The sequence below is a fragment of the Rattus norvegicus genome, chromosome 15, assembly GCF_021556685.1.
Source record: "Rattus norvegicus strain SHRSP/BbbUtx chromosome 15, alternate assembly SHRSP_T2T, whole genome shotgun sequence".
NCBI lineage: Eukaryota > Metazoa > Chordata > Mammalia > Rodentia > Muridae > Rattus > Rattus norvegicus.
Window position 1 is genome coordinate 95,828,329 of NC_141548.1, and position 72,089 is coordinate 95,900,417.

A 72,089-nucleotide genomic window follows, 5' to 3' on the forward strand; every position below is an offset into this window, starting at 1 on the left:
ATTCACAATTTAATGGGTAAGTGTTATGCAAAGCATCAACAAAGGTGATGAGGCAGATACCATGAAAAAGAAATCCTTTCCTCTTGCTAGTGAAATGTGTACACTCATATAAGAAACAGTAGGCAGGTTCTTCAAAAGATAAATCAGAATGGCTGTACATTTAAATAATTTTTACATTGTAAAAGAGTTTTATTTTATACCATAAATACAAAGGAAGGGAAGGCGGTAGGTTGAAGTAATGTCTGTACATATTATTTATTGAAAACTATATGTCTATAATATCAAATCTACCAATGTGTATCAAAATATGAGTAGATTAAGATAATACCTATAATACATATGTAATAGTGCACACATAATATATTACAAATGCATATTCACTTGTACACATATATCCCAATATTACTTCAACCATGATTAAAATCTTTGTACTTTTTCACAACATGGAGGATCCGGCAATGCACACCGTTAGTGGAATGATATTTATAAAGAGAAAAATGATCTCATATGTTCAACTTACAGAGTGTTCACATAGAATTATAAAGAATAATTATCATTAGGGTCTTCAGGTTCGAAAGGTGTTAGGAAAAGTTTTGAACAACTATACAAAATAACACACATTTATAGTATTATGTTCAAAAGTTTAGCTGAACAATAGTTTGGATATAACAATATATCATATTCTTTAAAACCATCTAGATATATTTTGTGTGTACTCACCATGAAAATAAAATGGTAAGTAGAGGTAAAATATACATAGTTCATTTCACTATGCATGTAACTTTTAAAGTATCATTATGTACAAAATAAGAATGTATTTTTTCTATTAGATCATTAAAGTTATGAGTTCCCTTGTCACAAGTGAAAGGTTATGTTTCACTTTGGAGGGTAGAATTCTCCAAGCAGAAACATTCATTAAACATTTTTGTCAGATGGAAACTAATCACACATAAATATGGGATGAGATGTTACATAATTATTATTGACTATTTAATGAAATCACTGAAGCTCATGGTCTGTACTATGTATCTCTATTAACCAAATTAATTGTACAAGAGTTCAAAAAATACCTTGAAAATATGTAAATAGAAACATTACACATTTCTTCAAATTTGTACAAGTTTTGGAGAAATATTTAATAAATCTTAAAGCTATTTTACATATGTTAATTTTAAGATAATTTTGAGAGTTAATCTTCTTTGTTCTAATTTTATTCACTGCTTTTTTAGTAAATATGCATAGGTTGCAGTTGGTATTTGGCTGAGGTAAAAAAGATTGCTGAATACATAGAACTTTGACTAAGCAGGTCTATGTGTGCCAGATATTGATCTAGCAATACCCTGGCTCAACTCCATTTTAATTTGCTTTTCCATTTTTATCATCCTATGGGGGGCTACATTTCTGCCTGGTATGCTAGAAAATAAGCTCATTGCTAATTACAGTGCCTGTATTTCTTCATGTAATGAGCAAGGTAGCAGTGACATTGAATTTCATTATATAAAATAGTGAATGTAGAAAATTAATACATTTTCACTTTTTTACATTTGAGCCACATACTTGCCATTTTCTCATCTCAGAAGTGAGAAGAAAATCTATATTCTACATTTAATAACAGAGCAATCCGAGACATGATCTGTAGGTGCTTTACATAGTATGTCCAACAGCACATTCTGATTTTGAGTTTGTGAAAAAAATTTGAAATAAACGCATAGAAATCATTTCCAGTTAAATTGAAGTAAACAATCATGCTAGGAGTAAAGTTTAAAAATTTTTTAAAAAATGGAAAGCCCACAATTATAGTTTCAAATAAACTATAATATTATATTCATCGTTGTCTTAATATTTACATAATAATTTACACAATATATGGGAGCTTGTCATGTCATTTTAATAAACAAATTGTATTTTTGATTCTCCTGTCTTTTTTTTTCTGTCTCTCAACAGCCTTTTGGTGAATTACCCTACTGGCATGAAGCCAAGTATTAGAGAAAGAATAAGGATCACAAAATACTTTAAATCCTTAGGTTCTGACCAGTTAGAAGGAAGAAGGGAAATAAGATGGGGAAGGAGAAGGAGGAAGAGGTGGAGGAAGGCTTTGTTTTTGTGCTTTCTTCCATTTCCTCTGGCTCCTAAATTCTTTCGTCTTGGTTCCCTGAGCTCTGAGGGAAGAAATTGATGGAGACATCCCATTTAGGGCTGAGTATCCAGAGGTTGTCATTCTATTTATAATGTCTGGCTGTGGGTCTCTCTGCCTCTGTGGCCATCTGCTATAGTAGAGAGCTTTCCTTATGGTGGCTGAACAAGGCACTGGCCGATGAGCATAGCAGTACATGTCTCGGAGTCATTTGTTTGTTATCTACCTTTAGCAGAAGGGTCATATTTGGATTTTGCCCAAGTGCATGGCTTATTTAGTCTCAGGTTATTGACAACCTGAGCCGTATCAAGGATGTATTTCATCTCATGGAGTGAGTCTATAAATCAAATCACATACTGGTTTGTGACACTAATGAGCATTGTATGATCGTTGCTTTAGCATACGTTGCAGGTAGGACACTCGTGTGGATTGGAGGGTCTAAGGCTGAGTTGGTATTTACGTTTCTTATTTGATAGTTAGCAGAGAGGGCTTTTCTGTACCGAGCATACTAGCACGTAGTCATGTCTTTGTAGGCTCCACCTTGACTTTACACGTTCAATGAGTTGTACAAATGCTGTCATGAGCAATGAAATCTTGCTGTCAGTTTATGGAGAATAATTGTAGTCTAAGAACACAGCCTGGCTTGTTTGGGATTTCCTTTTGAACCATTTGGCCAACAACTCAATTAGGTATTACTGAATCCCAGTAAACAATGCTTCATTTTATGAAAAGACAGGGCCAACTGAGTATCTGTCTCACCAATTATTTGGCAATTTCATTTATATTACCGTCATAAAAGTATATATTTTAGGAAGTTTCCACTATATTACTTTTCCATACTGGTCCTAATGATCTTTAATTTAATTTTCTTTCCACTTACTCCTTCTTTGGTCATTCTCTCCCTTCATGCTCACCATTTGATGTTCGATTCTAGCTTCCCTCATCTATCCATTACTACTAACACTTAGGGGAGGCGACAGTGGCATGTCTCAACCCAAAGGCAGATTCCACTTCCTTTGTTTAGCTAGGCAATAACAACATTTTCAAAAGTAGGCTTTTAATACTGTTAAAATGTCATCTAACTTTAAATAAAATTGTGACTTCTGATATTTTAAGAAAATCTGGTATGTATAACTGAAAAATCAGATAATTTAACTCAGATTAAGAGAGACATATGACAGAAAATCACTGAAATTTGTTTTATCAATGTGTTCAACCACGTAGTTCTTTATAGCCCTTTCTATTTTAACATTTTTATTATTACAAATGAAAATAAAATATTTAGCCATGCACTAGTCCCACCCATCACTGTTGGATCTACTCAACAATGTCATATATTCAAGGAAATCTCTAAGGTTTGCAGTTGCTGACATTTTCACCAAGCCTTCCGCCAATTTTCTACTTATTCTGGCAACCAGGAAATAGCCTATTCCCTTCAGCATTTCTTGACAATTGCACAGAGTTTGAAAATAATAGAATGAGGATAAATTCATGTCTTTGTTTTTATGGTTTCTCCCTCTTTTTTTAAATTAAATAACTTTAGTTCCAAATTTGGTCACATGATACAAGATAAGTTCAAATTAACTCATCTAATTGTTCAGTAACTACCTAGCTATTTATACCCATGGATTAGTGTTTGTGTTTTGCAAATTTTTAATCATAAAACAGTATCTGTATGTTACTAGCTATGAAATCTACTTTCACTAGAAATCAGCAGTGTCTTAAACGTCAGCATTTTATCTGTCAGGTAAAAGTATTTGAGAAACTTTAAATTGGAAATAACCCCTCTAGTAGATTTTAGGAAAACCTAAAATTTATTGTATATGGTAGTCTTGCAATACTTATTTATATAAGGAAATCAACTATAATGAATTTGTGTTAGACAACAAATAAGAACAGATATAAAAATTTGTGACTTAACCTGAGTGGACTATACTGATCCTCTTTATGGGCCTTAAAAGTAACACAGACCTATCTGCCTTTGACAGAAAGATAAGTGCATCGTGTCAAATGACCTCTCTTTACAGAGGTATTCATCTGTAAACTGAAGTTGGGTTGCAAAACATACCTTTAAAATAATGTCATAGTGGTAGGTATTTTTGGTTTGTTTGTTCTTTTGTTTTTCTTTGATTATAATGAGTAATTCAAGATTTATGGCATGGCCTGCAGGATGTTGAAGCGCAAAATTGTGGACTGGGCAGAACGATCAATGGCTCAGCATGAGGTGGTGATAAGGAGAAAACATATTTACTTTTCAGAATCTGGCAAGAAGCGTTCACCCTTAACTTCCTGATGCTGTTTACACAAATGATGAGTGCTCTGCCCACGGAACCCTGTTCCCCAGGAGATGGAGATCCTCACATTTGCTGTGCTCCTTACCAGGCTCCTGCTGAGAGCACCAGTCCTTTACTCAGAGCTGCCCCACAGAGAACTTCTCTAGCTGATTTCAGATATTATTTCTTTAACAGTAAGAATGCAAGGTGGGGAGAATGTAAAGGAATAAAATTCTGATATTTTCTCTACCCTCTAGGTATTTTCCAGCTGTGGCAAGTTTTGTCATGCTTGCTGATAAAAATGAAATCCATTCCTTCCTGTACTAAGCCAGTAAGGAGTCAAAGCATTAAATTGAGACAACGGTTATGTTCACATCAATTATACCAATGACACCTTACCCAATGCTTCTACTTCTACTTCTATTGCCTTTAGGCAAATAGAAATTAAAACCTTTTATAGAACTATATGTTCATATTTCTATTATCTCTTTTCCTTTGGGAAAATTCCTCTTGTTTTTACTACATGTTTAATTAAGTGTATATGTTTCTGTCGACCTCTTTTCTAAATCAGTACCTCATAAAGGGAAAAGTTACATTGTTTATTTTTTTTCTTTCACGAAGGTCTTCCCAACACCTTGAACTGTACCTAGGACCTGGCAGTCCTTCATAAATAGCTGGCACATTAAAGAGTCAATGCTATAAACAGAACTTCCTCTTGTCTGAAAAAAGCTTGCTTCTCATTTATTTATCTGAAGATAAAGTGTAAGTAAAATATTCTTGTGTTATTTATCGAAAGAGAAGGGATCAGGTGAGAGACAGAGAAAGGACTTGGAAGTGCCATTTTAGATCCACTCACTCTGCAAATGTTCTTGGGAGAGTGGTTTGATATCTCTGTGTCTTATTTCTCAATAGTCTATGTCAAGATGCAGTGTGGGAATCTACTTCAATAAACATCTCTCAGGTTCTATGTACTATGATAAATACTTGGTTATTTTTCTCCATAGGAACCAAAAAATAAGTAGTAACTATAATAAAGATTAGATATCCTGAAGTTATCCTTAAATAATTCTCAGGATAATTATATTTTGATTTTGGGCACAATCATGTGGCAGCAAAATTAATCTTGTAGTTAACAGCATTTTAAAAAATGGCCTCACTGTTACTAAACTCTAAAAGGCGGTGTGAATTTAAATCATGAGTCAGTGATCTATAACAAGATATTTTATCTACTTCTTTTTTCCTTCGAATGTTTCTATCCCCAGAGAATATTAAAACTGTTAGAAGCTGAAGTATTGAGTTTTCAGCTCACTCTGTTTTTGAATTCCCAATTAAGTTTGGGAATACTAATGTAAGAGGCATTTATAATTAGCTCAAAAATGGCAGAAACTGTTATATTTAGTTCTGATTTTATGCAAGCTTTATATACTTCCTGAATGTAATTTAATCTTTAATTTGCTATGTCATATGAAACAAGATACTTGAGAACTGGGCTTGAAGTTCATAGAGTGAAAGATTCTGGGTGGTTGATAAAATATCTTTTTTTTCTGCACTATATAATGTAAGAAAATTAACCCTCAATGCATGGCACACAAATTCACATTAGTCTGGAATGTGTAAGACATACTAAAATGGAGATAATAACAGTATTAGAAAATTATATATATAATATATATATGAGAATTCAATTTATTGCCATTTATTTTTAAAGAAATTGATTATTCAGATAAAGAGTTTGAATATATTTCAATTTTAGAGTTATCATTCATTAAATTGATGACCAATGGAAATACTACTATTACTTAGAGCATAGGGTAGCAGACTCAGGGTTGTAGAATAGAATTTTATTTCTAAATAGGTGAGACTAGGTCATCCCTGAATTCTGTGTCTGAAAGAATGATTCTGCAGTAAGGTGTAATCATGGCTCTTGAAGAGGACCCAGCCCAACAATCACAGGGTGGCTCAAAAACATGGAAAACACTTGCACACCTTAAGTAAACAAGTTTTTTTAAAAAAATTAATTCTATTAAACCCCCAAATTTATCATCAGTAATTTCTTGGTTCAGAAAATACGAATTTCAGGGCCATCCAAAGATGGATGATAATGTAAGAGTACCGACTGCTCTTGAGGGGGACCTGCATTCCGTAATCAGGGAGTTCACAGCCATCGGTAATCCAAACTGTCTCTTCAGGCCCTTCTCGTCATATGCACATTGTACAGATCTGCACAGAGATGTTTGTACATAATTAAAAATACCTCCCCCAATGGACAAGGAATCAACTTGGGGTGGTGGTGTTCTTATATCAGTCAGGGTCAGAGCAGACGGCAGTCCGTTGTTTATTCTAGCTTGATGCCTTGCTTGGTGGCCACAGCTGTGCCATACCTAAGATTTGAAACAAAACAAAACAAAAAAAAAAAAAACTAAAAAAAAAAAAAAAACCTAATCCAGCCAAAACAGCATGGGAAGAGGAAAACAGATGGAGATTTGCAGAGCATCATGCTGCCCACCGACCTGCTCTCTAGTTTGTAGCACAGGCAAGCCACAGACAACTGCTTGTTGCAGGGGCCTACCAGCCACATGGACAGCCTGCAGCTGGAGCCATCACAGTGTGCGAGTCTGTGGTGGTCAGATGGGAGAGAAGAAGTGGAACAGCTTGAGCATTATGAGGAGAGATGGAACTAGAGACTCAAAGGTGGTCAAGGTAAGGTCCCAGCCTGAGCCATGTCTAACTCTGTGGCTAAGCAGTGGCAGGGCTTGGTATCAATGTCTGTGGTTCATATTACCACTAGAAAACATGGGTATTTTCCTGGTAATGGGTGTCACCACTATCTATGTAGATGTCTATAATCGTGTATAACTGGCCCTGGACCTCACTGAATATTCACTCTGAAGAGCTGGCCCCATCTGTTATCAGAGGTAGAACCTGGGAAACTGGACCAACACCCTGCCCTGGGGTGTGGGAGAGCAGGTCCCTAAGATGTAAATGTGAGAAAGCCAACATTCCTTTGATATGAGGTGGCAGGGGGGCAGGCAGAGGTGATGCCTGTCCCCACCTCCAGTAAGGTACGTATGTAATTATGGCAGAAAAGGCATTACAGCAACAAGAAGAAATACTGGGATGAAGTGTGCGAGGACTTTGCATCTCAGAGCTCACCCTTCACATCCGAGCCCACGAGAATGGTGGGCTATCTCCACAAAGCTCATTTGCTCACTGATGTCTTTCCTAGATGTCTTCTGAAAAATGGTGACAGAGCTCCTAGGGCATGAGGACAGAAGATCTGTTCCAGACCTCACAAGACCTCACGGAGCACCTTGACTGGGCAGCGGAGAGGAGCTGGCTGTGGAGGTGTGGGTGCAGTCCCTAAGAGCATAAAAACAGGAGAGCTGCCACTGCCTCCTGGTGATGGCAGGTTTGGGTGGTCTAGCCAGAGTGCTGGAGAGCACCAACGGTGGTGGCGTAGACAAAAAGAAAGCCCTTCTGTTTACCAGCTCAGTTACCACCCAGTACCAGACCCAGGGCTTTGAGTCGGCACACCCCGAAGTCTATATCATCTGTGAACAGTTGAATGTGTGAAAGGGCCAATCCTGCTGTTCGAAAGCTGCAGGAGCTCCGTGACACAGGGCAACAACAGAATAACTGGGAGGAGTCCTGGCTACGATCCAATGATTTCACAAAGGTCTCAAACTAGACCAAAGACTCATTGCAATAAATATGTGCAAGTGAAGATGTATGGGAAGACGGATGTTCTGTGGGACTCACTGTGACATAATATAGTTTCCACGGTGAGTTTTCAGTACTCTGGATTTTTTTTTTGTTGTTGTTGTTTATTCTGGGTGGGTGCAAGGGTAAAGAGTGGGTATGAGGGTATGGGGAGATGGAAAAGTCTAGGGTACAGGATGTAAAACTCACAAAAATAAATAAATTTAAAAAATAGTTTTGCGAAATAGGAAAGAATATGATATATATATATATATTGAAATATATATTTCAAATAACATCTATATACATATGGTCCATCCAGTAGAACATTCACAACCTAGAAGTGGTCACACTTCTGGTGAAAACTGTCCATCCATCCTATTATAGTCAACAATGCCTAGAGGCCTCGGTCAAGGTTGGATTTCATGATCCCTTTTCTCCTCTGTTCTTGAATGTTGACTGACTTGATCTTGTATATAACCCATTTTAGCAGCTGCAGCCCCTGTGGGCTCATAAGTACAAGAGCTCTGTCGTCTTATGGTTTCCTTTGCAGTGGAAAAACTCCATGCCCAAGAAGCAAGTTGGGGAGAAAAGAGTTTATAAAGCTTCTATTTCCACATTTCTCTTCATCAGCAAAGGTAGTCAGGACAGGCACTCACACAGAGCAAGAGCTGATGCAGAGGTTGGAGAGTGGTGGTAATGCTTACCCACTTGCTTCACATGGCTTGCTCAGGCTGCTTTCTTATAGAACCCAGGACCACCATCCCATGACTTGGCCATCCCACTTTAATCACTAATTAAGAAAATGTCTTACAGCTGGACCTCATAGAGGCATTTCTTCAACTAACGTTCCTTCTTTTCTAATGACTCAGGCTTGTGTTAAGTTGACACACAAAACCAGCCAGTATGTCTGCCATGTCCAAAACGTAATATTTCTCAGCACTCTTTGCTGAATTTTGACTCTTACAATCTTTCCAGCCATCTTTCAGGATCCCCTGACCTTCACTGGGAAGGTCGATAACAAGGTCTCATTGCTGGCACAACACTCCATAGTCACTTGTTTCCTGCCTTTTGACTAGTCGCAAGTCTGTGACAATAGCTGTCAAGTGCAATAAGAAGGTTCTTATATGAGAAGTAAGAGTTGAGCAACCTGTGAATATAAATATGAGGAATCTATTTAACGATGTCCCACACCTCATACTTTCAGTGTCCTCTCCTTTCCTAGCAGCACACCTCCAGCTTTCCCCTTAATGTTGAGTTTACTCACCTCACAGTACTGTGTCTTGGTTCTCTACCTCTTGGAAGTCTTCTGCTCCTTTGTTACGTTGCTCCGTCTTGAACTTCACTACTTCAGAGTTTTCCTCAGTGATGCAGTGATAGTTTTGTCTATGTGGGGTATGTATTTTCTTAGCTTGACTAGTAACCTTTACATATTTGACTATAATGTCTGAATGTGCAAGGTACTTGTGCATCTTTTACGAGAACTCATTCACAAACCTTTCTCCTTCCATACACTGTGTTTGTTAAAGCCATTTCCCTTGCAAGTGCTCTCATGGTTCACTTCTGCACAAAGACTGTTTTGCTAAAATACTGATTCATTCTAAGACCAGGTCTTCAGTCATAAGAAACCCATTTTGCTCTTCCTTAAGTGTTTATTTTAATGCTACTGTTTAATTGATATGTATCCTCAAACATTTCGCAGTTTTTTTTTCCTATCCTCTCATGACATTGCAATGCTCTGGAATACACTGACACGTGGTTTTAGTCCCTGTCTGAAAAAGATAAAGAGATGGGTTATTCCTGAGGGGTTGACCATGGCAGGAATATGATGATTCTGGTTGTACCAAATACCATGTTACCTTATATTAGTTCCCTGAACTTCTTATATTTGCAAAACAAAATAAACTCATAAACCAAAACACCTTTAAAAATATATTTATGTAAATATCAGATATTTAGGTTACAAAAATTGAGGAAATCCCTGATATAGCTCTCAGATGCTAGCTGATACCATGTTTACATTTGGAGTTGATGGAAACTAGTGATCTGCCAACACAATATGAAAAATGACCTCATAGTCATAGGAATATTAGGTCAGACAGTGATTGATAGATATTAAAGAGACTAGAGTTTTCCCAAGATAATTTGTCTCTAGATCTGCAAAATTCTAATTATTCACACTGACAAATATCTAGCCAGTCTGTCAACCTGGGTGTATATTTATACTTTAATTCACAGAAGGATTAACTGTATTTGAGAGACAACTTTTAAACTTTAAAGATGTTTGAGAATTGTACTATGCAAATTGTTGTGAAATTTTGCTTGAAAATTTCTTGTCATAATAATTTCAAAAATTGGCATGAACTGAAGAAAATGCCTAGGGACAGCAGAAAACTTTACCTGCCCTAACAGTGAGGAAGCTGCTTGTCTTGGGTCCCTTGTTAATAGAAGATGTAGAGGGGTCTGTTTTGCTAGGAAATGTAAGAATTTTGTAGATTACCAGAGCATGCCAAAGCATGTCATCTCACAGAAGTGTTATTTTCACTAATACACTATAGTATATTGTCAGTGGAATACTTTATGATTCTGAAGACTGAAGCAGCTTTGCTATGGCTACTTAAGTTTTTTAAGTGTCTTTACTTGTATCTTAGTAGCATTTTAGTTGTTCTGATAGACACTATGAAAGAGGCAACGTCTAAATAAATAAATTATTGGGGACTACAGCTTCAAAGGCTGAATCTATGACCATTACTTCTGGGAGCACAGCATCAGGCAAATTGACATGGTGTTAGGGCAGTAGTTGAGAGCTTGCGTCTTGAGACACAACTAATAACCAAATAGATACATGATGACAGATAGATAGATTACAGATAGATAGATACATAGATACATAGATACATAGTTAGATAGATGAATACATACATACATACATACATACATACATACTTACATACATATGTAACCTCAAAGCCAGTAACACATCTTCCAAAAAGGATATGTGACATACCTCCCAAATTTTCCCTAACAATTCCAACAACTGGGTACAAAGTACTCATAAATGAGTCCACGGGGACATTTCTCATTCAAACCACAACACCTGACGGTTTCACACTTCACCATTCTCCCAACAATACAAGGAACGTTATCAGTAAATGATGTCATTCCAGCTGAATAGTAAAGTTTGGGAACTGTTTCAGTTTAGTTGTAGCTTAAAGTTGTCAAAAGATTTTAAAATGCTTTTATTTTTTTTTGCACAATTTAACATTTGTGTGTTTAAACATAGATTAATGATTGATGTTCTTTCTTTGCTCTTTATTTTATATGTCTATAGACATGCTTATATTTTCATGTTTGTTGACATAAAGGTGTGTGGGGAACTTAAGTTCATATGTTTGTGGAAAGCCAAGGCTGATTGATGTTCACAAGTCTTCATTCTTCTCTACTTTATTCCCTGAGGCAATACCACACAAATGAACATGAAGATTGTTGTTTTACCTAATGGAGTTAACCACATTAGTCTGGGGATTTCCTGTTCCTGATTTCTGAAGGCTAATTTCATGCAAGCAACCATGCATGTGTAGTATTTATGTGACTTCCAGGGATAGCAACTCCAGTCCTCATGCTTGCTGTAGTGAGTACTTAACAGGCTGATAACTGCACAACAATGAGATTCAATATTCTTATTAGAATTATTATATCAATATATCACTTATTTTGCAAACTTGATGAGAATACTTACTTTTCAATGCTCAATTCAATATTTTATGATTTGAACTAGTATAGAGTTAGTGGATATTAAAAGGCTAATAAAATTAATAAAATATTCCATATTATTTTGACTATTTAACACTGCTTCAGATATGATATCAAATTTCAACACTAAGAGCTATTATACAGATAGTATTAATGAGAAATGATACAAGAAAAATTATTTTGTTCACTGCCCCTAAATTTTTAAAATTTCCCATACCTGGAAAATGCTGACATTTATTTATATGCAGTAGAAACCTTGAATGTAATAGAAATTATAAATCCTTGAACAATAAGAATATTGCTGGTATGAAATCAGTGAAAGATCTACATACCTATGGAGTAAGGGTCACAGATATGAAATACAACTATTTTTGAGATGAGAATGAGGTCACAATCTGAGAATAGAGATGCATTTAATGAGATTCCATAGAGTGACTTGGCTCTGACAACACTTGGTACTTAGCCCAGAAAGACTGACACTGGATTTTGACCTATAACATAGCTACCCATAGATTTATGTTGTTTTAAGTACAGGCAATTTTGTTAATTTGTAATGGCAACAGTATAACTTTGATTAAGAAATGCTGACTCTATTCCTACAGGTAAAATAATAATTGTCAGCCATTAGGAGGAGCAAATTAAGATTTTTTTCTAATTTCAATTGTGCAGCTCTATTTCACCTCATCCTGCCCACATACTTCTCCTTCACTGAAGGCCTAAAGGAACAGTGCCGTCTACCATCTAAAGTGGCTCTGAAAACATAAACTAAAATATTCCCTTTTACACTAATATTTTTCTCATTTGAAAATGTGAAATGGAAGCCAAATAACATGTATTTTTTTATGTTTGTAACTTATGTCACCCTAAATATAATTATATGCAGCTCTATCTACAGAATTTATTCCAGCACTTTCACTTACAAGTAGTACTCACAGAACTCCAAACTGCATTTACATTTTACCTTTCAGAAGGTCAGAATGTTCAGGATAAGACATTTATGCCAATTAAATGCAACAATGCATGTATAATTATTTACTTATACATGCATGTATATGTATGTGGATGTGTATATACGGGCAGAATAAGGATCCATCTTCATAATATTTTCTACTCTGTTAATCATTAAATGTTTCTATGTAAGTGCTACTTCAGAGTATTTACTGACGTGCTTTAAGTCAATTAAGGTTTTAACTGTGCTTACATTAAATCGTGAAAGTTGTATAGAAGGCAGGAAGACTCAAGTCAACCTTTACATCTTCAGTCCTATTTTGTCTACCAAGTCAGCATAGTGAAGAGTGCTTATTTTATTCTCATTTCTCTTTTGATCTTTGTGCTCTACTGTCCACAAAATACTACCTGATAAACAAAATGACTGACAAAAATGACCTCAGTAGGTTTTATAGGAAGCATCTATCTATCTATCTATCTATCTATCTATCTATCTATCTATCATAGACATATAGATATAAATAGACAAAGATAGAGAAAGTGGATATAGAAATATACATCGCACATACAACACACACAGACACACACACAGACACATATGTATCATATATATATATATATTAATTTAGGTATGAGGTTGCTATAATGTGATTTATACAGCATGTTCAATATCCTGTGCACATTGGTATCTGTATTTCTTTGATTGTGTGTGAGTTTGTGTGTGTGTGTGTGTGTGTGTACAACTGTATGTGCATTCCTTAATAATATGTTATCTCCAAATATCCTTTTATATCACAGTCTTCTTCACCCAAACATTGACACTTCTTCTAAGTAGCTTGTAATATACAAACAGTTTAAAAATCTTCATTGAGCCAGGGGTTTTTCTCAGTAGTCACTTATCCAGATTCTAGGATCTTATGTATTGCTTACCCCTATATTAAACCATGCTACTACACACCTAAGGCCACCAATCACACCCTGACTTTCCTTTTTGGATCCAAGTCCAAGATGGCCACCTTCATAGAGCAGCTGATTTTGAATCTTCTTAATGAAGAACACATTGTCCCAGAACTAGAGTATGGTTGTTGGGCTTGGGGTTGTTGTCATTGCTTGTGTTATCAGTGTTCTAATGAAGGACTTGGGAGATGAGCTTCCATTATTGACGTCATGGAAGACAAAATGAAGGAAGAGATGATGGATCCCCAGAATGTCAACCATTTCATTAGAACCTTACAGTATATGTTAAAATATTTTATAATTGTAATATTATAATATTACATTATTATAATATTATTACTTACAAAGTAAAATATTCACATTTAGATAAAGTAAAATATTACACATCCTACTTCATAGAAATCAAATATAAGGGGTAACTCATAAGACCTTTATGTAAATAACATGCTTGGAAAAATGGGAGAAAAGCACTTTTCGTCATTTATTTTTCTGCACTTCTAAATGTAAAAATAGTATAGGCCTAAATGATAGAACTTCAGAATACAAAGCCAAGCAAGATTTACAAATGTATTCAAAGTGATGACAGTTTAACACTTTAGAAATATTAAACAATATTATAGTTGAGATCCATGAATAAAGGTGAGTAATGGAGTCTGAAAGGTGCATGAAACATCACTGTAAAATCTATTCGAATTATACACACCATTCTATTGGAATATTTTCAGATATGTTGTCTAACTGCTATTTGTTAAATAGGTATTTTTTTCCAAAAGCCCTATTATCTTTCTGCTTGAAAACTAAAGAAGCATTCTGTACAGGAAACTCACGCAGTAGAAAGGACACACTGCCCTGTTATCATATCTTTTTACATTAGATGAAGACTGGTAAAGAAAATCTTGTGTGAACTGTGAACAAAATTATATTTGTGGGATGAGCTGTATTGAACTCTGCGTTAGGGCCCTGGAGATAACGCTACTAAAATTAACAGGAATACTTGAGACCGTAGGCCTATTTCCCTCAGAGTTTCTATATATTTATAACCAGATTTCTAGGAAACAGTGAAGCACTGTTAGTAGGGTTTTATATGACAAGCAAGTGGACTTAGCAAAACTCAACATATCTTGTTCTGGTGACATCATCATATTTATGCAATGTCAGTAACAGCTGGCCCATCCAGCAAGAGGTTTGAGAAGTGAAACTCTGTCTTGTAGGATATGTGCAGGCGAATATAAAGCAAGGCACACACATTCCTATAAGTCCCGTGAGTACTTACTGTAGTGTTAGGGATTCTCAGAGATTGCATGTTTCACTTCAAGTTGAAATTATAAATATGTTACCTGGATTAATATGTGAAATATAAATGATTAAAGATATAGACACATAAAATATCTTCAATTGTAAATGGTAACTGATTGTCAATTCTGGACATTTTCTTGATTTGTAACATTTATTCCCTTTAACATTCTTTGAAATTTTCATAGATATTGACAATATATCTTTATCATACACCCACTTACTCTTTGGCCCTTTGGCCCTCTATCTGTTTTGCCTCTTATTCCTCAAGTTACACACACACACACACACACACACACACACACACGCACACACACACACACACACACAGAGAGAGAGAGAGAGAGAGAGAGAGAGAGAGAGAGAGAGAGAGAAACAGACAAACACACACAGAGAGACACACAGACACACAAACACACACATACATTGATTCCTGGTATTGCTGTCCATACCTTTATGACTATGAGGCTATTCACTGTTTATTTGAGAACCTGTCATTGCTTACCCGTATACCTTAGCATTAAAATGTTTAACTGGGATTAAGGATTTGTGTGTCTTTTTTAGGTAATCAAAATTTCTGTTAGTCCATGTGTGTAACAGTTGTCTTGTCAGGGTACAACATTTCAAAGCCATCTCTCACTGTCTGTCTCTCACATTCCTTACAGCAATAATTTTTGAGCATCAAGGTCGGGGACATAAATATCCTACCTATGTAGACTACATCATGTGAAATAGGGGGATTTTTACTGGATAAATAGTAACTTAGATTAAGCATTTCTTGGAAATCTCATGGGAGAGGTTTCTGTTTTTTCAGGAAGGCTAGTACCACCCCTGAAGAGAGTTCTTTTCTCCAACTACCTTGGGCACAGGACAGCTAATTCACGAATAAGCTAAATAGTCTGCAGAAGTTCAAAGTTCCTACACTAAGTCCCCAGCTCTTCCTGCAAGTACTCTATGTCCTGATGCTACCTGCTACAATCTAGCAGACAAGGATTCCCTTGTCATGAATAGTTATTATATGTAGTACTTGAACAGTTATACATCTCTACATTAATGATTATTCACTATTACAAGAGGCTTCTGAGACCAAAGTTGAGAAAAAAGATCACAAGTCTATGGATACAAATCTAAATATGTATAAGGCAGTTTAAAGATATTACTATTTAACCAAATAAATCTGAGCAAGATTCAGTGGAACCACTGAACTAGATCACCCTAGGCAAAAAGAACTGTGTTGGTGGAACAACTGCTGGGCTGACCTAAAGAGTAGAAGACAGCTACTTTGAGAGGAAATTCTTGTGGGCTTGAATAGAGCAGATGGCACCAGGCTGTAATGTCCTTGCAAGAAGAGCCTGGGACTTAGTGTAGGGACTTTGAACTTATGCAGACTATTTCGTTTATTCTTGAATTAGATGTCCTATGCCCAAGGTAGATGGAGAAAAGAACCCTCCTCTAGGGTCATAGTAGCTTTCCTGATAAACAGAAACCTCTCCCATGAGATTTCCGAGAATTGCTGAATCTAGCTTACTGTTTACCTGGTAAAAATCCCTCTACTCCCATTGGAGGAGTTAGAGAATGGATTAAAGGAGATGAAGGGGCTTACAACACCATAAGAACAATACCAACCAAACAGAGCTCTCAGGGACTAAACCACTACCCAAAGACTACACATGGACATGCCCATGGCTCCAGCTGTATATGTACCAGAGGATGGCCTTGTTGTGCACCAATGGGAGGAGAAGCCCCTGGTCCTGCAGAGTCTGCACCACCAAGTGTAGGAGAATGTCAGGGCGGGGAGGCGGGAAGGAGTGAGTGAGGGCAGGGAACACTCTTATAGAAGAAGGGGGATGGGATGGGATAGGGAGTTTGGAGACAGGAAACTGGGAAAGACGATAACATTTGAAGATATCCAATTTAAAAAATATAATCTGGGCTGCCGCAGCAGAGAGCCCTTGGGCAGCACCCCGCGAGCAAACTTGAGCCTCGGGACCACAGGTAAGACCAACTTGTCTGCTGCAAGAGAGCTGCCTGGTGAGATCGGGACACACAGAGGCAGAGTTCATCTAGGACCAGGCGCGTCCTGTGTTTGCCTGAGGTCCCACGCCCGCGGATCCCGGGCCCGCAGCAGCTCTCTGCTCCCAGACCCTGTGGGAAAGACACCTCACCGCGTGATCAGGTGGGCACTCCTGAGGCTGCAGAGCGGAAGAGACCACCAACACTGCCCACCCCTGCCCACATCCCTGGCCCAAGAGGAAACTGTATAAGGCCTCTGGGCTCCCGTGGGGGAGGGCCCAGGAGCGTCAGGACACCTGCCTGAGACACCTCCAGAACCTGAGGGAAACAGACCGGATAAACAGTTCTCTGCACCCAAATCCCGTGGGAGGGAGAGCTGAACCTTCAGAGAGGCAGACAAGCCTGGGAAACCAGAAGAGACTGCTCTCTGTACATACATCTCGGACGCCAGAGGAAAACACCAAAGGCCATCTGGAACCCTGGTGCACTGAAGCTCCCAGAAGGGGCGGCACAGGTCTTCCTGGTTGCTGCTGCTGCAGAGAGCCCTTGGGCAGCACCCAGCGAGCAAACTTGAGCCTCAGGACCACAGGTAAGACCAACTTGTCTGCTGCAAGAAAGCTGCCTGGTGAACTCAAGACACAGGCCCACAGGAACAGCTGAAAACCTGTAGAGAGGAAAAACTACACGCCCGAAAGCAGAACACTCTGTCCCCATAACTGACTGAAAGAGAGGAAAACAGGTCTACAGCACTCCTGACACACAGGCTTATAGGACAGTCTAGCCACTGTCAGAAATAGCAGAACAAAGTAACACTAGAGATAATCTGATGGCGAGAGGCAAGCGCAGGAACCCATGCAACAGAAACCAAGACTACATGCCATCATCGGAGCCCAATTCTCCCACCAAAACAAACATGGAATATCCAAACACACCAGAAAAGCAAGATCTAGTTTCAAAATCATATCTGATCATGATGCTGGAGGACTTCAAGAAAGACATGAACACACTTAGGGAAACACAGGAAAACATTAATGAACAAGTAGAAGCCTACAGAGAGGAATCGCAAAAATCCCTGAAAGAATTCCAGGAAAACACAATCAAACAGTTGAAGGAATTAAAAATGGAAATATAAGCAATCAAGGAAGAACACATGGAAACAACCCTGGATATAGAAAACAAAAAGAAGAGACAAGGAGCTGTAGATACAAGCCTCACCAACAGAATTCAAGAGATGGAAGAGAGAATCTCAGGAGCAGAAGATTCCATAGAAATCATTGACTCAACTGTCAAAGATAATGTAAAGCGGAAAAAGCTACTGGTCCAAAACATACAGGAAATCCAGGACTCAATGAGAAGATCAAACCTAAGGATAATAGGTATAGAAGAGAGTGAAGACTCCCAGCTCAAAGGACCAGTAAATATCTTCAACAAAATCATAGAAGAAAACTTCCCTAACCTAAAAAAAGAGATACCCATAGGCATACAAGATGCCTACAGAACTCCAAATAGATTGGACCAGAAAAGAAACACCTCCCGTCACATAATAGTCAAAACACCAAATGCACAAAATAAAGAAAGAATATTAAAAGCAGCAAGGGAAAAAGGTCAAGTAACATATAAAGGCAGACCTATCAGAATCACACCAGACTTCTCGCCAGAAAATATGAAGGCCAGAAGATCCTGGACTGATGTCATACAGACCCTAAGAGAACACAAATGCCAGCCCAGGTTACTGTATCCTGCAAAACTCTCAATTAACATAGATGGAGAAACCAAGATATTCCATGACAAAACCAAATTTACACAATATCTTTCTACAAATCCAGCACTACAAAGGATAATAAATGGTAAAGCCCAACATAAGGAAGCAAGCTATACCCTAGAAGAAGCAAGAAACTAATCGTCTTGGCAACAAAACAAAGAGAATGAAAGCACACAAACATAACCTCACATCCAAATATGAATATAACGGGAAGCAATAACCACTATTCCTTAATATCTCTCAACATCAATGGCCTCAACTCCCCAATAAAAAGACATAGATTAACAAACTGGATACGCAACGAGGACCCTGCATTCTGCTGCCTACAGGAAACACACCTCAGAGACAAAGACAGACACTACCTCAGAGTGAAAGGCTGGAAAACAAATTTCCAAGCAAATGGTCAGAAGAAGCAAGCTAGAGTAGCCATTCTAATATCAAATAAAATCAATTTTCAACTAAAAGTCATCAAAAAAGATAAGGAAGGACACTACATATTCATCAAAGGAAAAATCCACCAAGATGAACTCTCAATCCTAAATATCTATGCCCCAAATACAAGGGCACCTACATATGTAAAAGAAACCTTACTAAAGCTCAAAACACACATTGCACCCCACACAATAATAGTGGGAGATTTCAACACCCCACTCTCATCAATGGACAGATCATGGAAACAGAAATTAAACAGAGATATAGACAGACTAAGAGAAGTCATGAGCCAAATGACCTAACGGATATTTATAGAACATTCTATCCTAAAGCAAAAGGATATACCTTCTTCTCAGCTTCTCATGGTACTTTCTCCAAAATTGACCATATAATTGGTCAAAAAACGGGCCTCAACAGGTACAGAAAGATAGAAATAATCCCATGCGTGCTATCGGACCACCACGGCCTAAAACTGGTCTTCAATAAAAATCAAGGAAGAATGCCCACATATACTTGGAAATTGAACAATGCTCTACTCAATGATAACCTGGTCAAGGAAGAAATAAAGAAAGAAATTAAAAACTTTTTAGAATTTAATGAAAATGAAGATACAACATACCCAAACTTATGGGACACAAAGAAAGCTGTGCTAAGAGGAAAACTCATAGCGCTGAGTGCCTGCAGAAAGAAACAGGAAAGAGCATATGTCAGCAGCTTGACAGCACACCTAAAAGCTCTAGAACAAAAAGAAGCAAATACACCCAGGAGGAGTAGAAGGCAGGAAATAATCAAACTCAGAGCTGAAATCAACCAAGTAGAAACAAAAAGGACCATAGAAAGAATCAACAGAACCAAAAGTTGGTTCTTTGAGAAAATCAACAAGATAGATAAACCCTTAGCCAGACTAACGAGAGGACACAGAGAGTGCGTCCAAATTAACAAAATCAGAAATGAAAAGGGAGACATAACAACAGATTCAGAGGAAATTAAAAAAATCATCAGATCTTACTACAAAAACCTATATTCAACAAAACTTGAAAATCTTCAGGAAATGGACAATTTCCTAGACAGATACCAGGTACCAAAGTTAAATCAGGAACAGATAAACCAGTTAAACAACCCCATGACTCCTAACGAAATAGAAGCAGTCATTAAAGGTCTCCCAACCAAAAAGAGCCCAGGTCCAGACGGGTTTAGTGCAGAATTCTATCAAACCTTCATAGAAGACCTCATACCAATATTATCCAAACTATTCCACAAAATTGAAATAGATGGATCACTACCGAATACCTTCTACAAAAACACAATTACTCTTATACCTAAACCACACAAAGACACAACAAAGAAAGAGAACTTCAGACCAATTTCCCTTATGAATATCGACGCAAAAATACTCAACAAAATTCTGGCAAACAGAATCCAAGAGCACATCAAAACAATCATCCACCATGATCAAGTAGGCTTCATCCCAGGCATGCAGGGATGGTTTAATATACGGAAAACCATCAACGTGATCCATTATATAAACAAACTGAAAGATCAGAACCACATGATCATTTCATTAGATGCTGAGAAAGCATTTGACAAAATTCAACACCCCTTCATGATAAAAGTCCTGGAAAGAATAGGAATTCAAGGCCCATACCTGAACATGGTAAAAGCCATATACAGCAAACCAGTTGCTAACATTAAACTAAATGGAGAGAAACTTGAAGCAATCCCACTAAAATCAGGGACTAGACAAGGCTGCCCACTCTCTCCCTACTTATTCTATATAGTTCTTGAAGTTCTAGCCAGAGCAATCAGACAACAAAAGGATGTCAAGGGGATACAGATCGGAAAAGAAGAAGTCAAAATATCACTATTTGCAGCTGATATGATAGTATATTTAAGTGATCCCAAAAGTTCCACCAGAGAACTACTAAAGCTGATAAACAACTTCAGCAAAGTGGCTGGGTATAAAATTAACTCAAATAAATCAGTTGCCCACCTCTATACAAAAGAGAAACAAGCTGAGAAAGAAATTAGGGAAACGACACCCTTCATAATAGACCCAAATAATATAAAGTACCTCGGAGTGACTTTAACAAAGCAAGTAAAAGATCTGTACAATGAGAACTTCAAGACACTGAAGAAGGAAATTGAAGAAGACCTCAGAGGATGGAAAGATATCCCATGCTCATGGATTGGCAGGATTAATATAGTAAAAATGGCCATTTTACCAAAAACAATCTACAGATTCAATGCAATCCCCATCAAAATACCAATCCAATTCTTCAAAGAGTTAGACAGAACAATTTGCAAATTCATCTGGAATAACAAAAAATTCAGGATAGCTAAAGCTATCCTCAACAATGAAAGGACTTCAGGGGGAATCACTATCCCTGAACTCAAGCAGTATTACATAGCAATAGTCATAAAAACTGCATGGTATTGGTACAGAGACAGACAGATAGACCAATGGAATAGAATTGAAGACTCAGAAATGAACCCACACACATATGGTCACTTGATTTTTGACAAAGGAGCCAAAACCATCCAATGGAAAAAAGATAGCATTTTCAGCAAATGGTGCTGGTTCAACTGGAGGTCAACATGTAGAAGAATGCAGATCGATCCATGCTTATCACCCTGAACAAAGCTTAAGTCCAAGTGGATCAAGGACCTCAACATCAAAGCAGACACACTCAAACTAATAGAAGAAAAATTAGGGAAGCATCTGGAACACATGGGCACTGGAAAAAATTTCCTGAACAAAACACCAATGGCTTACGCTCTAATATCAAGAATTGACAAATGGAATCTCATAAAACTGCAAAGCTTCTGTAAGGCAAAGGACACTGTGGTTAGGACAAAACGGCAACCAACAGATTGGGAAAAGATCTTTACCAATCCTACAACAGATAGAGGCCTTATATCCAAAATATACAAAGAACTCAAGAAGTTAGATCACAGGGAAACAAATAACCCTATTAAAAAATGGGGCTCAGAGCTAAACAAAGAATTCACAGCTGAGGAATGCCGAATGGCTGAGAAACACCTAAAGAAATGTTCAACATCTTTAGTCATAAGGGAAATGCAAATCAAAACAACCCTGAGATTTCACCTCACACCAATGAGAATGGCTAAGATCAAAAACTCAGGGGACAACAGATGCTGGCGAGGATGTGGAGAAAGAGGAACACTCCTCCATTGTTGGTGGGATTGCAGACTGGTAAAACCATTCTGGAAATCAGTCTGGAGGATCCTCAGAAAATTGGACATTGAACTGCCTGAGGATCCAGCTATATCTCTCTTGGGCATATACCCAAAAGATGCCCCAACATATAAAAAAGACACGTGCCAGAAGCTGGAAAGAACCCAGATGCCCTTCAACAGAGGAATGGATACAGAAAATGTGGTACATCTACACAATGGAATATTACTCAGCTATCAAAAACAACGACTTTATGAAATTCGTAGGCAAATGGCTGGAACTGGAAAATATCATCCTGATTGAGCTAACCCAATCACAGAAAGACATACATGGTATGCACTCACTGATAAGTGGCTATTAGCCCAAATGCTTGAATTACCCTAAATGCCTAGAACAAATGAAACTCAAGACAGATGATCAAAATGTGAATGGTTCACTCCTTCTTTAAAAGGGGAACAAGAATACCCTTGGCAGGGAAGAGAGAGGCAAAGATTAAAACAGAGACTGAAGGAACACCCATTCAGAGTCTGCCCCACATGTGGCCCATGCATATACAGCCATCCAATTAGACAAGATGGATGAAGCAAAGAAGTGCAGACCGACAGGAGCTGGATATAGATCGCTCCTGAGAGACACAGCCAGAATACAGCAAATACAGAGGCGAATACCAGCAGCAAACCACTGAACTGAGAATAGGACCCCCGTTGAAGGAATCAGAGAAAGAACTGGAAGAGCTTGAAGGGGCTCGAGACCCCATATGTACAACAATGCCAAGCAACCAGAGCTTCCAGGGACTAAGCCACTACCTAAAGACTATACATGGACTGACCCTGGACTCTGACCTCATAGGTAGCAATGAATATCCTAGTAAGAGCACCAGTGGAAGGGAAAGCCCTGGGTCCTGCTAAGACTGAACCCCCAGTGAACTAGACTGGTGGGGGGAGGGGGACAATGGGGGGAGGGTGGGGAGGGGAACACTGATAAGAAAGGGGAGGGGGGAGGGGGATGTTTGCCCGGAAACTGGGAAAGGGAATAACACTCGAAATGTATATAAGAAATACTCAAGTTAATAATAAAAAAAAAGATTAAAAAATACATATATATAATCTGTACTGGGCTATGTTTGGGTCACCATCTCAGGACAATATCATCTGCATTGGCATTTTGGGGTTCTGTTCTGTGCCATAACAAAAATGTCATCTAAGGTTTCCACCACTAGACCTATGATTTCCCTAGCTATGGGGTTTAACTGTATTTACCACACGAGGCAGGAATTCCTTCGTGGATCAGGTCTCAAATCCAATCAAGATAAGTTGGTTACTGCCACCTTGTGTCCCCTTACTCCCCAGGATGCTGGACTGGATAGAGGAATGCTTATCTGGGGAGTGTGAGTGTAGGGCAAGACTTTGGTCTGTTAGTGTTGCTGGCAATGAACACATCCAGAATAGCTTTTGAGAACTGGTTCATTTATTGGGAGGAAGAAATGGGTATTTATGACCTAGCAGAGGTGACCAGGCTCTCTGTGGCAATCTTTCTGTGGCTGTATACCATTGTCCAGGACAGATGTGTTGGAATATTCTTCATCTAAGTAATGAGGGGGCTGTAGGGTGTATGGGGAGAAATCTTACAATGTCAAACATGAAGTGAGGCCTGATAACTGCAAGGGTAATTAATTCATACTAGGGTTGATGGTCGGGAAGCCAGCTTGATGTGGCTCCAGGTTGGAAGACAGAAGGTAGCCAACTGTATCTCCTCATATTTGAGGTATTGAACATTCCTCCTTAACTATGGGCCACTTATGGTTACAGGTGACAACCACAAACCATTTTGTCAGTATTGTATCAGTTGGTCACATGCGACCTGTGCAGTGGGCATCGTATCATGAAAAGTCCAGAATTGGGCAAAATTATATTTTTTCCTAACTTAGATATGTCGATTAATTCTAGATCCTTCACTCAAGATTGAAATGTTGCTCATTTTTTATGACAGAATTTCAAGTAAGTAAATTACATGTTCATATAAGTTTCTCACTTTAACATGTATCTTATAGTCATTGTTAGTAAGTATTGAAATGATAGCATGAGACAAATTAATGAAAATGTTCTAATATTATTGAAAGCCAATATTGGTTAGCTATTGTTCTGGCTTTTGTGTTTGTCGAACACTTTTTAAGAAAATATTGTCAACGACTGTTTCACAAGACAGTAATGGCATGAACTTAAGACTGTGTTCTTTGCTGCTTCTCTGTAAGCTAATACTTGTTAAAAATAAATGTACCACAAACTAACGCAGGAAACCTCAATCTAATCAGCATCCAATTAGGCTACAGCAAGACTAGGATTCAGACCTTTACAAAGCTGATGCTCTTTGTAATTTTTTTCTAGAAGGTTGTTGAATCATTGTCATTTTTAAGGGTACTTTCTTAAACCTAACAATAGCATGAATACAATACCTTTACTGAGATGAGTTTGCACAGCGATGGAAATCTGTTCCTTCCATTGTACTATTGCATGTATTCTTTTTAACCTGTCAAGATGATTGGTGTGTTAATGAGAAAATATGCTACAACTTTTACAAGAATAAAAAGTTCATGCTTCTGAAGTTCACTGGATTTTTCTCTGATCAAAATGAAGTTTCAGTTGGAATGTATATATGAATCCATAATCATAATTAGGACTCTTTAAAATATATTATTATATTAGTTAACTGTATAGTAGGTTGGCTTGACATACTGTTCAGCTATATACAAGCATCCAACCTCGTCTTAGAGTATAAAAGGAATTTTTTTACAAAAGTTTCACACAATCAGGTCTTCATTTTTTCATAGTAGTTTCTAGTCTGAACATGCTGAACATTACCCTTCCTTATTGGAATTCTAGGAACATTTATTAACCATAGTCTACTGTATCCAAACCATGATGAATAGTTCAAAGCAATTCTCTTGACTGTGAAACAGTAAATTTATCCATGTAATGAATGAATTTTGTTTTGTGCTAAAACATTGTTTATATAAAGTACTGCTGGACTGCAAGTTCCTTTGCTGGTCTTGGTTAATATATTATTCTCTAAGTAGCCAATTTATATAAATATATTGACACAGGATTCTCCTACTTTATTTATCAATGCTTCTAATATCTTTAGTTTACTTGGATATATATTTCTGAGACGTCCATATGCTACTGCCCAAAGGAAGTTACTATATTTTGGGGAGTTCACCCACATATCCCTGTTTCTTATGAATTACAATTGTATCACCAAATCCCTGTATATATTCCAAGCTTTGAGAGTTATGATCCACAGCAGCACAGATGTTTTGCTAATATAATGATATACCGGTGTATTATTATTCCCCTGCAAGAGTTTCCACTTAATCAGCTATAATAAAAGTTGTGGGGACTTTGGAACTAAAAGAAGGTTTTATATTACAGCTTAAGTTGTATGATCAGCTACCTTAGGGAAACCATAGCGGCAAACTTAGAAGTCAATACTCCCAAGTTTTGTTCCAATATCATGAATTAACTCTTGCTTAGGAAACTAAATATAAATGGATAGTTTCACCTATACAGTAATGAGATATACCATATGTGTGTGTGTGCGTGTGTGTGTGCGTGTGTATACATATATATATACAAACATATACATCCATAGCATGTATGCATCCATAAATTACTAAATGCCACCATGTTACCTTTCAATGGTACTTTCTACATGTCCAGATTTTAATCATTAAACTTTATGCATGAAATAACACATTTAATACTGAGTGACTCACTTGAGTCATTATTAGCACAGATTCTGGCACCATTTATAGGAAACATCAATTGGAACTTATGCTTTTATTACAATATTGATGTAAGACATTAATGTCTCCCAGTCTAATTGGAGTGCTAATTACTTTACCCATAAAGTACTGAAAAGTTAACTTGTTGGGTTTTATGGAATTTACGGTTGCTGATCTTAATACAGGGCATCACAAAGCCAAGAACACTGCTAAAATGTTGCTAAGAATACGTATTCTACAATAGCTACAGCCATGGGACAAACATCTCCAATGCCTGCCCACTGGTTCCTACTTCTTGAACAACAAATGCTTTTGATGTGATTACTTAGGTCTTATTCCATGAGATTGATTGAGATTTAATTTATATTTTATAAAACTAATGAAATTTTACTTTTTAACAATAAATATCATGTTAAAACTGAAAGATGCCTGGCATCACACCATTTTGTAAACCACTGTTCCTCAGGTAGGGTCAGAGATGGAGCACTGGATAGGAGATTCACCCTTGTCTTGTCTAGTTCACATTTTGAAGTTCAACAGAGTTTGCTTAAAATAGAGCTCTCTTATATTTGTTCTTTGTTTTCTTCCTATATTTCCTTCACTGCTTGTGTATTAAAAAGCTATACATGTTCTTGAACTTTATTAGAAATGGTGTAATCCAATTGGGAGCAAATCATCCTTCAAATGTCATACGTTGTTTGAAATTTCTTTACACATAACCTTTGGTTTGTTTTAACTGTTTTTGAAAATGAACGTGTTCTACACAATGCTGATGAATTAGGGTGCATATACGATTTTTATTCAGGCAAAAATGTTCTTTTCGTTGAGTTGCTTTCCACCTCAAATCTACTTGTATTGGTTTTCAAAATATTTTATTTTCTGAATCGCTGTTTTAAAATAAACATTTTTCTTTAATTCTGTCAAGCTTGTAGCTGTTCTTTGACATCATTTTCTCTCTCTCTCTTACTTTTGATCATACATATTTCTTTTTTTTATTTTTTTTATTAACTTGAGTATTTCTTATATACATTTCGAGTGTTATTCCCTTTCCCGGTTTCCGGGCAAACATCCCCCTCCCCCCTCCACTTCCTTATCGGTGTTCCCCTCCCAACCCTCCCCCCATTGCCGCCCTCCCCACAACAGTCTAGTTCACTGGGGGTTCAGTCTTAGCAGGACCCAGGGCTTCCCCTTCCACTGGTGCTCTTACTAGGATATTCATTGCTACCTATGAGGTCAGAGTCCAGGGTCAGTCCATGTATAGTCCTTAGGTAGGGGCTTAGTCCCTGGAGGCTGATCATACATATTTCTAATATTACCAAAAACATTTTATTTTTTTGCTGCCATGTTTTATGAGTCAGTCCTACTACTAAACATCACAGTAAGAAAAAATCATTAGTGTTCAGTTGCATTTTCACAATTGGTTGCACATTCAAGAAATGGGTTTATCCATTTTATTTCTAGTAATTATATGATAAAATAGGAATTTGTTAATAAATTTCTAATTTTCTTTTTTACAGGCAATAGTGTGTCTGGGTTGTTGCCAATCCTATACAGCCATATCTCCAAAGGCATGAGATGCTAATGTGATTTAATTTAATATTGAAGTGAAAATTTTAATAATATTGAGAAACAGTCAACAGCTTTGCCTGCCATTTCATGGTAGGAACTTTTGCTAAGCCCCAGATAAGAAGTAACTTTGGTTCCATCCATGTCACTTTCCAGTAGAATTTTTTTGTAAGAGACCTTCTTCCTTTTTTCTCCTGGCAATAACAAGATACTTTTATCATGAAATCAAGTTTTAAGGGTGGTTATTTCTATCAGAACCACCATTGTACTAGCAGCCAATCACATTCATCCAAAATCCTTAAGGCACTTGTGATCAAACCACATAGGTAAACGCTAATGAAAATAATGATGCCCAGTCCCCTTGTACCTAGGGGTACATTGTGTCCATGAGACTGACATATATACATGCATACACTCTGTGCACTAACCACTTCTCTGCCAGCTTATGTTGTGGATGTTATATCAATGTTCCATAGGACTTTAAGACCTTATACATGACTAAATATATATAGTGAATTCCACTGGCATTTACTTTTCATGAAAGTACTGACCAGAACCTTGATTACGGTGAATAGTCATAGAGGGACTCACCCTTAGATTGGGCACCCCCTTAGCCTTGTGTCACTGTCACAGCAGTGCAGAAGATTTCCGTTAAATCTCTCATGCTCCATAGTATCAGTTGGTCCCAATTTTATCAGCAATTGTTAAAAAACTGACCAAGGGAAAACAACGCAGTAAGTGACAGTTTTAGTTGGATGTTGATAAAGGAAGATAGCTGAGTTGATCACTGTGCTAGAGGCTGACCTTCAAGTCAAGGGATACAACTCTTTCTTTAGAGAAAAACAAGATGTGCCTCAATATTCGTTACCCAGTTAACTCATGGAAAGATCAGATCATAGTTTCACTTGATTGCTCTAAAGAAAATCTGTTCATATAACTAGTTCCCACTCTTAAAACAAATCCCCACTTGTTTTCCTACCACTTGCAACATTACCAACGTCACAATTTTTTCTAACGATTGAAATTTTCACATTTACATAAATATTATTATTAAGAGAAAGTGTAAGGTAAAAATCAAAAGGTAACTATCCCATTTTGTTATGATGTGACCAATGCATAATTAATTTATTGAATAAGAAATAAAATTCTGTGCTTCAGCAAAGAGCTATTTGAATATGTTCACTCACCCTTAATGAGAGTAACCTTGTAACATTGCCTTTTCTCTGGGGACTGATATATTCAAATTATTCATTTTCCCACCCCTCTTGAGAGCTGAAGTTTAGGTATAATTTAATCTGAATCAAAGTTTTATTATGATTTTTTACCAGATGGATATTAGTGTTGAAGAAAATATCTTATGAGTCAACTGTTATTTTGTTTAAAATAAATTGTTTACTTTCCAATAACTAAAAGAAAATTATGCTTTTGTTTTATTGGATTTTTTAAATTTACATTACATATGATATTCCCTTTCCCTGTTTCCCAGACATAACCCCCTACCCCTCCCCCTCCATTTCTAATATAAGGGTGTTGCTCTCCCCATCCACTCCCCTCCCCCCCGACATTCCGCTACACTAGGCATCCAACCTTGTTAGGACCAATAGCTTCTCCTTCCATTAGTGCCCAGCAAGGCCATCCTCTGCTACATATACACTTGGAGCCATGGATCAGTCCATGTATAGTCTTTGGATAGTGGACCCTGGGAGATGTGGCTGGTTGACATTGTTGATCTTATGGGATTGCAAGCCCCTTCAGCTCTTTCAATTCTTTCTCTAATTCCTCCAACAGGGGCCCCATTCTCAGTTCAGTGATTTGCTGCTAGCATTCACCTCTGTATTTGACATGCTCTGGTTGTGTCTCTCAGGAGACATCTATAACCGGTTTCTCTCAGCATGGACTTCTTAGCTTCATCAATCTTATCTAGTTTTGTTGACTGTATAATATATATTATATATATATATATATGGGCCACATGTGGGGCAGGCTCCCAGTGGCCATTCCTTCAGTCTCTGCTTTAAACTTTGCCTCCATATCCCTTCCTATGAATATTTTTGTTCCCCCTTTTAAAAAGCAGTAAAGCATCTACACTTTGGTCATACTTCTTCTTGAGCTTCAAGTGGTCTGTGAATTGGGTAATTTTAGGCTAATATCCACTTATCAGTGAGTACATAGCATATGTGTTTTTCTGTGATTGTGTTACCTTACTCAGGATGATATTTTCCAGTTCAATACACTTGCCTATGAATTTCATGATGTCATTGCTTTTGATAGCCGAGGAGTACTCCATTGTGTAGATGTACCACATTTTTTGTATCCATTCTTCTGTAGAAGGGCAACTGGGTTCTTCCCAGTTTCTGGCTCTTATGAATAAGGTTGCTATGAACATAGTGAAGCATGTGTCTTTGTTGTATGTTGGAGTATCTTTTGGGTATACGCCCAGGAGAGGTATAGCTGGGTTCTCAGTGCAATGTCCAATTTTCTGAGGAACCTCCAGATCCTGATTTCCAGAATGGTTGTACCAGTTTGCAATTCCACCAACAATCGGAGGAGTATCCTCTTTCTCCACATCCTCACCAGCATCATCTGTCACCTGAGTTTCTTATTAACCATTCAGACTGTTGTGAGGTGGAATTTCAGGGCTGTTTTGATTTGCATTTTCCTGATAACTAAAGATGTTGAGCATTTCTTTAGTTGCTTCTCAGACATTCAATATTCCTCAGCTGAGAATTCTTTGTTTAACTCTGTATCCCATTTTTAATAGGATTATTATGCTTTTCTAAAAGGAGGTCCTTTCCTTGCAACTCTGTCCCCTCTGTTGCATTTATTTTTCTGAATCTGTTCACATACCCATGCAGAAATTAAAGGTTGGGAAATTCACTGGTCAAAGATAGAACTGACATAATGCTTGTCACTTGAAATGTAAAAAACAATCTATACTATAACATGAAAATCAATGTTTATTTCCTACATCTATAAAAATGAAGCCAGGTAATTTTTTAGTTGATAAATGTATTAAACATTTAAGATCATTAGCAGTTCTCCATGTAAACCACATTTGTTGAGTGCAGATTATGTAAAACCAAGCCAAAATTCACTTCAAATTAGAAATGAGTCGTTTCTGAAATATGAAGCACATTTGATTGTTTCTATTATCTGAAAAAAAAACCCCATACATTTCTGCTGACAATCGTGATTTTCAGTGGCACTCTTGTTGTGAGCTCTTCTTAGAAACATGAGGTGATTATGCTGTGTTACATTTTCTAATGTTTTCTAAAGAATTCTGCTGGTCTCCTCTCTAAATTTGTTTGTTGAAACTGGAGCCCAGAGAAGCAGAGACACAGGTGAAGCCTTTGAGTTTGCACAGTTCATCATCATTAGTCTCTTAAGGAAAATGCAACTGTAGGATCTGGTCTGCTTTATTTACCTGAGGATATATGTAGGGAAGGTATCACATACAAACCTGAAAGTGAAGCCTTACCAGACATTAGCACACTTATTCCTAAATTATGGAATTCTCATGCTTTTTTACAGCCAAGAACATAGTTATGATTTTTGCAAACTACATAGTTTATTAGAATTTTATACTGAGTTATAAGAATAAAATAAGTTGCATTACTTTACTAACTTCTTGATGTCACACCTGTATACCATGCATTTTGATAACTTTCAGCCCCATCACCTTTTCTGCCTTCTGCTCCTCTGCAGTCCTACTCTTCTCTACTAGTCATTTCTTGTGTTCATGACTCTTTTCTATTTTGTTTCCCAAGTTGGGCTGCATTTGTATCACAGCAAATAGTTCTTGCTCAGAAATATAAGTCGAGAGGTGATTAATTTATTCAAAACTCCAACCAGATTCTTGAACTATTTCTTCTAGTGTGAATATGAACAACCCTCTCCCAATCTGTTCATGTGTTAGAAAATTTGATCCCCAGAAGTGGTAATGTTTGTGGAGATTGTGAAACCTTTAGGATGGAAAATATTAATGGATGAAGTTTTTTCATGGTGGAGGGGCATTCAGAGTTACAATGTTCATTTGGTTCATTTCTGAATAGATTTCTATCTAGTTTCTGTTCCTGTTTTAGTGAGATTTGAGCAGCAAACAGCTGCTAAAATCTAAGATGTCATAGGTTTTGCCATGCCCTGTCCCAATATGGGATAGTAGGCTGTGAGCTAAAAATAGACCTCTTCACCATGATATTTTTCTTGTCAAGTATTTGTTCATAATGATGAAAAAAAGTATTTTTTACTGTGGTTCTGATTATGAAATAAAAGCACCATTTTTGTCTCAACTTACCAGTATAACTGTCATAAACAATATAATCAACTTTGTGGCTAGCACTTTTGAAAATTGTATCACTAGTAGAAAAGTTTGAGTATGAATAACCAGAAGAAAAAAAACTGTGACCATTATCTGTGTTTTGAAGATGTTTATAAGAGTCATATTGGATGATGGACACCTTTGTCTTTCTACATAATAGAAAAATGTCCCTTTCATTGGCAAATATCAACCATATTAATACCAAAACACAAGTTTAACATATGTACACGTTATGCTGACAAATTACAATAACTTTGTAATTCAAAATTTATATTTTTTTAATATTTGGCTGATATTAATGTGGTACACACAGATTTTTCTATCTAAAACACATTTTCATAGAATAACCAAGACCGTGTGTCAAGCTTTCCTGCTAGTTTTTAAGTAAATTAAAATGTTTGACCCTTTGATATTTCCAATACATTAAATTCTCAATTCCACTTACAAAATCTTTATGTTAATCTTCTGATTGTTTATGCAAACTAGGAACCTATGGTTTTAGAACAATTTCTTTATACACGCTACATTTATTCCTGGATGTGTTGAATAAAACTTTGTCAGTAGACATGTTTCCTATTGAATAAGTACTTTTTAAAACATACTGATGCATTTCAGGGAAATAGGAATAGACTGTAACACTAACTAAAAATTATATTATTATAGGAAAGAAATCGATAAACAGATGTGCAAAAATCAATTAATATGAATAAATTTCTAAACAGCAGGAAATACGTGGAATGTTTTGTAAAAGATTATAAAAAGTTTTATTGATTATAACTGTCATTAACTTTGACAATGAGGCATTAATTTTCACATGCTTAAAAGTTCATAAACATTGTAAACCAGATTTGAAGAGGGACAGTTCTCATTCCAAAACACATAACCCAAATATAAGGCTGCCTGTTTACATCCCTGCCCTGACCCGACATTTTCTGTCTATAGAAGCTGTGATAAATAATTCACTTGAAAGATGCACGGATGATCAAAATGTGAATGCTTCACTCCTTCTTTAAATGAGGAAAAAGAATACTCTTGGCAGGGAAGGGAGAGGCAAAGATTAAAACAGAGACTGAAGGAACACCCATTCAGAGCCTGCCCCACATGTGGCCCATACATATACAGCCACCCAATTAGACAAGATGGATGAAGCAAAGAAGTGCAGACCGACAGGAGCCGGATGTAGATCGCTCCTGAGAGACACAGCCAGAATACAGCAAATATAGAGGCGAATGCCAGCAGCAAACCACTGAATTGAGAATAGGACCCTCGTTGAAGGAATCAGAGAAAGAACTGGAAGAGCTTGAAGGGGCTCGAGACCCCTTATGAACAACAATGCCAAGCAACCAGAGCTTCCAGGGACTAAGCCACTACCTAAAGACTATACATGGACTGACCCTGGACTCTGACCTCATAGGTAGCAATGAATATCCTAGTAAGAGCACCAGTGTAAGGGGAAGCCCTGGGTCCTGCTAAGACTGAACCCCCAGTGAACTAGTCTATGGGGGGAGGGCGGCAATGGGGGGAGGGTTGGGAGGGGAACACCCATAAGGAAGGGGAGGGGGGAGGGGGATGTTTGCCCGGAAACCGGGAAAGGGAATAACACTCGAAATGTATATAAGAAATACTCAAGTTAATAAAAAAAAAAATCAAAAAAAAAAAAAAAAGAAAGATGCAACATAAGCATTTCTCCTAAATTGTCTATAACTGAAAAATTAAGTACAGCCATGCAGCAAGTACTGGGTAAGAAATCCAGGATTTTGGAATATTTTATTTTTTGTAATTTTTAAAATGCACTAAGTGTATGCTGTTCTCTCAGTCCACAATCACATTTCAGCTTTTTGTTGATGCATAAGGTGACATTTTATGCAGATCAATTTCATAAATATAAACTTTCCAAAGGAGGATGTATGAAAGTAACAGGGTGCTTCCGACTTAGGGATGGACACTTTGAGGGTTAGCCCGATGACATTCAAAATTAACTTCTTATGGTGAACAAAAAACACCCACTGTGGATTTCAAAAGCATGTCAGAATGTCAACAAAGCAGAGCGTGCTTTACTATGTAAACTACATGCCCATTTTGTTGCATTGAATATTAAGGAAACATTGGGATTAATAGTGGAAAAGACATTATATTTTGTTATCTAAAAGATTGGCAGTTTCAAGGCAAGGTTGATCAAAAGACTGAGAAAACAGAAAAAGAGTATCACGTGACAAAGTATATTAAGTCTATGGTTTTAAAAGAAGAAATATTAATAATGGCAAGGGCTGTAGCTACATCAATGCAATAGACAAAGAGCAGAAAAAAAACCAGATAAGACAGAGCCAAAAGAACCAAATTTACTGATTCTAGCATCATCTAAACATCAGCAAAATTTCCCTTAATTTTTCCTTTGTCATCAAAGTCACATGTGTGTATTAATGCTGGCAATGAATGCCATAGTCAAACAGAACTACACATAAAAGTGATTTTTACATGCAAAGATATTATTAATGTTTTTGATGAGAGTTATAAATTAAACTAACATGCTGCATATAGAACCAACAATTCATTTTGTGTTGATATATTCATATTTGTGAATATTAATATTTTATTGAGTACATTTCTAAAAACTTTAACCATTATTTTATGAGATAATGAGTTGCTTTAAAATATTCTAGTAAATTACAAATGTCAATAGTTTAGCTATCAGTAGAACTGTTCAAACTAACATGGTCAGATATTAGTAAATTTATGCATTCAACTAATTTCCCTTAAAATGTAAGATAATACTACATATTTCCAATTTCTCAGACTTGAATTAAAGCTATCTATTCAACCACAAGCTGTTTCTCTCCATATAAGTTGTGCCAAACAGAAGTCATCCTTCAACTTTCTCCTTTTAAGGGTCATAACCTTGTTCATATTTGTTCCCATGGTTGCATGTTTTAAATCATCTCTCCATATTTATTAAACATTTATTATCTGATTGATGAATTGCTATTGATTGGCACATTACTTTGAGACACACACACACACACACACACACACACACACACACACACATATATAATACTGCTATGAACATCCACTATTCAAATACTGGTTTTGAATCCTGTGGAAAGGGATCATTGGAATTTTGTAAGATGTGCCAAATTATGTTCTCTGTGATCTGTCCTGTACGTACTGCAGTTTCCAGGAATCTGGCATCCTCTTCTGGCCTCTGTACGCACCAGTTACACATGTGACACCCATACAAACATATAGAGATGACCCGCACAAGTAGTATGGCTACTCCTCATAGCATTTTAATTTCTATTTTCACTGTTACTTCTGCATTTCTTCATCACTTACATTTTGAATTGTTAATATGTGTTTTTATCTATGACTGCTTTTATTTAATGGTAACTTGGTCAGGGAAGAAATCAAGGATTTAAGGACTTCCTGGAATTCAATAAAAATGATGACACAGCATATCAAACTTATGGGACACAATGAGAGCAGTGCTGAGAAGAAATTTATAGCACTAAGTGCCCTTGTGAAGAAATTGGTGAGATCCTACACTAGCAATTGAACAGCATGCCTGAAAGCCCTTGAACAAAAAAAGCAAACACACCCAAGAGGAGTAGACAGCAGGAAATAGTAAATCTCAGGGCCAAAATCAAACAAACAGAAACAAAGAGAAAGATATAAAGAATCAACAAAACACATGTGACCCATACATATATATATACAGCCACCAAAACTAGATAAGATTGATGAAGCTAAAAAATGCATACTGAAAGGGACTGGATATAGATCTCTCCTGAGAGACACATCCAGAGCATGTCCAATACAGAGGTCAAAGCTAGCAGCAAACCACTGAACTGAGAACAGGACCCCATTGAGGGGAATTAGAGGAAGGATTGAAAGAGTTGAAGGAGCTTGCAACCCCATAAGAACAACAATGCCAACCAACCAGAGCTTCCAGGGACTAAACCACTACCCAAAGACTATATACATGGATTGACCCAGGGCTCCAGTTGCATATGTAACAGAGGATAGCCCTGTTGGGGCACCAGTGGAAGGGGAAGCCCTTGGTCCTGCCAAGGTTGGACCCCCAGACCAGGGGCAGTAAGGGGAATGGATGGGGGAATACCCATATGGAGGAGTGGGAGGGGATGGGGTATGGACAGGAAACCGGGAAAGGGAATAACATTTGAAATGTAAGTAAAGAAATATATCTAATTAAAAAAAAAGGAAATCAACTAGACAGATAAACCCCTAGTCATACTAACTAAAGGGCACAGAGACAGTATCCAAATTAATAAAAGGGAGGCATAAGAGCAGAAACTGAGGAAATTCAAAGAATCATCAGATCCTACTACAAAATCCTATACTTAACAAAACTGTAAAATCTAGATGAAATGAAATTTTATAGACAGATACCACATAACAAAGTTAAATCAAGAGCAGGTAAACTATCTAAACAGGCCCACATCCCACAAAAAAAAAAAAAAAAAGCCCAGGGTCAGATGGCTTTAATGCAGAATTCTATCAGACCTTCAAAAAAGACCTAATTCCAACACTCCTCAAATTATTCCATAAAACAGAAAGAGAAGAAACAATACCTAATTCATTTTAGGAAGCCACAATTACTCTGATACCTAAACCACACAAAGACATGCCCCCTTCCAAAAACAGAGAACTTTAGACCAATTTCACTTATGAATATAAATCCAAAAATTACTCAATAAAATTTTTCCCAAAGCTGAAAAGTATCACTAGGGGTTTTGTTTGTTTGTTTGTTTGTTTTGTTGTTGTTGTTGTTGTTGTTTTGGTTGGTTGGTTGGTTTGGTTTGGTTTGGATTTTGTTGTTTATTTTTTGTTTTATTTTTGTTTTATTTTTGTTTTATTGTTTTGTTTTGTTTTCCTGGTACCCTTGCATCTTTTTGTTTTCCAAATTGTTCTTACTAACCAGGACCACGTTTTGGGATCCAGAGATCTCTCTTTAGGGGAAGGAGACTCACAAATGAATTCCAGGAATTTCATAAACTGCTTGTGCCCTACTTTAACTCTTTCCACCAGCAACAAATTTGAAGAACATCTGAAACCAAATGTCACTTCTTCAACCCTTTCTGCCCCATCTTTTACCTCCAGTAAATGCCCCTGCCTTATGAAATATTTCTGTACACCTGATTCCCAGGAGATCCTTACCTTTTACCCCATTTAACCTCAACCCCATCCCTTTTTTAAATATCTATAGTTTATGTACCCGTTCAAGTATGACCTATACGTGCCTACCCTTTAGGTACCAAGGTCACCTGTTATAGCAATGAGGAATTAAATCAGGCTGGCTGGAGTGGACACAAGACAAGTGAGTCTGTGATAATTTGAGTGAAGGGAATCTGATTTTCTTAGACCTTTATCAGAATCAGAAGATAACGGCAATTTCTAGAGTCAATGATGTTGCAGTTGGCAGAATACAATGCTATTTGAAAGTTCTATATGAGACACAAGATTAATGTTTAAAACCAATTGTCCTGTCAAGTTTCCATGTTTCCTTGACTTCCAAGGGAACATTTGGAAAAACACAAAGAGGCCTGAACTTTCACTGTCTAAGGAAGTGCACTGGGCTCTCAGGAACTGAAAGACACATGTGCCCCAGGATCCACGGACTCTAACCCGAAATATCTAAGACAAATGCCTACCAAGGTAGCTAGGCCAGGCTAACACAATGGTTCCCTAAAGATTATGAAACTTAGAAAAACCACAAAACACTACTGACACCCAACTACTATTATAAAAACAGTTTGAAAACTTGTGTAATATAAAATGGACATGTGAAAATAAAAATTGGGAATAAATCTCAGCAACTATAATTCTTGTATTATTTTTATATTTATGAGATTTTTGAGTATTTTATGATTTATTATGAAGTGTGCCTTCAGCTTACCCTGAAGAATGCTTATCAATATATCAGATATATTTGTACTGTCCAGTTCTTCAACTTTTAGCAGTTTCTGTTTGTGAGATGGCTTCACTTTATATCGTGGAAGAACAATGGTATGGCAAATAAGATTCTCAATTCCTTTTTCTCATCCAACAATTTGAAAAACATTATCCCACTGCTATTGGGTACATGGTTTCTGATGTTCCATGAAGTATTGCTGTGCATATTAGATGGGATGAATAAATATACAGTAACTGTTAAATTTTTCTTTGTTTTTGTCTTTTGGTTTTGTGGCTAGATTTTACTTGGATTTGAGTATTGTGTAATTTATTCTATCTGTATTGCATTAAAATTCAACAAATGTGTATATTAAGTGAGTAATGATTATTTTTCCAATTAGGGAAATTTACACTATTCATTTTGTCCCTTTTTCATTATCTTCTTTTTCTGGGGTCCATGGATGCGTGTATTTTCAAACTGCATTTCATTTTCATTTTATTGGCAAAGTTGTTAATCTCAAGTGGTGCTTCTAGAAACAAGTTCCTTTTTGTGGCCAACTTTACTTTCTCTACTACCCTCTAGATATGTTATAGGAACATGGGGGTAGCCACCAGCAAGTCCCAGATGCCAGGATAGTAAGAGGCTTGCAGGGATGAGATTAGTTTGAAAGGCCCAACAAAGGGGAGGAAGAACCTGTAGAGACCATATCCAGAGGTTAGATAAGACCCTCAGCTGGAGGATGGGACCCACCTCCAAGAATTGCTTCTGTCTGTACAGAGACTGTCCCATATATAGACACCAAACTTATGGGGATCCAGCTCATATGTAGACACCAAACCTAGACAATATTGTGGATGTCACTATGTGCTTGCTGACAGGAGCTTCATATAGATGTCTCCTGCGAGCCTCTGCCAGCGCGTGACAAATACAGAGGCAAATGCTCCCAACCAACCATTGAACTAAGAACAGGGTTCCCATTGGAGGAGTTAGAGAAAGGATTGAAGGAGCTGAAGGATCTCGCAACCCCATAAGAACAACAATACCGGGCTGGAGAGATGGCTCAGCAGTTAAGAGCACCCGACTGCTCTTCCAGAGGTCATGAGTTCAATTCCCAGCAACCACATGGTGGCTCACAACCATCTGTAAAGAGATCTGATGCCCTCTTCTGGTGTATCTGAAGACAGCTACAGTGTACTTATATATATAATAAATAAATAAATCTTTAAAAAAAAAAAAAAAAAAAAAAAGAACAACAATACCAACCAACCAGAGCTCCCAGGGACTAAACCACTATCCAAAGACTACACATGGACAGACCAATGGCTTGAGCTGCATATAAAGCAGAGGATGGCCTTCTTGGGCACGAATGGGAGGAGAAGCCCTTGGTCTTGCCAAGGCTGCAACCCCCACTCCCACAGTGTAGGGGAATGTCAGGGTCCGGAAGACGGAAGGGGTGGGTGGTGGGTGGAGAAACACCCTCATACAAGAAGGAGGAGGGAGATAGGGTAAGGTTATGGACTAGAAACCAGGAAAGGGTATAACATTTGCAATGTAAAATTTTAAAAATCTAATAAAAAGATCATTTTGTGTTTTGTTTGTAGAAAAGAGGTATTTTATACCTCCATTTCTTATGTTAAATATAGTTCTATGAAAATAAATTATCCCATTTAAATAAGTAATATTTTAGACGTTCAGGGAGCAATTTTACTGACATTTTACATATTTAAATTTCTTCCAACATATGGAAAAGAATGCAATTTAGTAATAATAATTCAGTTACATTCCTAGGAATGAATACTGTAAAAAGTTACAAATATATAAAAGTTAATAGTGATATACACACAGTAATACATAATCACTGTGCTATTACTACTAATACCTTTTCTAGACATTTCCACTTTTGTGTTTTTCATGATAAATATAATTTGTCTCCAAAAGATGTAGTTTTATTTTCCTATTTTTAAAAAATTTTTTAAGTTATTTCTTTTTGCACTCTAGATTTTATTTGCCTATTGGTCTATGTCCCTCCCTCCCCAAGAGTTCCACATCCCATACTCCTCCTTGACATCCTTCGCATTTTCCATCCCCCTGTGTCTCCATAAGGATGTCTCTACCCCAGCCACTGCACCAGACCCCTAAACTCTCTGGGGCCTCCAGTATCTTGAGGATTAGGTGCATCTTCTCTAACTGAACCCAGACCCGGGAATACTCTGCTGTATATGTGTTGGAGGCCTCGTCTCAGCTGGTGCAGGCTGCCTGGTTGGTGATCCAGTGTTTAAGAAATCTCATGGGTCCAAGTTAATTGAGAATGCTGGTCCTCCTATAGGACTGCCCTCCTCCTTAGTTTCTCACAGCTTTTTCATAATTCAACCAGAGGGGTCAGCAGCTTCTGTTCTGGTCGGGTGCACATATCTGCCTCTGACTCGTTGAGTTGCTTGTTGGGTCTTTTGGAGAACAGTAATGGTAGGTCCGTTTTTGTGAACACCCCATAGCTTCAGTAGTGATGTCAGGTCTTGAGGTCTCCCCTTGAGCTGGATCCCACTTTGGGCCTGTCACTGGACCTTCTTTTCCTCAAGCTCTTCTCCATTTCCTTCCCTACTTTTCTTTCAGACAGGAACAATTATGGGTCATAGTTTTGATTGTGGGATAGCAACCTCATCACTCACTTATTGTCCTGTCTTTATGCTGGAGGTGGGCTCAACAAGTTCCCTGTTCCCACTGTAGGGAATTTCATTTGGCTCCCCCCAACTTTGAGTCCTGAGAGTCTCTCACTTTCCAGGTCTCTGGTGCATTCCAGAGGCTCCTCCCAACCTCCTCCCTCCATGGGTTGCCTGTTTTCATTCTTTCTCCTGGCCCTCAGGGTTTCAGTCTTTTTTTCCCACCCAATACCAGATCATGGTCCCCTCTCTCCCAACCCTAATCCCCTTTCCCTCCCTGTCCCTCCTTCTCTCCCTGCTTGTGGTTGCTGAACAAATAAAAATGTGTTCTTTAAAAAAAGATTCCTTCTTTTGTAACTACTTAAATAACAACCACTTGGATTCTGGAATTCTGTAGCTGTAGGTATCTATAAACAAACTCTAACTAATTTTAAATAAGGCTACCTTGAATAAATGCTCATCTCAGATGCCAAATAGGTATTTGATTCTTGATTTAAGTTTGTAGTCTTTCCCTTTGATGGGCATAAGCTATAGTTACCACAAAGTTGAATCTGCAGTCATTCCCTCCAGTTACTTTAGTATGAATAAAAATCAATTGTATATGCATCAGTAGAAGCTGTTAAAATGACTTTTAAGAAAGTAATAGATCAAAACATGTCTATCCAATACAATCCTAGTATAATTTGTGTCCAATATACATTTCCTTTCTTACATAATAATATGCATAGTTAGATATATATCAAGTTTGCAAGAAAGCACACTACACGACATGGTATAGGACATGATCCTTTTATTACTGAATCCCGTGTTAGTAAATTATTTGTGATCACCAAGAGAATGAACAGCTAAAAATAAAAATCTTCTTGAATTGGTCACTAAAATCTATCATGGTTTATACTTTATGGGATTATATACTACAGCACAGAAAAATTCATAATGAAAAATCCATTGAAATAATTTCTGTCTATATATATGCATAGTAATTTCAAAATCGTATTTCATATATATACATATATGTACAACTTCATAGCAAATTTTAAAACAAGTTGTGTCATTATACCCTTAAGCAATTTATTTTTTTTTAATTTTATCAAGAAGAAACATATTACTCCTTACTTGAAATCAACATTTTTTGATTCACTTCTATTTTTGTGTATGATATATTCACCGTAGGTTTTGATATATTTGGGTATGGTTACATGTTTAGTTGCACTACTTTAAATCCTCATAAAAATAATATTATTAATACATACACCCTTCAAATACACACACACACACACACACACATACACACACACACAAAATGTATCACTACAAAAATATTATGATAAAAAAATAGGAAAATACTTTATGCCTTTCCTATTAAATATACCAAACAGGAATCAGGAGAAGACACAACTAGCCCAATGTGTGTGTGTGTGTGTGTGTGTGTGTGTGTGTGTGTGTGTGTACATATATATATATATATATATATATATATATATATATATGCTTAGATTTTGGAGATAAGGAACAGGGAGACTTTGTAGTTCTTTTAAAAAATTGTGTTTACTTAGCATAGATTTCTGCCATCCCTCTCACCTTTGGCAGCCATGTAATTAGTTTCCTACAACTATGTATTTTCTGAAGTGAAAATAGACATTGAATGCAAGACAGAACTCAAAAGCATAAGACATCTCCAAATATCAAGGTCCATACTTTCTCTAGCCCAGCCTTCTTCCCTGCACATCCCTGTGGGTGTAGGTGTCCCCGCCGATCATTAAGCCCAGATTTCTGGACTCTGGATTTCAGACCTTTGCGAGAAACAGCTGCTTTCTCTGATTAATTACTTGTTCCAAAACTCTTAATAATTTAGCTGACTTCTCCTTTCTCTCTTTAAGAATATTCTCATTCATGCTCAAATGAATTTTCTGAAAATGTACTTCCGAGTGTTTCGAGACTTTGTTGAAGAGTTTTTTTTCCTCTTTTCCTCTCATATTTGCGTTAAACTCTACAGTTAATTGCCTGACCTAGAAGACTTTGAATGAATTTACTCTTTGCAACCTCGCTCATCTCATTACCCACCAATTATTTTCCACACTCCTTCTCGTGCAGCTGCAAGAGCCTCATCGCTGTTTGTGAAACACAGAGAAGCCCCCGAGTCTTCTATGTCCTCCTTTCCCACCTCAAATGTTATTTTCCCCAATAACCTCATGGCTTCTTGTCTCATTAAATCATTGCTTCTCAAATTCCGTCTGCTATGTGGGGCCAAGTTTAGCAATCTTGAATAAATTGGATTTCTTCCACTTACACAGCAGAGTTCTATATAACACTTGAAAAAAAAAGTGGTTTCATTTTAGTTAGTATGTTAAAAGTATAGCTCCCCTAATGATAATATAATAAATGGACAAATTCAATTTATTTGTCTTTTTTTATAGGTTTCTCTTTAGACTTTAATATGAATTCACTTTATTCAAGGAGTGGTTGAATGCATAAGTGAAAAATATGGTACAGATTCTCTGGGTTCCTTCTCTTACTTCAACATTAATATATGACCTCTCCTATGTGAACATACTTGCTTGCTTGTCTATTTTTGTAGCAGGTGTTGCGATGTTTTAGAGGTGGATCATCTCTTACGCAAGGAAGTATTTTGTTCACCATCCAGAACATTCCATGTTTGTAACATTTTCTGAGTCAACCCCTTCTTCTACATGGAAAACAAGTATTATCAGTATAAAATCAAATTTCTCAATTACGAAAGAAAACCTATTTATCCCTGACTCTACAAGTCAAGGTCCTGTACTTTTTCTGATATTCACAATACCACCTTTTTAAGTTTTCAACGTAATTGAAATTGTCATTTTCATACTTCTATCAACAAATCAACTCTAACTGTATACAGATATTACTAAATACTGATTTGTTTCTTATAAAAGTGGAAAATTTGCTAGTTAGTGTATTTTTTTATTGATTCAGAATTGAACTTCTCGCCTCACCAAAAAAAAAAAATTGTACATGGTCAAAAATGACTAGCTAGTAGCCCAGGAACCAAGATTCAGAATTTAATAAATATCATGTTCCAACAAGGTAGGAATTTGATGAAGATTTCATAGTAATAGAAGAAAGTCATAGATCACACACTTTAAATACATTGATGGTGCATCAGATAGACAATTATTAGGCAGGGGAAACACAGCTAAAATCACCAAATGTTCTCTGACAACAATCGCTGCTTTACTCTATGGAAAAACTAGAGTATTAGTCATATATTCTAAATGATTTACCCACTAGTATCAAAGAAGTTAGGTAACATACAATTGGAGACAATAGATCGCCCCTTCAGGAGACATTAAGTGGGCTCAACCCTTTCGTTCTAAACCATCCATGTTACAATGTTTCCATCATTATTATTGCAATCAATGGATCAACTTCTTGGGTTTTACTTTTTATCCAGGAACATTGGTTTGCCTCGCTGGCACCATTTGATGGGTTTGTCTTCCTAAAGGGAGCCCTATCTTTCACTATGCGTAGCTGTCATGGTATACTGCTTTCCATATTTAACACCTTTCCCCCACAGTTTTGTTCTCTTTTCTTTTCCTTTTAACCAGTAAATGTTCCAGGAAGTAATAATTAAACACTGTAGCCTTTCCTGAATTTAAGCTCCTCCAAATTATTGGCTTTATACTTATATCTTCTGCCTACAGTAATCACTTTCAAATCTCCATCACCACTCTCTTCTGTGGGTTTCAGAGCATTAGACCCAGTTGCCTACTTTTGCATCCATCTGCACAGACATCTGCTTTAGTTTGCTTTGAGTAAGACAACAAACTATTACCAACTGTGAGGTATGTAAATAATGGAAGTTTGTTTCTCACAGCTTTAGAGAGTGGCAAGTCAACGATTAAGGGTGTGGCGGATGTGGAGTCTGTGGTCTATCCTTCCCACATTTTTACCCTAACACCAAATGTGGAGGGACTGGTGTCACTCTGGTGGCACAGTAGTATTTATCCTCAGGGGTCTATTCTGAGGACCCAATCATCAGTTAAGGGCCTCTATCATATCATTGGGTGGGATTTCCATCCTATGAATGTGGGGGAGGGGAGTAAATAGATATTCACAATGTTATGACTCAACATCTTAGCTGTATGATTCACCACTAGTCATTCCCATAGGAACTCATCCCTTGAAAATATTACCTTGTTCATATTCTAATATCCATATATTCTGACTGTCTGGGCAGATTATTAAAATAATTTTCATTTTGTTTCACCTTAAGTAATGTGTGAAACTCAGGATGTCTTAATATCTAATTATATTTTTATACATTATATATTACATTACAATCACAACATTATATTTTTTATTTTTTATTTAATATCTAAAATTATGTATTATTTTTGAACACTGGAATCTATTTTTAAGTTTTTTTAGTCAGATGAAATAATTTGTATTTATATTTTAGGAATAATATCTCTATCACAACACAATTACAAATATTTTAAACAATTGCTCATTGACCTAGCTCAAAAGAGAGCAGTAACTTCTATCAAGTGAAGTAACCTGAGTTTCAATTCATATTTTGGAAGGAGAGAACTGAAGTTCCTCCTACCTAAATCCAAGTCCTACAGAATGAACACCAATTACACCCACACAACACACACACACACACACACACACACACACACACACACACAAACACACACACACACACACTACCTACACTAGGGCCTACAATCCTTCCTCCTATTCTTCCCAAAGTTGCATCCACTCTTTTACTTTTGTTGTCTGCACCTGTCTGTGTCAGCTTCTGGTGTAGCATCTCAGAGGTTAGCCATGCTAGACTCCTGTCTGAGAGCATAACAGAGTATAAGGTTCTAAGATCGACAACTGATAAATGGGACCTCAGGAAACTGAAAAGCTTCTGTCAGGCAAAAGACACAGTCAATAGGACAAATTGGCAACCTACAGATTGGGAAAAATCAATCCCAGATTTGATAGAGGGCTAATATCCAAAATATATAAAGAATTCAAGAAACTTACCTCCAAAAAACAAAACAAAACAAAACAAAACAAAACAAAACAAAACAAAACAAAACATGGGGTAAAGAGCTAAACAGAATTCTCAGCTGAGGAATATCGAATGGCTGAGAAGTGCCTAAAGAAATGTTCAACATTCGTAGATAACAGGGAAATGAAAAATCAAAACAACCCTGAGATTCCACCTCACACTAATCAGAATGGTTACAATCAAAAACTCAAGTGACAGCACATGTTGGCAAAGATGTGGAGAAAGAACACTTTTTTATTGCAGGTGGGAGCATTAACCACTATGGCAATCAATCTGGTGGTTCCTCAGAAAATTGGAAATAGCTCTCCCTAAAGACCCACTTCTTATTTATCATCGTTGAAATCATATCTGTAATAATACAGTAAAAATACATTAACAGTGTGCTATAAAATTATATTTTGAATTGCAAGTGTTACATTAACACACATTTGGCCAGCACAATGGAGAGAACTATAGAATATATCATTTATGTTGAGGTAGAATATAAGAAGTATAAGGAAAATAATTATACAGATAATAAAATGCTGGTTATGCTATTTGTATTATAATACAGATAATAAAAATGCCTATCCTGACATGGTATAAGATCTTGGGATAATAGTATGGAAATTATGACCTGCTTTTAGGATTCGGAAAGCTCCATATTTTACTTATTTCATTTCCATCTAAATCATTATCTCTCCTTTTTGATAAATAGTCATTTTGCAGTTTCACTCTGATTCATTCTCAAGTAGAACAAAAGTAGGAAAAAGAGACATTGCTATTAGTTTCCTATTGTGATTTCCCCCCTACATGGAGAGCTGTAATGAGAGCTTTTAAAGTCCAACTTTCATTTTTATTGTTGGGAAACTGAATTGCAGTAGGAAATTGAATAAAGAATAATAATGAGAATTTGTTAGGAGTTTGAAAACTAATCTATATTTGCATTACCTTTCCCATTATCAAGTATTATAATATTTTAATACTGTGCTCAGAGAGATGAGAATTACCTGTTCTCACAGTCTTATATTTGATCCATATCGATCTCATAACTACATCATACATAATAATTTAAATTTAGTTTCCTTCGATAAAGGTCACTATGAAGAAACAAAAAGAAAATTGTAAGGTTATATGTTTACTCATATAGAGAACAAAATAGAGTACAAAATGATGTACTAATTACACACATATGAGTTACTAACAAGACAGTAGAGTTACGTAGGCAATCATAGGCAAGGTCCTCTAGTTAAGTACCTTATCAGTGCTACTCTTTACAAAAGTAATTCATTACATGAAACATAAAATATATTTAGCATGTCACAAAGCAAAAGTTACATTTTTCTTTAGTATTAGTTCTGTAATAATGTATTTAGCTAACTAAATGGATTCGTAAATCACCATGATTTTGAGTTACTACTAATAAAATGATATTCTAAATATTGAATGGTCTTTCCAAAGACATATTATGTTCCAGTTTGATTCTTTTGCTGTAATTAAAATATGCTCAGAGAAAAGCAACTTGTGGAGAAAAAGGTTTGTTTGGTTTCTCTGTTGTGATCACAGTTAATCGTGAATGGGAGTGCGAGTAGGACCTCACACAGAAGCGCTGTCAAGTGTGATGGAAAGAAGTTTTACGTACTTATTCCCTATAGATTGTTCAATCCCCTTTCTTATACATCTAGACTACCTGCTCTGAGTGGTATCCCCAAGGACTAGGTCCTCCCACTTTAATCATTAACTGTGAAAATGTCCCGCAGACCTATACCAGAACTAACAAGGACACATGCTCCAGTCTACTCATATCAGCTTTATCTGTAATAGCCAGAAGCTGCGATCAACCAAAATCCTCAATGATAGAACAGGTACAGAAAATTTGGCCCATTTACACAATGGAATATCAGTCAGCTATTAAAAACAAAAAGAATCATAAAAACAGTCATTCACATACTCAAGAGTCCCATAGAAACACTAAAATGATAGCTACAATATATATTCCGAGGATGTGGTACAGATCCGTGCTTGCCCAATGCATGTCCCTTTCAGGTGTTTGTGAGTTCATGTAGACTTTCCTTCTTTAAGTTTAGAGGTATTCATAGTGTCATCCTTCCCCTATTGAATTTTCTATGTGTTTCCTGAATAGAAAATGGAGAGATTTAATGGAGAAATATCATTTAGGGGTGAGTGTTCTGAGGTATCTCACTCTATTGGTAGGATCTAGTTGTTGGTCTCTATTTCTCTCTAACTGCTGCAGGAGACCTCTTTGGTGTTAGTTGAACACTGTACTGTTGAATGAGCATAAGAGAATCTTTGGAAGTCATTTTATTGTGACATTTTTTTTCAGGCCAGTGTTATTATATTTTACCATAGGTCACTGGGTTATCTAGTCTCGGTTTCTCAGTCACTCAATGTCAGATATGGGTCACACCCACATGTTTTGTGCCCCCCCCCTTGTGCTAACATATCTTTCAGGTAATACACCATTGTATATAAAGATTTTTTGACTAGCTCAGCATTTACGTTTCTCTTTTGATAGTGTGCACAGTATCTTCCTATATGCAAACCATTGGAACACAGAGGCGAAGTCTCTATGTTGACACCAGCTTTACATCCCCGTGTGCAATGAGCTGTGTAGGCATTGTCTTTAGCAATAGGGCCTTTCTGTCAGTTTGTGGAAAGCAACCTATACTCTTGGCATCAGGCTGGGTTGTTTGAGGATTCTCTTGGAACCCATTTGTCCAAGAACTCAATTATATGTAACCCAATCCTGGCACTAGAACTAGACAAGAGACAGTTTGTGAGATTCTGAGAACCCATTATTTGGAAGTCATTATGAAACATTAAGATTGTTGCATATATGTATATAAATTTTGGATAGTTGCTACTGAACCATCTATAAGTGAGAGACACTTTTTTCAGTTTTGCAACTCAAGCAATTAGAGGCTCTTTCTGACACATGACCCCCATTACATGGATGTTAATTGGGGGTTATATATTTTCATTTAATTACAGATTATAGCTGTAGGCTTAATTCTTCCAAGAAAAAATGAAGTATTTAAATTAGTTATCTGATGCATATAGGAGATTTTGTGAATAGGAATAAAATCATTTGGTCAGGTAAGGACAATAAAAGTATGTTATAATCATTTTATTCATAAATCTGAACAGAACATAGGGCCTTATGCTGATACATTCTCAGCATAGTTGAAGTCATCTCATAAACTTTTAAAAAACCTTTGGCAATATGAAATAATCTTATTTAGGTTTAAAGCCAAGAAGCCAAACAATATGAAACAGTCATGCCAAACAATTACAAAGTGGCTGGGCATAAAATTAACTCAAATAAATCAGTAGCCTTCCTCTACACAAAAGAGAAACAAGCCGAGAAAGAAATTAGGGAAACGACACCCTTCATAATAGACCCAAATAATATAAAGTACCTCGGTGTGACTTTAACCAAGCAAGTAAAAGATCTCTACAATAAGAACTTCAAGACACTGAAGAAGGAAATTGAAGAAGACCTCAGAAGATGGAAAGAGCTCCCATGCTCATGGATTGGCAGGATTAATATAGTATGGCCATTTTACCAAAAGCAATCTACAGATTCAATGCAATCCCCATCAAAATACCAATCCAATTCTTCAAAGAGTTAGACAGAACAATTTGCAAATTCATCTGGAATAACAAAAAACCCAGGATAGCTAAAGCTATCCTCAACAATAAAAGGACTTCAGGGGGAATCACTATCCCTGAACTCAAGCAGTATTACAGAGCAATAGTGATAAAAACTGCATGGTATTGGTACAGAGACAGACAGATAGACCAATGGAATAGAATTGAAGACCCAGAAATGAACCCACACACCTATGGTCACTTGATTTTTGACAAAGGAGCCAAAACCATCCAATGGAAAAAAGATAGCATTTTCAGCAAATGGTGCTGGTTCAACTAGAGGTCAACATGTAGAAGAATGCAGATCGATCCATGCTTATCACCCTGTACAAAGCTTAAGTCCAAGTGGATCAAGGACCTCCACATCAAACCAGACACACTCAAACTAATAGAAGAAAAACTAGGGAAGCATCTGGAACACATGGGCACTGGAAAAAATTTCCTAAACAAAACACCAATGGCTTACGCTCTAAGATCAAGAATCGACAAATGGGATCTCATAAAACTACAAAGCTTCTGTAAGGCAAAGGACACGGTGGTTAGGACAAAACGGCAACCAACAGATTGGGAAAAGATCTTTACCAATCCTACAACAGATAGAGGCCTTATATCCAAAATATACAAAGAACTCAAGAAGTTAGACCGCAGGGAAACAAATAACCCTATTAAAAAATGGGGTTCAGAGCTAAACAAAGAATTCACAGCTGAGGAATGCCGAATGGCTGAGAAACACCTAAAGAAATGTTCAACATCTTTAGTCATAAGGGAAATGCAAATCAAAACAACCCTGGGATTTCACCTCACACCAGTGAGAATGGCTAAGATCAAAAACTCAGGGGACAACAGATGCTGGCGAGGATGTGGAGGAAGAGGAACACTCCTCCATTGTTGGTGGGATTGCAAACTGGTACAACCATTCTGGAAATCAGTCTGGAGAATCCTCAGAAAATTGGACATTGAACTGCCTGAGGATCCAGCTATACCTCTCTTGGGCATATACCCAAAAGATGCCCCAACATATAAAAAAGACACGTGCTCCACTATGTTCATTGCAGCCTTATTTATAATAGCCAGAAGCTGGAAAGAACCCAGATGCCCTTCAACAGAGGAATGGATACAGAAAATGTGGTACATCTACACAATGGAATATTACTCAGCTATCAAAAACAACGACTTTATGAAATTCGTAGGCATATGGTTGGAACTGGAAAATATCATCCTGAGTGAGCTAACCCAATCACAGAAAGACATACATGGTATGCACTCATTGATAAGTGGCTATTAGCCCAAATGCTTGAATTACCCTAGATGCCTAGAGCAAATGAAACTCAAGACGGATGATCAAAATGTGAATGCTTCACTCCTTCTCTAAAAGGGGAACAAGAATACCCTTGGCAGGGAATAGAGAGGCAAAGATTAAAACAGAGACTGAAGGAACACCCATTCAGAGCCTGCCCCACATGTGGCCCATACATATACAGCCACCCAATTAGACAAGATGGATGAAGCAAAGAAGTGCAGACCGACAGGAGCCGGATGTAGATCGCTCCTGAGAGACACAGCCAGAATACAGCAAATACATAGGCGAATGCCAGCAGCAAACCACTGAACTGAGAATAGGACCCCCGTTGAAGGGATCAGAGAAAGAACTGGAAGAGCTTGAAGGGGCTCGAGACCCCATATGTACAACAATGCCAAGCAACCAGAGCTTCCAGGGACTAAGCCCCTACCCAAAGAATATACATGGACTGACCCTGGACTCTGACCTCATAGGTAGCAATGCATATCTTAGTAAGAGCACCAGTGGAAGGGGAAGCCCTGGGTCCTGCTAAGACTGAACCCCCAGTGAACTAGACTGGTGGGGGGAGGGCGGCAATGGGGGGAGGGTTGGGAGGGGAACACCCATAAGGAAGGGGAGGGGGGAGGGGGATGTTTGCCCAGATACCGGGAAAGGGAATAACACTTGAAATGTATATAAGAAATACTCAAGTTAATAAAAAAAATATATATATATAAAAAAAGAAACTTGGCAAAATATCTTTTAGTAAATTTAAAGTGATATTTTGTACATTTTCAAAACTGATGTCTGAAAGCAAAAGTTTATTAAACCTCATCTGTATATAATTGAAAATAATTTTGCTTTTCATGATGAAAAATACAGATTCTATTGTAAGAGTAACATTCTATTTATTATCACTCACTAAAAATTCAATATACAACTGAAATAGACAAAAATTTTATGTTACATTTTCAAAAGTATAAATCTGTATTGAGTTATTATTTATGACCACAGCATCTTCTTTACAGTGTGTATTTGATTTACTATTACAGCATGTAAGAGCCCATAAAAGGTACAAAAAAGTGCTTGTCATTATGAATCATCAAAATGATAAATTCAGTGTTACAGTTTGTTGGGTAGCAAGGTAAGCTAAGAATCTACGACCACAAGTAATCTTGATGCCAGTCAAGGAAGTGAATCTATGAGTGAAAATCTCCTACACTTGATGAACTGCTGGTCTCATTGTTGTCCCTTCCAAGATTAATAATATATTAAGTGGAAAGAGTTAATGATAGTTTGATTGGTCAAATCCTAGTCTTTTTCCTTACTCTAGTTGCCACAAAGAGAGATAAAATCTACACTAAAAGAGATTTTAAAGATACTACAACAGACACTGAAGAAATTAATAGGAAAAACATACTTTAAAATTTATATTTCACTAAACTGGAAAGTTGAAAAGATATAAATTAATTTCAAGATGCAGGTAACCTACCGAAGTTAAATCGGTGTGAAGTAAATAATTTAAATAGACCCATAACCACCAGTGACAGAGAAGTCATAATTTAAAATACTCCAAATAAAATAAACTCATGGCCAGATAAATTCAGAATAGAATTCAATCAGCCTGTCAAAGAACAAATATCAAAACTTCTCAAAGTATCACATAAAATATAAATGGAAGAAATACATTGAAAGGTGGTTTTATTCACTGTGTATTCAGATGATAATGCCTGTGGCCAAACATCTGGTTGTAGTCCAGATGAAGGCATTGTTAAGTATATCTTGTCTCTACATAATATAAAAATTGTTTTCTATCACCTTTGATTGGTTAATAAAGAACTGATCAGTCAATTAGGTGCACAGAAGAGAATAAATCTGGTCTTCTGACCCAAGTCATGAGACCTCAGAGAAAGAAAGAAGGGTGGAAGAGGGCCATGGGGGAATGAGGAAGAGAGACCATGTGAATAGACCAGGGGGAATTCACCATGAGATTCCCTACAAGAAAGCAGTCATGAAGACCCACATCAATTAGAGCCAGCCAAGGCAAGACTCAGATGCAGATACAGAATATTACCAACTTGTTAATAAAAATACAAGGTCTCTGTGTCTTTATTAGAGAGCTGAACTGGGCTATAGCTAGCATAGACATTTCCTACATTTATTTGGGTGAAAGGAGAGTCAAGAAAACCCCACTAGAATTAAAATTACAGGAATAATCAGTATTATCTCAATTTCAAAATAGGACAAAGACATAACAGTAATATCAAAAGTAATATGGTTAATCTCCTTGATATGCTTAGATGAGAAAATTTCTCATAAAACACTTTCAAAGCACATTAAAGAACTGTATTAGTCAGAGTTTCCATCACTGTGAAGAGAGATCATGACCAAGGAAACTCTTATAAAGGGAAAGATTTAATGGGAGCTGGCTTACAGGTACTGAGGTTTACTCCATGACCATCATAGCAGGAAGCATGGCAGCATGGAAGCAGGTATAGCACTGAAGGAACTGAGAGTTCTACATCGTGATTTGAAGGCCAAGAGGAGAAGACAGACTTTTAGGCAGTTAGAAGGAGTACCTTAAAGCGCATGCACACAGTGATACACTTCCTTCAACAAGGTCATAACTCAAAATAATGCCACTTCCTGGGTCAAGCATATTCAAACCACCATAAGAAAATGTCAAAAATATCACCCACTGTCAATAAATCAGCTTCATCTCAGAGATGCAATGATTATGCAACATATAATTCAATAAGTATAATTCATAACACAAATAAATTCAAAGACATACACTCAAGGTCTTTGACAAAATCCTGAATTCATTTATGATAAATTTTCTGAATGATCTAGGGATAAAGATTACATGTGTTAACATATTAAAGATAGTATTCAGCAAGTATACATTGACATAATTCTGTATGTATTTAATCTCAAAACATTTCTACTAACACTAAAATCAAGAAGAAGAAAGGATGTCTACCATCTCAACTCTTCAAAAGAATGCTTGAAGAGTTAACTAGGTCAACAATTCAGGAAAAGGAGATACATGTAGGAAAGTAAGAAGTCAAAAGTTCCTTATTTGCACATGATCTGATTCCATAGACTTCACTAGAAAACTCTCCAAGCTAACAAACATATTTACAATGTATTGCTATAAAAAGTAACATAAAAATAGTCTCCATCCTATGCATTTGGGGGAGGGGGTCTTATTAACCATAACTTTTCAAAAAATAATATTTTTAATATGTCTAACCAAAGAAGGAAATACTTGATTAATAAACACTTTAGGATATTGAAAATCAAAATTAAAGAAGATACTCAAAGTTGAAAAGAATTTTTCTTGTCATGAATTAATGAGATAAATATTCTGAAAATGTCTAGTCTATATTAAATCAAAATAATATATTTATGTTCAATGTATTCCTCATCAAAATTTCAATAACATTCCATTGAGAATTTGGAAAGTCATTCTCAACATTCATATTGATGCATAATTCTGATCAATAAACACAGCTGGAGGGCAATGCCTCTCCAATTTCTAATATCGTGTTGAGCAATAAAATGAAAACAACAAGGAACTGCTATGGAAATATGTTGGCCTATGGATATAACTGATAATTCATATACAAACTTGCACTCCTACACTCACTTGGGTTTTCACGGGGAGGACAGTAATATGTATTAGAGAAAAGAGACTCTTCAACAGGTTGTCCCAGTCAAGCTGGGTAGCATCAAATAGTAGAAAGAAATTTGAACTTTATCTTGTATTGTACCCTATACATAACTCCACTGGCAACAGATTAAGGGCCTCAAGAGAAGACCTAATAGCCTTAGTGTAATAGTAGAGAGATTAATGGATATGATTGAATTCATTGGTACACGGAAGAACTGTCTAGACAGGATCCTGCAAATCCAGGCATGAAAACAAACAATTTAAAGGTACTATCATTAAACCAAAAAATCGTCTTTACATCCAAAGACACGATAATTCTAGGGAAGTGCCAGCCTAATGAATGGGGAAAAATCTTGATGAGTCTATATATTGATAAAGGTTAGTTTCTAAAGTATATGAAAAATATTAAAAATACCTAAATTCAAAGACAACAAACAATACAATTAAAATCTCTGGAATGGTTCAAAGTTATCCAAAGATGCAATGTATTGTCTTAAGTGTTCTTAGCCATCAGGAAATGCAGAACATCCTCTTAACCCAGTCAGAAATGATAAGATTTTTAAAGATGACAAAAAACTGATGGATCCAATGGTTTTGATAAGTGGGAATATTTAGGTACTGTTGATGGCAATTCAAACAGGTGAAATCACTATGAAAAACAATGTATTTGTTCTCCAAAAAGCCGGAATTGGTCCTAATGTATGATTCAGCTATTATGTTCCTGGATCGGTCCTCTGAGTGTTCTGCATGCTTCTTTGAAGATCCTTGTTCTCCTTGCTCATTGTTACTCTTCTCCAAATAGGCTGGGAATTGAAACAGGGGACATGCCCCTCAACTAATTACAGGATACTAAAACATAAAACCTTCACATAATGGAATTCTTCTGTCTGTTACAAAATATTAAATTATGAAATTTGTAGGTATACAATGTTAGGTATAGAAAATGTTATACTGAGTGAGGAAACCTAGACAAAGAAAGGTAAATAAACACCAGATGTTCTTTTTTCTTTTTCTTTGTTTTTGTTTGGTTTTGTTGTTGTTGTGTTGTTGTTGTTTTTGTTGTTGTTGTTGTTGTTTGGTTGGTTGGTGAGTTTTTGTTTGTGTTTATATTTTTGTTTTGATCCATAAGATTGTCGTTGTACTGACTACTCTATAGTCCTGAAACACTTCTTTCTAGAAGTCTTAAAGCTAAAATAATGCCAAACATGGTAAAAATATATTCAGTTCCTGAGGTTTACCTTGGTTAACAGAATTTAGTTCAGTCTTTTACATGAAATGTAGATATTATGCTTTACAAAGAATCTATTAAACTCTATGGACAGAATTAAGCTTTGTTTATAAACAGAATACCTCTATATAGTCCTGGCTGTCCTATAGCTTGCTATGTAGACCGGGTTGGCCTGATTTCACAGAGATCCATTTACTTTTATTTTTGTAAGTAGTAGGATTAAAGGTCTGCACCACCATGCATTCCGTGCTGATCCTCTTTGTCACATGTAGGATGACCTGACTCAAATCTTTACTGAATTGTGTCTGAATTGGAGTGCCCACAGAAGTCAGAATCTATTCTTATTTGGACCTATTTCTAGAGAAGGACTATAGAATTTTATTGGGATATAGGAGGAAAGAATAGGAGGACATGGAAGACTGAAGGTGGTGGTGAAGAGACTATGATGATGGATAACTAATGAATAGACCTTAGAATAAGCCATATGGAAACCTGTCATGGTAGAGACATACTGAAACACATACATATACACATACAAATATACATATACATAACATATATATACATATATATAATACATGTGTTTCTGTGAAGATTAAATGGAAACAGTCTTAAAATGGTACAATGATTCTCTAAGTCATAATAGACTAATACATGTTATGTATGTTTTAGCTCATTTCAAATTGTTGATGAGTGAAGTGCCATAAAAAATTCAAGCTGAACATGAAAAATGGTAAGCTGGCACTAAAATGAGCTACCATTCCTACTATTTCCACGGTAGTGGAAGATCCATGCGGGTCACCTGGGGAGAAAGCGAATCAACAGGGTTCATAACCTGGTTGTGAACCCTTTAAATAGTAAGAGCAAACGTCCTGGAATGGAATACCTATTTGCGCAGTACTGACACCACTGCTAGGAAAATAATTAACCATTTTCAGATTGTAGTTGAAGTCTGGAATTCTTACCTGATATCCCTAACCTGGCCCCAAACATACAGATAATTAGTCCCTAGGCAGCTCCAGAGAAGAATCTTAGCGTCGTTATTCTGGTAATTGTTATAGAACTACACTAGCTCTAAATTCGTATACTCATACCGATTGGTTAATGCATCTTACTTCTCTCAGTGGAGAAGGTTCTTTTTGAAGTTAAGAGTAAAAGGCACAAGAACCTTGACTGGCAAATGGACAGAGAATTTGAGCTTGTGTAGCGCATGCCTGTAAACGGGATTTCTATGTTGCACCTCCTAACCTGAAGTCTTGTGTAAGGGTTGGCAGAAAGATTAAATGATCCAGAGGCACTGGACATCTACAGTAACATTTTACTTGCCAGACACAACAGGACTGTTGCAGACGCATTCATAGCAGCGATGACTGAATGTATCTTATCTTTTGAGCTGCCCAAAATTAAGCCAGGCTGGAGGAGATAAATGGGGATCATGAAATTCCACCCCTAAAAAGGAGCGATTCTCAACTGATGGCTGCTGGTGAAAAACAAGAGTTTTCTTCAGGGATGCTGAATATGAAAGGTTATTCTTGTTAAAATTTAGAAATAAGGGTTGTTTCAATGATTAAAATACAGCTCTGTTTATTATGGCAACTTATTTATGCCAGTGAGTAATTAATATTTTATACTGTGTTCTCATTTCAGGCCATTTATGATAAATTCAATTACACATATCAACTACTTTCTCAGTCACTTGTCTCATGCCACATGACCTTGATATAATATGCAGTATTGCATTTTAATGTAAGATGTCAAGGGTTTGAAGTCATTATTAAAATAACATTTAAGTGCATGCAATGTACACGGCAGTATAGGGAAATTTCTTATTGAAGCGTGTCTCTGCTCATTTTGATATCTAATTGTGGACCCATTGGAACCCACAGGATGACATTAAATTTTTAAGTTTCTTGAGTAGAAATCTTCCATAAGTCCACTGGCTATTTAAATTGATTCATGAAAGACTGCAGCAACATAAGGCTGTTGATTAGGTATGTCCATGTACCTGTTACCCGATAGCATTGGTCCTGAAGCATTTCTTTCTAAAAGTCTTACAGCTAAAATGATGCCAAACATAGTAAAAAAAAATATATTCTGTCCCAGGAGCTTGCTTTTCAACAGATAGGAAGAACCTGGTGTATTCTTTTTCACGAAATACAAGTAGTTATTCTGTCTTTCAGAGACTCTATTAAACTTACACAGAAATATGTACAATAGTTCCCTAATGATAGCAATTACTCCTTCAGGCTATGTAATTTATAATTAAAAGGCCTAATGCTGTAACTTTAAAAAGTATTTTAAAAAAACACCTATGAGTTCTCTCTGATAGTAGACAATTTGAGGTTAATAGGGTTTTAGACCTTATAAGGGTCTTAATAATATCATTTAATCTACTGGTCTTTGATACATAAGCACATATTTTAAAGCTGGTTTTCTTAAATTTTCTATCTTTAGCAATTGTATTAGCTGCAAAAAAATCACATGCCAAATATTAATATTTAAAACATAGTAATGGATGTGTCAGTATGAAACACAAAATAAAAGAAGTTGTAGCCTTATTATGCTAGTTCTAAAGATTTCCCAATGATACTCTAGTGGATATTCCGGAAAGCAGCTTCCTAAGACAAGGAAACTCAGTTTCAACATTTTCACAAATCTTCTTGGACACCAATGCTTGCTGATTTCTGTGAATTATGCAGTTTGTATTAGACACAAAGTGTTCTGCATTGTTTTTTAATCTAATGCTATTTGAAGTTCGAAAGCACCATCTTTATCACCACTAGGCTTACATTTTTTTCCCTTTTAAAAGCACTGATACATAATTGATGTGGAAAGATATCATCACCACTTGACTTGGCTTACAAGTTCTTTCAAGACAACTTGATTAACCAAAGCATGTGCTATTTGTAAACAAATATCTCTGATTTTTTCCCTTCTACATGTTCTTATCTCTCTCTCTCTCTCTCTCTCTCTCTCTCTCTCTCTCTCTCTCTCTCTCTCTCTCTCCAACCCAATCATCTCTCTAGTTCTCCATGTGTCTTCACACCTCTTCACTCAGTATTTTTCCAATGATGTCAGGGGTATATAGGTTTATGTCAGTATAGGAAAACCCTGTTAAATATGTGAGAATAAAAGGAAATTCAAATCACCTTACCATGTGCAGGACTGCTACATTCTTTCTTATACCTTTGATATTATAGAGCAAATTGTGAAAATGTGTTAGCACTCTTTTTAAGTTTTTGAAAAGAGAGTCTTCCCTCTTACAATACATCCCAACCAAAGTTTCCTCCCCTACAATTTTCCAGCCTCCCATCCCACCTCCTCTTGTCTCCGGATTCAACATCCCTTCATTTCCTCTTAAAATAAAACAAAACAAACAAACAAACAAACAAACAAAAACAGGCCTCCAAGATCTGGCCACCACATAGGGCAAAGTAACTTAGGGGATTTGATTTCATTTTAGTTACTTAATGCTACAAAGATATGTTAGCATTCATTTTTAAACTAAGAGCTACAATAAAATCAAATCACCTAAACTATGCCAATCAACAGTTGATCCTCATCTAACAATAAGCTCCATAGAGTGAAATATGTGAAGAGACATGGAGAAATTCGTTAATGTGATTTAATAAACCTTTAGTAGAAATACTGCAGAATGATATCATGTAGTCACTGTTTTATCAGTGGCAGTTTTCAGAACTGACAGGCTTATTGGTTTATACATAGATGAACTGCACAGACAACCTGTTTAAATAAATAACAGTAAACATCAGCATGCCTGAGTGGCTTCATAAATTTACTTTTATTAATTATTTTATGTGCACGAGTGTTGGACTTGCATATATTTCTTCCCGCATATGTGTGCCTGCATCCTGAGGAGGGTAGAAGTGAGCATGAGATTCCCCAGAACTTGAGTTTCAGATAGTTGGGCTACCATGTGTGTTCTTTGATTCCAATGTAGGTCTTTGGGCAGGGGGATTAGTGTTCTTCATGGCTGAAGCATGACCCCAGCTAGGCTCATACTTGTGTACTTTTAAAGGACAGGGAGCAGTGACAGAATCTGAATCCTAGGAAGATGAAGACTGGACTTCGGCAAGTGGGATTCCCTGTGGGATTCTGGAAGATTGGACTGCAAGATGCAATCCAAGACCACAGAAAACTCAAGAAGAAGGATGACCAAAATGTGGATGCCCCCACTCCTTCTTAAAAGGGGGATGGGAATCCAGAGGAGGGTATAGGAAGGCAAAGTTTAGAGCAGAGACTGAAGGAACGGCCATTCAGAACCTGTCCCACACGTGGCCCATATATATACAGCCACCAAAATGAGATAAGATAGATGAAGCTAGAAAATGCATGCTGAAAAGGACTGGATATAGATATTTCCTGAGAGACAAATCCAGAGCATGTCCAATACAGAGGTCAATATTAGCACCAAACCACCGAAACTGAGAACAGGAACCCCTTGGGAGGAATTAGAGGAATTATTGAAAGAGTTGAAGGAGCCTGCAACCCCATAAAAACAATAATGCCAGCCAACCAGAGCTTCCAGGGACTAAACCACTACTGAAAGACTATACATAGACTGACTCAGGGCTCCAATTGCATATGTAGCAGAGAATAGTTTTGTTGGGGCTCCAGTGGAAGGGGAAGCCCTTGGTCCTGGCAAGGTTGCACCCCCAGTGCAGGGGAATATGGAGGGGCAATAAGGGGGATATATGGGGCGAATAACCATATGGGGGAGGGGGAGGGGAAGGATGGGGACTTATAGAGAGGAAACCGGTAAGAGGAGTGTTATTTGAAATGTAAGTAAAGAAATATATCTAATAAAAGGTTAAAAAATAATAATTGTGTGTTCATGTTGACTGCGCAGAAAAACAACCTTATATGTTGGTATCAATTGTTTCAGTAGAGCACAAATTATAGGCACTTTCCTTTTGTCCCATTTATGTATGTATGTATGTATGTATGTATGTATGTATGTATTCTCTTTATTTCCCCAAATCTTCTCCCTTTCTCCTTCCCTATCCCCCTCAAACAGCTTATCTCCCCATTGTCCCTCCCACTCTCCTCTGAAAAGAAGAGGCTCCAGATATCACCACATCTGAGAACATCAGGTTGCTGTAACTCTAGGCACATCCTCTCCCACTGAGGCCAGAAAAGGCATAAGTGTTAGGTTCCCTGAGTTAGGGGAACTGGACATACAGGCAGGCAACAGGGTCAGAGACATTGAGAGACCACTGTTCATCTTCTACATATTTTCAGGGGAGGGTATAGGTCAGGGAAGTATAGGCATTTTCAAACACCTTTCTATGAGTACTGAAAACAAAATGTGGGTCTTCTACAAGAGCAGAAAGCACTCTTCAATGCTCATCCCCTGTCTCTCTAGCCCCTGAACACCATAGCTTTAAAGATATGTTTGGTTATATAATAAATTCATTTTATTTCCACCTGTATCATATTAAATATGTCCCTTCTTTCTATAGACAGTACTTTATAAAGAAGATTATTTTCAAATTTGTAAGTCTTTTAATAAGCTCTTAAGTGGACATTTACTCATTGGGTATTTAGAAAATAATTATTATGTATTGACAAAATATTTCCAAAACAAAGTTCTAAGTTTACAAAACTAAGCAAAAATTGGATATTCCCATTTAGTCCACTTTCCAGTCATCCCTTTCATAAGGAATGCTTTGAAATATTTTACACAAGGAACACTGTGCGTGTTATGTCCGAATTCAATTATCTCTACAAGTTATTTCTCTGAGTAAAGTTTCCAAAACTGAGATTTTCATGGTTTATATTGTCTCAGTATGAATGAATGATGTATGAATACTAATGAATTTTATAGCAAAAATGTTTTTAAGAAATTAATTACTTCAGATTCCCAACAGCACAGAAAATGGGGGAAAGGAAGTATTTCCATCACTCCAATTAGTAATATGGGAGTTGTTCCCATACAAAATGTATGACTTAGGATTTCTTTTTTCCATTTTTATATGTGGGAAATAACAGGCAAAAACAAGAATAATAAGGCTTTAGAGAGTTTACATCTGGTTATATGACATTCATATACCCCATACAATCCATGCTAACATTTTCTATTTTTTATATCGTTGGGATATAGAAACAGTATGGTAGTTTAAGCAGAGAGAGTTTTGTAATGATAGACAAAACAGTCACAATAATACAGATATATGAATATGACTATTGAGAAAAAAAGCAATGGAAAGATTGAGCCTCGGTTCTTTAAGATATAATTCAATACTCTTAGTAGCTTTCTTCTGAAAGTGCAGGTAACAAGCCTATGTAGTTTCCACAAGAACATAGTTGGTTGCAAAAGGGTACTAATGCATCTCGAAGGGATTATTGAGTATACAAGTGCTTGAGGACACACTGGCTTTCTGAGCATACAGGTCCTGAGTATGCTTGCAGAAGTGGTAGCTTAATGGGCAGTCAGTCTCAACCATGTAAACAGACTGCGCATGCTACAGAATGACTAAAAGCTCTAAGGCATCAGGCAATCTCCTCACTGGGTAGACTGTATAAGTTCTCTATTTACTCAGCAGGCAGAAAGCCCTTACACAAGTCTTGCTTCCATAGAGATAGTTCTCATGTCTCCTACAGGATAATTAACAGAACAATCCTTTCATCCAGTCCAAAGAGAGTAGTTTGAAGTTCTCCAGTGAGAACGCTTAATAGCATGCCACATCAAAGGAAAAATATTTGGAGCAATTATGTTGTTTATCCCAGAGCAATTATTAAATGGTCCATTCAGAAGAGGGAGGCAGAATCTGAATAACAGCATAGCTGTGACCAAGAAATGCATTACTTGGCTGCACAAGTTGCCCAGAAAACCCTCTACATACATTTTAACTTCACACAACAACAGAGCACCTCTTCCTAACTGCACATATCTATCTGATCATCTGGAGAAGTTTTTTATTTTTTTTCCCCCAATGTGAGCGGATGGGTGATCTTTCTACTTGACTGCTTAGATGCTTATTTAAAGGCTTCATTGTAACATTCATTCCCACAAGGGTATAAAACATACCAAAATAAAGATTGGAGGAAGCAGGACGTTGAGGTTTTATTAGTATATGAAAATAAATGCACATCATTATAAGCTTTAAGAATGTATGTAAAACCTCTCCATTCTCTAATTCTGATGTTAGAGTTTGAAGGCTTCACTCTACCTCACCCATCCTATATTTTCTTTAATATTGACTAGAAATTAATATTTTCTGTTCTTTTTAACTAGGTGAAATTAAATGACTCATCTTTCACTCCCTGAATGTGTGTGTGTGTGTGTGTGTGTGTGTGTGTGTGTGTGTGTGTGTTTGGTGTGTGCATATGATAGATAGATAGATAGATAGATAGATAGATAGATAGATAGATAGATAGATAGATCGATGATAGATAGATAGAGATAGACAGACAGATAAAGTGATTGAGTGGAGTTTATTAATATTTTCAAAGAAGGCTATTAAGGATAGTCCTTATATTTTTCTTTCAACTCTCAATATTTTAAAATGTTCATCAGTTGGCAATAAAAATTCCAATGCAGGTAGTGAAAAGTAAAATGACCATAACAATGTAAGAGTATTTATACATTTACAACAGTGGAACCTGATAAACAGAGAAAATATGTTAATATATTGGATTGAAATGTTGAAACAGTTTCTACTTAATGAATACTTTCTCCATGTTTTAGAAAATACATGAACTGAATAAAATAATGAAAGTGTTCTTCAGTTTTATTCGTCAAACAAGATAATAACATGGTCCATCTATTTAGACATACTCTGTTCTGAATCTTTTTGTTCACTTATGATTAAATAGGAACACTGTCAAACAATATTCAATTTTAAATAAACTGATTTGAAAGAAAAATGAGAATCTACTTCCCTGATTTCATACAAATATATAATTTATGATCACAATGATAGGCAATGTTTCTCTCAATAATTATTCTTCTTCGTGATAATTTTAAAATTTTCAATAAAAATCATATTTTTAGGCAATCAGCAGTTCCATATTCTAGTGATTGTTAAACCATTACAAAATTGAGACAAGAGGTCATAAAAATGTATGTTAAACCAATGTTGTAAAATTTTTGAGTTTTCTTTTCCTCTATGCTAGCAGTATTGTTGTCTCCTGTAGATAATTTGCTTTCTTTGATGTATGTCCTCTTCTGAAGTTACCTTTCTCCAGTAAACCCACAGAGGAAGTCAACATGCTACACTGTATTATTAGAATAAAAAAAACCTTTGTTTTATACATAGTTTGCCTAAATTACAGACATAGCCAGCCCTTCAAACACAGATAACTTCAAAGGGAGTGGGTTAATGCTACACACCACAGTGGTTCTTCAATAACTTACTAAAATATCTGTGTCTAGTCTTGTTCAGAACATGCAGTGCTTGAACCAAGCCCAAGCTGACCAGAGTAGTCTGGGATACTCAACAAGAGAGCTCACAGAAGATCATTCTGATTCCAATAGGAAAGAGGAAAAAGAAGAAAATAAAATATCGCCAATGAAATCAATTGTATACTACTTTTTGTAATATTTCTGAAATATGTAAGGAACATTATTTTTGAAAGGAGAGAAAAATAATATATGTTTGACATCTATTCCTGACACAAAGTAACATAAGAAAAATATAGAAAAATCAATAATCACCCATGTGATTCTTCACTGAAAGAATTGATGGATTCTCTTTTCATTCACCTTGATTAACTTTCTGCTTCTTAATGTCTACCCATCTAGTCCTGCCAAAATCCTGTACAGTTGTACGCTGATATAGGACTTTTGTACATTATGGAAATATTCTTTTGGAACTTTCTATTGTTTTGAGTATCAAACTTAGACTATGTTTTGTATTGTATCAGCTAAAACATTATCAAGAATCACTGCCACCCTCAAAAAAAATCATAAAATTCATAGGAGTAATGGTGTCCCCCATTTACAATCGAGATTTTGACAGTTATTAGAGTGCCTTAAGAATTAGCTGCTCTGGAAAATTATATGAAAATAATAGCCAAGAAATGTTAAAATAACTTTTTAATAAGTTTAAAACTGCTTTGCAGTTTATTTCTTCATTACTTCAAACACAGTAAAAATAAAGCCATCAGGATATCCTTGGGAAAAAGTGGAATTTATATTATCCGAGGCTTATTGCTTGAAAATGGTTTTAGAAATGCCAAAATCCTTCTGCGTGGCCCTCTGGGAACTTAGGCTTCTTAGCTATGGTAGGATTTTTGAGCAGGCCTGTTCTTCTGCTGATTCCTCACTGGGGAAAAGGCAAGTGTTGCTATTTTATTTCTAATACTTTTAAAACCAATGTTTGCAACTGAAATTCAAACATATAATCTATGTTTAAATATACATGCTATATATTGAAAGGTGCATCTTAATAAAATATTTCTGCCAAGTCACTCTGATCTTTATAAACAATTCGAAAATTAAATCCTGTAACAATATATTACATACATCTGTGCAATTAAAACATGCATTTCCCAGAGATTGAAAGATAGATGTAAAATGACATTAAGCTTAAATTAAAACATGTAAAACACTGAGTCAATGTCGACAATAAATATATAAAGCAAGCATTACTATTATAATCTGAAACATAAACATTCAAGTATACTAACAAAAAATGACTATAGAAACTGGACATGGAGGTGCAGGCATAAAGGCTGGGAATAAAGTCCCAACACTGGAGAGAGGAGACGTCATAAGGAAGACCAAAGCTGAGGTTATCCTTCATGGCAAACTCAAGGTCAGTCTAGGCTCCTGAGAGAGCTATCCTTCAGAGAAGGCAAAAAAAATACTACTACTATTACTACTACTACTGCTACTACTACTACTACTACTACTACTAATAATAATAATAATAATAATAATAATAAAGTTAAACATTTAAAAAACATGAAAAGGAAATATAGTTATTTCTTATTATATATGTAAGCTATGATATCTAAAATATGTATAATGTATCTATTATATCTTCCAAATTGACAGAAAGTAATGTGTTGGCCCTCAATTTGGCAGTGTCTGGAAGAGCTGAGTCCTTTGAGAGGATGGGCTGGGTTGATGGGTTTGTGTTTGTATAGGTAAGCCCTCCAAGGAGGGACGTCATCACTTTCTTTGCCTCTCTTTGGCTTTCTGGCCATGGTGTGTTTACCTTAACTTCTCTTGCCCCATGCTCCACTGTCTCCTTCAAAAAACTGAGCCCTTACTAAAAATCTCCAACCACCGTTTTCATTTTATAAGTTGATTACTCTATGTATTTCTTACAATGGGGGAAATTCATACTTCTGAATATGGATTTCTTTACTTTCAAAAATGGAAGTAAATTATTCAGTAATTCAAGAAATTTCCAAGTAAGAAGCCATTAAATATGCAGAATACTTTGTAAATTAGAGCAAGGGAAAATATATTAGCCCTTAATGATAGCAGTTGGTTCGTCTGAGAGATATAAACATCGTTATAAAGAAAGGAAACCATAATGTTCCCTGATTTTCTTATGTTTCTAAAGAGCTATGAAGCATTTGGTGTCTGTAAAACATGCGAATGCAGAGATGTTTGTGAATGCATGCATACATGTGTGCTTCTTTGTGTGCATGTATGTTTCAATAGGAAACCATGTAGTGGGTGGAAAATGTGGTCCAAGGTCTGCATCTTAAAAAACTCTGCACATAATTAACATCAACGAAATCCAATGAACCCGTACTTACACCAGTGAAAGCCCACCCCTTAAAATGATAACACACCATGATATGTGAGAACTCCTCATTCAGTTAATTGCATTCGGTAAACTCCATTTCCATCATTTTAAAAGCTTCTGTTTTCAGAAATAGAGAGCCCCTGAGTACACTCCTTCACACTCCTATAAAATGAGCAGCAACCTCACCTATAAATATTTCCACACTATCTCTCCTTTCTCTGTTGAGTTTTCTAAAATTTAAAATATAGCTAGATCATTTCCCTCTTTCTCCGCTCTAACTCCTCTTATGGGCCCGCAAACTCATGCCACATTATTCTATAACTAGTACTGTTACACACAAACATTTAAGCACTGACTTCTAAGTCCATGTGTTGTTGGTTTTAGGGCTGGTCATTTGGGTGTACTATTGCCATTTCAGGACTCATCCTTTGAGAAAACTTCTTTTCTTTCTCCCGGCCTTGGTTAATTACACACAGCTCTTCATGAGAGGTTGACATAGAGTAAAAATTCCTCCACTCCTGCTCTTAAGTAGATTGGTGTTGTAACTGTCCAAGTCTTGCTTGGCAGCCATGTTGACTGAGGGGCTAGCGTAACCCTCATAGCACAATCCAGCAGCAGACTTGTGAGAGTAGATTTTTGTTCTGTAGCGGGGCCTGAGCTCCTGTCCGCCTCCTTGTTCTGTCTCTGTGTCCTACAGAAGAATTACTCTGCTCCTCTCTACTATACTTGCAGGATGTATCGAAAGTGTGCGCCAGAATAATTCGTTATCTCCTAAATTGGTTTTTGTTAGGTATTTGATCACCATGATGACAGACTAATTAAGACAATGATAACTTTTTGCTTAAAGAAGTGTATTAGTGTGTTTAAAGCTACACACCAGAGCAGACAGCCAGAGCAAAAGACACGTATTGAGGACAAGTGTATCTATCATAACTTAGAACTATTTGATACTGTGTACATTTTCTTGGAATTTAAGAACGTCTGACTCTCTCCTGAACTAACGTGCACCGTGGTTGACCATCAGTAGGTTGACAGTTAGTGCTGCTGATGGGATAGTGTAGGTGAAGCCCTGCAAAAGCTCCCATTCTCCTTACAGGTCTGATGCCTGTAGCCTTTGGTCGTGCAACTTCTGGAACCAATGATGTGCAGGTTTTCAAGTGGCTGTCACCTCTCTAACTCTTGGTTTTGCCAATGTCATTAACAAAATAACAAAATATCACATTTATTTGATTATAACCTGTATTAAAGTAATAACAGAAATTGCTTTTGGGGTTGGTTTCGTTGGTTTTTTGTTGCTGTTGTTGTTTGTTTGTTTGTTTGTTTTTTAGTGTAGCCTAAGAAATACAATCTATACATATTGAGACAATTTCTGAGAAAATAGTTTTCATACAATAAAATCAATTTTAGGCAGTTTTAGTAACGAATTTATAGTTGTGATCATAAAACAAAATAAATTTTCTATGTTTTGTACCTTCTATTGTTTATTTGTGTCTGTCTCTGGTCAGTCATGTGACTCTGATTTGAATTCTCTAATAAGAGGATTTTCCACTTTGACTTTATGCTAAATAAACACTCTATACAAATTTGTCTTGTCTATATATCTGAATATTTCATATCTTTTTTTCTAAAAGATAATGGATAGAGGCACACCCACTGTTAGAAATCTCACAGAGTCACCAAAACAATAGCCATCACATGGACTCCAAAGACCTGGTCTGCACCAGGTCCTGAAGACCCTCTGCTTCTCAACTTCATCTCCATGAGCTCATGTAAACTCTGTTTGTTTAATTTGGTGGACTATAATCTCCAGATGTCCTTCATCTCCTTTGGTTCTTGGTCTCTCCTCCGCCTCTTCTGTGGAGTTCCCTGATCTCCAACAGGAAGAACCCAGTGGAGACCCCCATTTAGACTCTCTCCCTCTGCATAATATTTGGCTGTGGGTCTTTAGATTTGCTCCCTTCTGAGGGCAAAGGAAGGCTCTCTAATGACGACTGGAAGAGGACAAGGCATTGATCTAGGAGTATAGATGCATTACATTAGGAACCATTCCATTGATTTGTTGTTCTTGTTCTTGTTCTTGTTCTTGTTCTTGTTCTTGTTCTTGTTCTTGTTCTTGTTCTTGTTCTTGTTTTCTTGTTCTTGTTCTTGTTCTTGTTCTTGTACCAGTCATTTTTCATTCTACCCAAGTCTATGGGCTATCCATTTTCCACAATTTGGTCATCCAGAGAGTATAGGTAGACCTTAGGCTCCCTCGCAGCATGGGCTTCAAGTTAAAACAGACATTGGTTGGCAACGCTTATAAGTTTTCCTCCGCGGCAATGGGAGGAGGGTTGGGAGGGGAACACCCATAAGGAAGGGGAGGGGGGAGGGGGATGTTTGCCCGGAAACCGGGAAAGGAAATAACACTCGAAATGTATATAAGAAATACTCAAGTTAATAATAAAAAAAAATAAGTTTTCCTCCATCATTGCTTCAGGACATCTTGCAGACGGGACAGATTGTAAGTGAAGGCTTTTGTGGTTGTGGTGTTAGGTTTATCTTTTCACCGCCTGCAGAGTACGTTCTCATCCCATAGAGACCAGCAATGGTTTTAATGTTTCATTCAATTTATTTTATTAGTAAATGTTCCAGTTTGTTACCAGAATAAATTTGTCCTTTTTCTTTTTGTTTTTCATTTTTTTCATAAAGATATAGTGCTGCTTTATACATCTTCCTAGAGGTGCACCTCTCCAGGATTTTAACCTATTTTATCTGTCAAGTACCAAAAACATAGTAAGAAAGGCATGGATATTGTGTGCTTTCCCTATTATTTTTGAAACACTTTGATTCAGATTCCGGATAACTTATGAATTATTATTCTCCTGGAAAAATCATGAATATGCAATATACATTCTGATATTAGATAGTTATAATATATACTATTATTAGATTATTCTTTGAATAAAACTACTGTATTATAAATTGTGTAGCAGCCAGACATCTCAGTTCATGGTTAGAGCACTAAAAAAAAAATGTATCCTTTCTGCTGTCACCGACACTCACTATGAGTAGCTTCATTGCCAATTACAAGACTCATTATACCCAGTCAGCATCTATCCTTATCCTGGTTTGTTTTTGTCATACTTGGGCATAGATTAAATGCCCTTTATAAAATTTCTGGCACTGAATGATACCTTTAAAAAATACCTTTGTGAGTGTGCTTTTCATCAAATATGGGCTATAAAATCTATTTTACATACAGAAGCTTTTTCAAAGGCTATTATCTATAGGAGTTCAGAATCTAGCAGAGAGAAAAGCATAGAAAAACTGCAATTTAGCATTGCCCCAGAGGCACTTTATATAACACTAAGAGCTCAGCTTAAACACTGTGCTTAATCACAGAGCAGTTATAATGAATCTAACACTGGCAAAGTCTTAGGATTCTAATTTTCTAAGCATTTGTGAAGAGCTGAAGTCAAGTCTCTCCACCTCAACCAACTCCACATTCTCTTTCTCCGCCTAAATTATCCTACACTTTGGCCTAAGTCATAGGTCAGAACTCTTAAAAGTGTCAGAATGAATTAGACTGCTGCAAAAAGATCAAGGGAGTGTCACCTTAGCAGACCAATTCAGAACAAGACAGCCCAATTAATGGTAAGGAGGCACCAGTGAAAGCGCTGGCAAGAGCATAGGTCCTTTCTTAAATCAGGAAGCTCTGGGCCTTAATTTTGATTTCTTACTAACTTTTTGAGTTCAATATATCTGACCAGAAGTTCTTCTTTGTATAGAAATACTGTTTGTGTAATGAACCGGTTTACTTAAAAAGAGAAACTTCATGGAAACATTCTATATTTTTATATCAATTTCAGACAACAATGGCCGTAATCTGCAAAACTGTAGGTGCTTATGGAATGAATCAAATTCCGAGGGGCAACCTATTTTCTTTAGAGTTACCAGGATTTTATTTTTCATGTCTTCTCAGCCTTTATCCTGACGATTCCTATATGATATTAAAAATTCTACTTGTATTTTTCTAGATATATTTCATTTGGGGTAAATGGGAAATTCAGAAAAAAGATATTAGCTAAAATTGTTAAAACCAAATTAAAATGATTTCTTGATTAATAGCCTGTACTTCCTCATTTTGTCATACCTACATCTTCCAATTTTCAGGGTAGAGACATTTATATAGTTTGCTTTCTATAAACTAACAATCTTTTTTTAAAAAAAAATATTTATTTGTTTACAACCTAGCTGTTGCCCCTCCTTTTGAACCCCTTCACATAGTTCCTCATCCCATTCCTCTCCCCACTGTCTCTGAGATGGTACTCCCCACCGCTACCACCACCCCTCCCTGGGGCCTCACATCTCTCAAGAATCAATTATGTGACAAGCTCATATATGCTTCCTGACTGGTGGGTCAATGTCTGGGAACTCGCAGACGTCTGGAATAGTTGAGGCTGCTGGTCTTCCTTGGGCTGCCCTCCTCCTCTGCTTTTCCATTCTTCCTCTAATTCAACCATAGGGGGGTCCCCAACTTCACTTCAAACATAGGATGGTGAACTAGACTATGGGGGGAGGGCGGCAATGGGGGGAGGGTGGGGAGGGGAACACCCATAAGGAAGGGGAGGGGGGAGGGGGATGTTCGCCCGGAAACCGGGAAAGGGAATAACACTCGAAATGTAAATAAGAAATACTCAAGTTAATAAAAAAAAAAGACACAGGATGGAAGTATGTGCTTCTGTCTCGGTCATGTGCTGGTTGGGCCACTCAGAGGACGGCCATGCTAGGCTCCTGTACGTAAGCACATCATAGCATCAGTAACAGTGTCAGGTCTTGCTGTCACCCCATGATGCGGATGCCCTGTTGCACTAGTCACTGCCTTTTCCTCAGTCTCTGCTCCTGTAGTTCTTATAGAGAGTAACACTTCTAGGTCAGAAATTTTGAGTGTGGATTGGGAACGCCATCGCTCCTCTTGAGACCCTGTCTATCTCCTGGAGGCGTGCTCTTGGAGTTCCCTCTCCCCAGTGTCGGGCATTTCATCTAAGTTCACTCCGATTGAGTCCTGAGAGTCTCTCGCCTCCCAGGTCTCTGGGAATTTCTACAGGGCGCCCCACTTCCTACTTTCTGAGGCTGCATATTTCTATTCATTGTTCTGACCCTCTGGGCTTTTCTCCTGCCATCCAATACTGCATCCTGTTCCCCCTTTCCCCTCCACCCTAACCCCCAAGTCCTTCCCTCCCTGGGCCTCCCATTATTATATCACTTCCCTCCCACAGAGTGGAATTAAAGCCTCCTTACCTGTCCTTTCTGCAGTTAAAATCCTTAAATTCTGTGGGTTGTACCCTGGGTACTCTGTACATTTGAGTTCTGGGTTGCCTCACTCAGCATATTTTCTAGTTTCATCCATTTGCCTGAAAAACTCATGATGTCCTCACTCTTAATAGCTCAGTTGTATTTCATTGTGTAAGTGAACCACATTTTCTGTATCCATTCTTCCTCTGTGGGACATCTGGGTTTTTTCAGTTTCTGGCTATTACACATAAGGTCATTAAGAACATTGTGGAGCATGTGTCCCTGCAGTGTGATGGGGCATATTTTTGATATATGTCCAAGAGTGGTACATCTGGGTCTTGAGGTAGGTCTGTTTCCAATTTTCTGAGGAAACACCAGATTTATTTCCAGAGTAGTTGTACCGGTTTGCAATCCAAGCAGCAATGGAGAAGTCTCATTCGATGCTGAAAAAGCATTTGACAAAATACAACATCCCTTCATGTTAAAAGTGTTAGAGAAATCAAGAATCCAA